The sequence below is a fragment of the Mytilus edulis genome, chromosome 2, assembly GCF_963676685.1.
Source record: "Mytilus edulis chromosome 2, xbMytEdul2.2, whole genome shotgun sequence".
Classification (NCBI taxonomy): domain Eukaryota; kingdom Metazoa; phylum Mollusca; class Bivalvia; order Mytilida; family Mytilidae; genus Mytilus; species Mytilus edulis.
This window is the reverse complement of record NC_092345.1, coordinates 24,759,518-24,831,606: the sequence shown is the minus strand read 5'-3', so window position 1 is coordinate 24,831,606 and position 72,089 is coordinate 24,759,518. Positions and strand designations below refer to the sequence as shown.

The 72,089-nt window shown below is 32.0% G+C and overlaps 1 protein-coding gene and 3 long non-coding RNA genes across 4 annotated transcripts; all 4 read right to left on the bottom strand.

Annotated features, from left to right (window-relative positions):
- Nucleotides 1-19,710: 19,710 nt before the first annotated feature.
- Nucleotides 19,711-24,164, bottom strand: LOC139511801 (uncharacterized). Its single transcript, XM_071298886.1, has 2 exons — nt 23,996-24,164; nt 19,711-21,737 (listed from the first exon to the last, which is right to left on the bottom strand). Exons 1-2 carry the CDS (start codon nt 24,114-24,116, stop codon nt 21,079-21,081), a joined length of 780 nt encoding a protein of 259 aa, XP_071154987.1. The 5' UTR covers nt 24,117-24,164; the 3' UTR covers nt 19,711-21,078.
- A 3,332-nt stretch (nt 24,165-27,496) lies between these two features.
- On the bottom strand, nt 27,497-33,600 carry LOC139511800 (uncharacterized). The gene is made up of 2 exons (XR_011662095.1): nt 33,447-33,600; nt 27,497-28,566 (listed from the first exon to the last, which is right to left on the bottom strand). It is a non-coding gene; the product is annotated as an uncharacterized lncRNA (long non-coding RNA).
- A 5,133-nt stretch (nt 33,601-38,733) lies between these two features.
- On the bottom strand, nt 38,734-46,299 carry LOC139510525 (uncharacterized). The gene is made up of 2 exons (XR_011661901.1): nt 46,137-46,299; nt 38,734-40,918 (listed from the first exon to the last, which is right to left on the bottom strand). It is a non-coding gene; the product is annotated as an uncharacterized lncRNA (long non-coding RNA).
- A 10,183-nt stretch (nt 46,300-56,482) lies between these two features.
- Nucleotides 56,483-58,902, bottom strand: LOC139511781 (uncharacterized). The gene is made up of 3 exons (XR_011662092.1): nt 58,369-58,902; nt 57,554-57,622; nt 56,483-56,791 (listed from the first exon to the last, which is right to left on the bottom strand). It is a non-coding gene; the product is annotated as an uncharacterized lncRNA (long non-coding RNA).
- Between the last annotated feature and the right edge of the window lie 13,187 nt (nt 58,903-72,089).

Genomic DNA, 72,089 nt, shown 5'->3' with positions numbered 1-72,089 from the left:
GGTTTTAAGCGCTGTTGTCGATGAATACAAAAAACGATAAACAAGGCTATAAGGATAATGTCCGTTCGCTAAATTATTTGAACTTTATGTGTATGTTATACTCATCAATACTGTCGAACTTGAAATGAGGGATACAGTTAAGTCAGCCTCATATCATGACGTACAACTAGAAATTGACATTGAGAGGTCATGTCAAAGTAAATGAATGCCCATCGTTATATTTAATGACCATAATTCAGTGGTTGTCGTTTGTTTATGTGTTACATATTTGTTTTTCGTTCATTTTTTTACATAAATAAGGCCGTTAGTTTTCTCGTTTGAATTGTTTTACATTGTCATATTGGGGCCTTTCATGACTGACTATGCGGTATGGGTTTTGCTCATTGTTGAAGGCCGTACGGTGAACTATAGTTGTTAATGTGTGTGTAATTTGGTCTTTTGTAGATAGTTGTATCATTGGCAATCATACCACATCTTCTTTTTTATATGACTGTTAGTCAGACCTTTCATTTTCAGTGGGCTTTTTGAGATCTTCTAATCACACTAAAGCAGATACTTAATGACTGATTAAAACTATTTTTACCCAGGATGCCCAATTTGAGATAATAACCTGGCTTCAATGTTTGAAAATAAGTAACACACATCACATTAAATGAGGATGACAATCGATTGCAATATAAAAGAAAGGACCTGATATCTTCTCGATAATTTAAACATTTCAAACATGTTCTTAAATCACCTGAGATCATTCGGAAATAAACATGAACAAATAGTTTGTTGTTTGATAATACTTTACAGATAAAAATAATACACCGCCTTTTACTATCTTTTGTCGGTGACGGCTAGCTGGAGATACAAAAATATTTAGCAAACAATCAAAAACACTGAGAAATTTCCTGTTTGAAGGAAAACCCACGTGTTGAACATTGTCCTTATCTTTGTTTATATCGAAAGTAGATGCCATTGGAAAGTTAATAATAATAAGTGCTTAACACTTTTCTAGAGTAGAAAGGAAATATCGCCGATAGCGCGGAAACTTAACACCCGAACTTTCGATTTCATTGGTATCAAGTTTACTGAGAAAAGATTCTTAATTGATATGAACGGGACACACGTGGTAGTATTCTCGACGAATTTTACAATAGGTTGTAGATTAGGAAACGATTGGGAAGTACTTAAATACACGATCAGATGTAATGTATAAGGAAATGAGATGAATACAATATGTAATCTCTTACAAAATTGTTTTTGGGTTATTTTATTTATGATACCAAATGTCATTGGATTGATTATAAAAAACTAACCAAAGATAAATGACTTAAAAATTAAAACGAAAGACGGGCGTTTGTTTGGTAACATGTTGTAGAGCATTTCGAAAATAAAGGTAGTTGTAGTATACCACTGTTCAAAACACATACATTAATTGATTGAGAAAAAAACAAACCCGAGTTCAAATTAAAATCAACTATAAGTGGAAAACAACGAAACTAGAGAAACACTGAGGAGCAGTAATAAATCAAACGACAATGCAACTTACGTAGATATAATCGAAGTAGTTAAATCTTAATTAAATTTAAAAAATAAATAAACATGTATGATTAATAACATAACCTCAACGTTTTGTAGTCTCACACAAGGGATAGTAGTATATTAGCAAGTGAATGTGTTTCTGATGAACTTATAAAAGGTACCTCTTACCTATTTCTTTTCTGTAATGTTTAACATAACCTGTATTAACGACAACATTAGAAATACGATTCCGTATGCCCTCTGAATGTTTATAAATGAACTCGCACATTATCTCATTGATATCAAATGTACCCTCGACGAGTTAAATCTTCTCTTCAAAAATATCAACGTCAGAATGATGATTTTACCAGAAATAGTGTTAGAAAATTGTTTCATTGAGACTTTCAATGAATTAAGACGTGTAACATTGTGTAAAGGTAACAGGTTTCTTAAAACATATGTTTTTTTTTATTTGCATGGCTCTATGAACTTTAACTATAACCACACACTCTAAATCTTACTATATCTCCTATATCTGTTACCTGTGTCGCTATATTTTTCAGTGTGAATGTTTGTCCAATAATTTTTTACTGTTGTGTTATCTGTTGCTGTATAGGTATTTCACTCTTTTTTCATTTAATTATCTTAAAGTCAAAACATTTCCTATTGTTTGCGTGTCGATGGCGTATACAACCATTTGGCAGTTGGATTTTTGCATACGATGAAGTTATATTTGGTGATATTTCTCGTGGGGAAATGTTCCCATTCTACCATTTCCTTATGGTTATTATTTTTGTGGTGATAATTTCATACTAAAAACTAAGATATGTATCTTAATTTTGTCCAAATTACTACATCTATTTTGATTAGATATCCATTCAACATAACGGATTCTTCTGAAACATACATGTAATGTAATTATGAGAAATATATTGCTTATTTCGGAACATTACTAGACTTATATGTTCAATTGGCCGGGTGTATCAATATTTATCACATATCATATGTTTATAATCTGTACACAATTTACACATGTCACTATAATGAATAATTTACCTACTTACTCACTAGACCATCTGAATAATCTGCCATGCAAACATTATTGTAAATTGTAATTTATAGAGGGAAATAACAGTACCCTTTTCACAAGACGAGGATTTTGACATCATTATAAGATTATCAATCTCTTTCGTACAAATTCCACCGCATATAAATGCAGTATAGAGTAAAATCACAGAAAGACGGAACTCTGAGGAAAATTCAAAACGGAAAGTCGATAATCAAATGGTAAAATCAAAAGCTCAAACACATCAAACGAATTGATCACACCTGTCATATTCCTGACTTGGTACAGGCATTTTTTAAAGTAAAAAAAGTAGTGGATTTAACCTGGTTTTATAGCTAGGTGAACATTTCACTTGTATGACACTCGCATACCATTTCATTATATTGACAACGATATGTGAACAAAACAACAAACCTAATATGTAAAAGTGTCAAAATAGGGTTACATCACTATGAAGACAAACAAATATGTAACGAAGAAGCACAAAACGGCATACAGAAAAAGCACATTAGAAAAAATGAAAGACATGATTACAAGAACTTTACCATAACCCAATGACACAATGACATGATGCATGAGCACAGAGTCACGTCATGTAACAAAGAAACACAAAAGGCATATACTGTTGAAGTACTTTAATTTGTGGGTATCAATTTTCGTGGTTTGAGCAATATTTACATGTTCGTGGGTTTTTAAATTGGTGGATTTTAGTTTTCTAAAAAAATGAAAAGTTAAAGCCTTTAGAAACGAAGGTTTCAAATAGCCTTAATTGAGGTCTGGAGCTGGCATGTCAGTTAACTGCTAGTAGTCTGTTGTTATTTATGTATTATTGTAATTTTATTTATTTTCTTTTGTTACATCTTTTGACATCGGACTCGGACTTCTCTTGAACTGAATTTTAATGTGGGCATTGTTATTCTTTTACTTTTCTACATTGGCTAGAGGTATAGGGGGAGGGTTGAGATCTCATAAACATGTTTAACCCTGCCGCAATTTTGCGCCAGTCCCAAGTCAGGAGCCTCTGGCCTTTGTTATTCTTGTATGATTTTAAATTTTAGTTTCTTGTGTATAATTCGGAGTTTAGTATGACGTCCATTATCACTTTACTATTATGCATATTTTTAGGGGCCAGCTGAAGGACACCTACGGGTGCGGGAATTCTCGCTACATTGAAGACCCATTGGTTGCCTTCGGCTGTTGTCTGCTCTATGGTCGGGTGGTTGTCGCTTTGACATATTCACCATTTCCTTTCTCAATTTTTTTTTTACAGAGTTTGTCTTTAGTGCCGTGTGGAGACAGTAGAGTGCATCCCCGTGCTTAAGGTTTATGCTCTTATATTATACTAGATTATGGAGTGTGTGTCCGAGCGAGAACTTCTCTATGTTCATTACTTTAGGAATATCTATCAAAAAGTAGGATTTTAATATTCAGCCCCATTCATCTCTTTAGTCAGACGTCATTCGCTACCTTGATATACCCTATATTTTGTTAAATTTGTCGGGTAACTTATGACAATAAGCATTTGACGTCTTGAGCCGAACAGTTTTATCATTTTTGCGCCTGTCCCAAGTCAGGAGCCTCTGGCTTTTGTTAGTCTTGTATGATTTTAAATTTTAGTTTCTTGTGTATAATTTGGAGTTGAGTATGACGTCCATTAACACTGTACTATTATGCATATTTTTAGGGGCCAGCTGAAGGACACCTACGGGTGCGGGAATTTCGCTACAATGAAGACCCATTGGTTGCTTTCGGCTGTTTTCTGCTCTATGGTCGGGTGGTTGTCGCTTTGACATAATCACCATTTCCTTTCTCAATTTTATTGATTGAAGGAAATTGCAAAGTAAACATTGACCCTCGTAGTGTTAATCGTAGTGACAACACTAATTAATCCAATATAAAGTGATCAACAGATTAAAGACCAGCAGAGGTGTTAATTAGGCCATAAACATGTCACATAAAGAAATCAGTATCATAAACGTATCTTAAATTGTCAAATAATTGTCTTATTAAAATAATGCCCAGCATGAAATTATTATTTCCCATATGTACGAGAACTATGAGGATATAAAATTAACACTTTATCATACTAGCATATCAATACCGAAAATCTGATTTTCATCGAAAAAACATATTTTTATGAGAATTAAAAGATCAAAAGTTGTACAGTTTAGGTTATTAAAGATTAAATGGGTATACTCCTGCATGCAGTTGTAGTGCTATGGCAGCAATTAAAGAATTCCCAGATTCGAGGTTATTTAATATATTCTCTAGATCACATCAGTAGTCAAACCTTCATCGGGGATCTTAAATGTCTTGATTTGGACAATGTTTTTTTTTTATTTCGTTGGACACTTAAATTGGTGGATAAAGTCATCCACGAAAACCATGAAAATTAGTACCTCACGAATAAATGTACTTTCACAGTAGACAAAGCCCATTAGTAAAAAATAACTCTACAGAATTTATTTGTTTTATCACAGTTTTGATTTTGGAGAAGACAAAAAACAAACTATATGCACATGATTTATTTATTTTCACATAGTTTTGATTATAAACATGATAGATACAAATAATTACACCATTACTAACACAATTCTGTATTAATATTCTTTTGCTGGTTATAAGACAATAACAAACCGAAACCAAGCATTAAGCAAAGACTCATAAAACCAAAAAGACATTTACATCAATAGTTACAAACAATAGATAAGAAACAACACGAACTCCATTAAAATCCGGAAGTGAAATCAGGTGCTCCGGAAGGGTAAACATTTCAAGCACGGTATTGTATTATATATAAAATAACACCATTAAAAACGTAATCCCAACAATTTTTCATTTTTTAAAGTCCTTAGAAACCTCAAATCAAAAAAAAATAATGCATATGTTTTTTATAACTCAATGGATAGTTTTCATTTTAAACTTATGTACATATACTTTTTTCTGAAGATTTTTTTTTAATTTATTCATATTTAGAAGAAGTTTACTTTATTTAAATTGCTTCGTTCCAGCAAGCTATTCCCCCGATATATTTTCCGTATGCAAGGTGACCTCAGTGTGACCCATCTCGTAACAATCCGGTGACCACAATACGCATGGATGTCCTTAAAATAAACTATTGTCTGAATTTACATGTTAAACACGTGCTCAACTTCCATGCTTTTTTTATTATTTTTCGTCAATTGTTGACAAACAGGTGACAATCGTTAAACTTCGGCTTCAAAACACGAACTTTAATTACCTGCCATATTTTCACAACAACACTGACCGATTGAAAAAAAAATTGACTATTATACGAAATTTACACGAAAAAAATGATAAATTCGAGCACAGAAGACTAAGTTTATGATGTTTGTATGCATTGGTTTAAGAATTGGAAGAACATTATTTTTCACCGGTCACTCGTTTCTTATGACTTTAAATCTTTTTTTTTTTTTTTTTTTTTTTTTTAAGGTTTATATATTTAATTGAAATCTTTACATTTGTTAGTTTAAAACATCGATTACCGGTACCTTATCCCGGCCTCGTTAACATTAGTAATGATATTTATATATACAGGAGTTAGTGGTTGTTAGTAATATTCACCAAATATAATATATATATAATATACCGGTATAAATACATGTAAGTTAAATGCTAACAAATATAAAGATGTTTCGACATAAATGTCTAATATAACAAACAAAAAATAAACACTTCTTCATAAATGACATATTATTTAGTTTTTGATTTTAAGGAATCAAACAAAGATTATAAATCAAGAGTAGTTTCATTTCTTTTTTCTCTTTCTCCTCTCTTCCCTCCCTTTTTGAAAGCAATAAATGTTTAAAGGATTTTACTAAATTTTAACTCCTCCCTCACAAGAAAAAAATATAAATAAATAAAATAAAAATAAATAACTAAGATAAGCTTTAAAACACGCTTAAATTAATTAAGAAATAAGAAAGCAAAAAAACCCCAAAAAACAAAAAGGAAAGGGTAAAAATTTCTGAATATATTTGTAAATATCAGGAAATACCAATGTAAAGAGGTAAATAGAAAAAAGAAATGAGAACCACTTGCATTCACTTTCACTTTCTCTCAGTCTCTCATAAACACTCCAATTCTTACTTACATACACACATACATTACTTAATAATAAATAATTATTGTTTACAATTATATTCATCAAAGAATAAACAAAATATAATCAAATAATTTGCTCACAGATTAATATCATACTCTATGGTGGAAATATATATTGTAATGGGGTCCAAAATTTTTCATATACATCAACATTATTATTTTTCTTTGCAATATAATATTCATATGACTGACATTGTTTTATTCTATTTTTAAAACCAAAAATATTAGGAGTAAGGTCCTTAAACTTACATTTATATATATATTTTTTTGCTACTATAAATAAAAGATTTATGAATAAGCTTTCTGAATAGAAACCAAGGAATATCTGCTTTTTACTGATGGCAAAATCCCTGCTATACAATCTTATTTGCTGTAATAATGATGACCAAAATTGATATGTTATTGGACAATCATAGAAAAAATGTACAATAGTCATCAAGTTTACAAAAAGTACATGAACTTGAATCTTTCTTCTTTATCTTGTACAAAAAAGAGTTTGTAGGAATTATTTGGTGCAGTATTTTGTATTGAAAGCTTTTTAAGTAGGTATCTTTGCAAGACTTCCTTAGAAGCATAAAATATTTTTGCCAATTTTCAATTTCTGAGTCTATCAACTGCTCCCATTTCTGAAATTTTTCAAGGGTATGTTGAATTATATGATCAATAAGACTCTTATACAAAAATTATGGTTTCTTATTATTAATAATCTGAGTACAAAAAGCATCAGAGATGTTGACATTTTCAATCTGTTGAGAATCACAATATTCTTTTATGTGATCTTTAATAAATTTTGGAATAATGGAAATTAGACTGTAATATTTCAGAAAATTATTTGTAAGAATCTTATGTCTTATCTTTTCAAATGTAAAGAAGTCTTTGTTTTGACCATTTACTAGGTCTTTTAAATACTGTACACCAAAGTCCTTCCATTTCATATAAATAGTGTAATCTGTAAGTGGCACAAAATTTAAAATATCTAGCGATAATATATCATTTGTATAAGCCTTAGTATAAGGCTTTGCAGTATGTAGGCAAAATAAAACATCTTTCCAAAAAGGATTCTTAACATAGCCATGAATTCCTAGCAGTTTTTCTTTTTGTAAAGAAAAGACTCTGTCACCACCAAATTTGGTTAATTCAGACAGTAATAATGTCTGCCATGATCCCTCTAAATTCAAAAGAAGTCTTCTAACCCAGCTTATTTTTAGATATGTACTAAAAGATGACAAATGCACCATGTTCAAACCTCCCTGCATAAAATCCCCAATTAGTGTATTGGGTTTAATACGTTCTAATTTCCCATTCCAAATAAAGTTATAAAAGAGAGTATTTAACTCTTTAATTTTAATCTGGGATAGATTTGGTAAAGCTGTGAGCAAATGAATTATCTTTGGTAATGCCAGTCTTTACAACAGTAATTTTACCAAACAATGTAAGTTTTCTGTGTTCCCAAGCCTTAAGTATTGATGACATTTCCTTGATTTTCTTTGTGAAATTTATATCTAACATAGCTTGTTAATCTAATGAAAAATCTATTCCTAAAAGTTTGAAATTTGATTTTGTCCATTAAAGATTATTATTAGGACAAAGGATATGGTCTGAATATTTTTTGGTTCCAATCCAAACAGCTTTGGTCTTGGATGCATTCATTTTTAGCCCAGAGACCCTGTGAAAAGAATCAAAACATTTTAAAGTCTCCTCTAAAGATTTTTCCTTTCCATAACAAACAAGAAAAGTGTCATCAGCATACTGGCTCAACAATAATTCTTTGTTGTGAATAGGAATACCATGGATGTCAGATGTAGATTTTAGTTTTAGAGCTAATAATTCAACACCTACAATAAATAAATATGGGGATAGGGGGTCACCTTGTCTACAGCCTCGCTCAAGATTGAAGAAACTTGACAAATTACCATTATTTATTACACAGCTTTTAGCTTCTGAATAGAGAGTCTCAAACCATTTGCATATAGATGGTCCGAAATTAAAGCTTTTTAGCGCTTTTACTAGAAAATCCCACTCAACAGAATCAAATGCTTTCTCAAAATCAACAAGTAACAGTAAACCAGTCATATTATGCTCTTCCAGATAGTGCATAAGATAATATAATAAGCGAATGTTTTCCCCAATGAACCTATCTTTAATAAACCCATTCTGAGTGTCACTTATAATGAATGGCAATACTGGTTTGAGTCTGTTAGCTATAGCTGCTGAAGCTATTTTAATGTCAGTATTCAGTAAACTGATCGGTCGCCAATTACTCATATATCTCCTATCTTTTCCATCTTTTGGAAGGCAAGTAATGACACTCTGATATTGAAAACTAGAAAAATGTCTATGCTCATACCCAAAATATAAAGATCGATATACAAATGGACCGAGATCTCTCCAATTTTTTTTATAAAAATCAACTGTAAATCCATCGGAACCAGGACTCTTACCATTTGTCATATGTTTCAGTGCCAAAGCACATTCATCAAATGTCAAGTTACCCTCACACAGATCACTTTGTTCCCGTGTGAGTTTAACATTATGGTGATAAAAAGAGTTGTCTTCCCTGTCAGATCTTCTGCTTGAATACAGAGTTTTATAAAATTTCTGTTGTTCAAAAAGAATGCTTGACTGTTCAGAAATATGTTTACTTTGGTCATCAATCAATTCAGCCATTGTCTTTTAATGAAATTACTCTTCTCTAATTTGCAAAAGTATTCGGAGCATTTTTCTCCATTTTCATGCCAGTTTGCTCTTGATCTGAGGAGTAAACCTTCAATCTGTTGTTCCCTTTTATTTTCTAGTTCTAGTTTCTTCCCATATAAAGTAGCTTGAGCATTAACATTTGGTGACATATTCATAATATTTTCTAATTGTTCAACCTCTTTTTCAAGCTCAGATGTATGTTCTCTATCCTCTCTATTTTTTTCAATACTATAAGAATTCAGGATTTCAAAAAATAATTGATCATTACATGTAAGTTTAACATCGAGACAATTTTGAATGTCACTTGAAAAATAATACTCAGAAATAGTGTCTTTTATACATGTCTTAATTTTTTCAACATACTCAACATCTCTTACAAGTTGTGAATTAAATTTCCAATACCCCTTTCCCCGCTTATCAAGACTAGCAGAAAAAGTAAAGACAATGGCAGAATGATCTGTCTTATAACCGGGTATAATCTTCGTGTTCTTCATAAGAGAATATATGTCCTCAGTGACTAAGAAATAGTCTAGTCGACTTTGTTTAATAGGAGACGGTTGACGCCAAGTAAATTTTCTGTCAGTAGGGTGACATGTTCGCCAAGGATCTAATAATTCTAATTTTTCAAAAAATTCTTCAATCTTTTCACGAGATTTGGGATTTCTTTTATGTAAAATGTTATATGTATCTAGATTGCAGTCCTGGACAACATTCCAATCACCACATAATAAAATACTAGTATTAGCATACAATGCTATTTTATATAATATATCATCAAACAATAACGGTTCATCTGTATTATATCCATATAGACATACTAAAGTCAATCTCTGTTCAAATAAAGTGATATCAATTACAATATAACGACCATTCTGGTCAAATTTAGTTTCAAGAATAGTAAAATCTAAACCCTTTTTAAACATGATACTAACTCCAGCGCTTCTATTGTTATGATGACAAAAAATGCAAGTATTGCCCCATTCTTCTTCCCATAATTTTTGCCAAATCAAAGACATCCAATCTTTTATTTTTATTAGAAAATAAACCCCTTACATTCATAGATAGTATAGTAATATTATTATCTATTCCCATAGGTTACATGTATGTATATAACAGATAGAACATAAACCAGAGAGCAAATAAGTTAATTGTAAAACAGTAATAAAGTACATATTATAATCACATACACACAACACACATACAATAAAATGACAGTGGCGATAATGTACAAAACACATCAGATTGGTTTCACAGTATTGGCGTAAATTATGAACGGTATTCAAAAATTAATAAAAAAGAAACACAACACAAAAATGTATCAACATAGACTTTAAGATTATCTTACTCAAAGTTAAAAAAAAATAAAAGAAATTGTAGTCTAAATTACAGAAACAGATGAGACCAACATTTTTACAATTAAAAAAAAAGAGTTAGAGTTATCTCCCTTCTTAAGATCAGTACAATGTATTTCAAAACAACTCATGAAGCTGTTTTCTTTCTAATTTTCTCTTCTATATTGTCAAACAAGTCAAACTTTATTCTCAGGTTACCACTTTTACTGTTCTGGTGCTTCCCATAAACACTACAGTTATAAAACCAAACATTCTCTAGTTTCCCAGTTAGGTTTAGTCTTGACATCAGTCCTAAGTTCTTCTGGGTGATATCATCATGGAATTTTATATCTTTTTTTAATCCTTTTTTGCTCCTCATGATCTTAATTTTCGTATCTGTGTTTCTTACTTTGGCATTACTAATTGGTCTTATTGCCCCTTCTTTTCCAGGAATGCGATGTATGGCAATTAAATCAGTAGGCTCCAAATTAATCTTCAAGTCTTTTTTGACGAGGTTGATAAATTCAGCATGTAGATGTTCATTGTTTTTTTCTGGATAGTTCACAATGCGAATGTTGTGCTTCCTTGAATATTGCTCATTGTAATTTGCAGATTTCAAAGCATCCACACTTCTTAAATTACAATCCTCCACTTTTTCATCCAACTCCTTTATCTTAATTTCTTTCTCCCTTAGTTTCTCCTTCAGAAGGTGATTTTCCAGGTTTAGAGAATCAACATTGTCTTGCAACTGTCCTGTTTTTTCTCTTAACTTAATATTGAATTCTGCAGTGATGGAATCTTTTAGTGTATTCAATAATTGACTAACAATACTTGTAACAAGTTCTTTTAAATAGCTTTGTTTGACTAACGACTCTAAATCAGAGTTGATCACTGTGTCCTGAAGGGATTTTTTTATATCTTTTAGGTCTGAGTAAATGCTCATAATGTCAATATTGTCAATACTTTCCTCAGACACATCTGAATGGGTTCGTTTGTCTCGCTTTGGTGGTTTTTCTTGTTGATCTTTGTTGCCTCCAGGTTTTTTGGCAGCTAACAATGATTGTACATTTTTTAAATCTTTACCTCTGACGTCAATTTGGTGGTGTTGTTCCATTCGTGTGACGCACGGTTTATTTTCTATTTTGGTGTATTAGTGTACTGTCGTTAATAAATTGCAGTTTTCATGGTTATTCTGTGGATTTATATGTTGTAATGTACTCTAGGTTGATAACTCTGCGGGTGAACTATCAGCCCTTATGAGTATCATCAGCACAGTAATCAGCACCTCGGTACTGACATCATTCAAACCTTTCTAAATTTGTACGTTTGAAAATTTTAAAGAAACTAACGTTTCACTCCCTCAGGCAAAGTTGACCTCAGATGTATTTGGCTTTTTTAAGGTATTTTTGTCATAAGCTCTTCAACTATTTTGGTACTTATACATCCTCGGCTTTCAAATATGTGGCTTTGAGCGTTCCTGATGAAGGTAAATCCAGAAAAAGTGCTTTGTACGCATAAAACAAATAAATTATTTAACTATTTCATTTTCATTAATCAAGTTAATGATTGAACAAAAAAACAAAATTCCATTTTTTTGTTAGAGCCCCTTTAATATTAACAGATATTTGTTTAAAAGAAATTCCATGACAAATAAATCTCAAAGTATTTATGAATCATAAATGCTCTGTAATTTAACTTCTACCCACCCTGTTAAATGTAATGAAACGTTGGCATAAAACCATGTCTTTATGAATCATGAATAAATGTTGTTGATTGAATATGTTCAATGTATTTTTGTTTTGTATCACCTAATCCAATTTTATTCTTTCAATTTGTGACATATATTAACTTCATTCTTTTCTAGGTAAAATTGATAATAAAACAGAAACTTTTCACATTATGGTGTAGCACCACTAATTAAGGCCCGACCAGAAAGCACAGAAAGTAGTACATATTTAACACAAAATAGTTCCTACGCATGAGTGTAACTTCCAAAATATGTAGAATATTTAGGTATTTTTGGTATGAAATGAAAGCTGAAGGACTGGTGATAATTGTATAACACTTTTGGACCTTTAATTATAAATATTAAAAAAACTGCACCAAATTTTAAAAAGAGGGTTCATTTTGTCTGTTTGTCAGATTTGAAGTACCTGTTCTGGTACATCCGAAGTTCCCGGAACCAGTTCTTTCTTATATGCAATGTAAGGTATGTTGATTTTTTCAGTAGAAGACACCATAAAGTGTTGCTTTGAAATGCAATGATTGTAACTTTTTATCTTGTTTAATATCAACACAGAAAAAGTATGTTACTTTTCATACTGGAAGTGTTCTCTGTTATAATTTTAACAAAAAAATACTATTTCACCAGGCCAGTAAAATTTAATTAAACAAATGTCATTGCACATAAGATAATAACCACCACTAGAAGTTCGCCAATCAAATATTCACCTCTTTTTTTTACCTGCGTACAAGCGTTAGTAACCAATTAACCTGATGTTTATAAAATATTCTACATCAATCCCAATTTTAACAAAAAGGTTCTTTGAAACACCCAAGGTATATGTTGATGACCCAGACATATTTTACTGCAATGAAATACAGGCTTTTGTTTCCTAGCACTGTAAATTCAAGGGAGTATTTTTTCGGCCTTTGTTGTGTGCATCCGAATGCGACGTACTATATATATGATTCGGTTGTATTACACCAGCATTATTTCAACAATAATTTTCCTTTATTAGAAAAAAAACATGCTAGTCTTGTCGAATGACTTTTTTCTCACTAATATTGCTATACGTGATGTTTAGCCATATATTTATCATAAATCAAATTGAATATCAAGTCGGAATATATATCGTATTTAAGGTAGAACGATGCACAGATTTTGTCACTCCCAATCAGATAACTTTAAAATGATGTAATTCATTTCATCCTTCTTTAAATGTTATAAATAAGGTACCAAAAGAAAGAAGAAAGATCCATGTTTCAAATAGTGATAATTTCATTATGAAATAATTATTTCATAATTAATTCGTATGTAATTAGTTGCCATACTGTGATGTGCTCACTAGAATGAATTTAGCTTCTTTGGTATTTATAACATCCCAAAATATTTTATAAATTCTTGTACAACACAGCTTGGCCTCCAAAATCGTGTCTCAGATTTCCAAAAAACACCAATAGAACAAATGTTATACCCCATTAAATTTAGTGATCTCTTATGAATTGATGTTACAAACTTCATTGAAGATTTATAAGAGAATGAAATACAATAGGAAAAAATACATGGTTTTGGAGGTCAAACGCTATTGAACAAGAATCTATAAAATAGAGCTATTTGTCAAAAATACCTAAAAAAATTGCAAATTCATCTAAAGCCAACTTTGCCTAAGGGAGATGTCACCTTAGTTTTATAATTATTTCAAAATTTATAAACGAACAATTCTAGTAACGTTTGTTAGTCAGTACCGAATCACTTACTACTAAACTGATGATACCATCGGGGACTGATAGTCCACCATCAGAGGTATCGACCCAGTCATGTAAAAAATGGAAAACAACACGTTTCATAACTCATTGCGTCCGACGCGCTTTTCTGGTTTTACCTTCATCAGGAACGTTTAAAGTCAAACATTTGTAATCCGAAGATGGATAAGTACCGAAAATCTTTCAAGGTCTATACAGTTTTCATTATTTTCAAATTACTATTTTTTTCAAATACCTTTACGATATCGTAACCTTTTAACCATGTGAAGCAATAAAAATGCTGGTTTTCCAGACCTTTTCCTTATAAAATGGTTGATATGTTATCAGAAAATGAACCTACTCTTTTTAGATATTTTAATCAGTGGAATAATTAGTTTTTGAGGTGCATCTTAATAAATACAACATGGGAATCAATAGCCGTTATCCCATGAGAAATTATTAACGAAAAACAAAAATAGGAAATGTTTCCGTTTTCAAATTTCGATTTCTCACATAAAATATAAATAAATAACAATATCTTCAAACAAAATCGAAAACGGAAGTGTTTTTGCCTTTGTTTTCTATTTGGAGGTTATCATAAAACAAATATTACGAAAACGGAATTTAGATTCAATATGTATTAAATGTTCTGAGCTTATGTTTGAGAAGATTGACACTGTTTTTATTATATTTTATAGTCATCGAAATCGATAATATGTCAACGTCGTTTTATTTCCTTTTATCAATGTTCACGCCCAATGTGAAATAAGAGGGACGAAAGATACCAGAGATACAGTCAAACTCATAAATCAAAAATAAACTGACAACGCCATGGCTAAAAATAAAAAGAAACAAACAGACAAACAATAGTACACATGACACAACATAGAAAACTAACGAATAAACTAAACGAACCCTACCAAACACTAGGGAAGATCTCAGGTGCTCCATAAGGGTAAGCAGATACTGCTGCACATGCTGTTGTTGCTTATGAGATCACAAATCCGGTAAGTCACATTTATGAAAGGGAAGGGGATTGTAGTTACGACGTAAGGAACATATCCGATATCATTTGTGAGACGGTTATTCCATAATGGTCAACCAACTCATGACGGCGTCCGTAAAATTTACGAAGAGATGATTTCAACTTCACCATTTGGTGCTCTTGATTTAACAGCTTCCTTGTGAGCAACAACCCTCTATCAAGAAAATCATAATAGGAAATGCAAGCACGGGAATATCGTATCAATTGGGAGATATATACCCCGTATGCAGGTGCTGCTGTAATGTTTAATCCACCATTTTCTACATAAGAAAATGCCTGTACCAAATCAGGAATATGTCAGTTGTTATCAATGCGTTTTATGTGTTTTAACTTTCGATTTTGCCTTTTGATTTGGGACATTCCTTTTTGAATTGTCCTCGGAGTTCAGTGTTTTTGTGTTTTTTACTGTTTGCTACTTAGAAATGAAAAGTTCACAATTGGAAAGCTGAAATTATCTCTTTGGTCGTAAAGTTTTGTTTTCAATCGACCCTTATTGTCAATTTGTTTATGTAAGTCAAGATATGATTCAGATTTAACTGTATATGTTGTATCCTTTATATCTAGTTCAATTGGATAGATGCGTTCGACATAGTCACCAAATTTTGAATTATTAAGTGAAAGAACATCTTCTGTATAGCGAAATTATAGTTAAAGGATATCGTTAACTTCTTATCTTTCTTCCTAAGTTCTTGTATGAAGTCATTTTCATAATAATAAAGAAACAAGTCGACAAGAAGAGGAGCACAATTCGTTCCAATTGGAATGCCTATAGTCTGTTGAAAAATACGTCTTCCGAACGTAACAAATATATTGTCAATCAGGAAATCAAGCATCTTGATAATGTTAGTTTCAGAGAATTTTTTGATTGGATCAGAGTGATCCTGTTTTTTTATCGTGAAACAGTTCTGCAAGTTCCCAGATTCAAGATTTTATGAAGTCAAGCAACTTTAATTAAACATTCTAATAAATACATAAAACATAGTATACAGTAAGTTGTAAAGTCAAACATTATTAGTTATGATAAAAAAAAACATATAAAGAGACATAGAAAACAAGCATTTTTCTCTGAAATATGTTTACCAATATACATTATATCAAACTATAATGGTGAATTTATGTTTCAGAGACAAGTACATGAGACACAATAAGGTGTTGACGTTGACCAGGTAACAATAGTAAGTGAGTACTTTGTTTAGTTTCGACTGATACTCTTCGGTCTTTAAATCTCAAGGTAAGATTAATTTACCATGTATCTTTTCATTAGCAGTCACATTTTGAAAAATGTCCAAAGTTTGCTAAGTAAATTTAATAGTATCATAGTTCAATGCGTTAACCATAATATTCCGAAAAATATAACTGATATTTCTTATTTCCGATCACCTACACAGTGTTTGGATTGCAGGGTTTAACCTTAACGGCTGTCAGATTGACCATAATGAAGAACACAAAGTAATTAAATAATAGTAATTTGATTGACAATGTTTTCTTGGGGTAGAAATCTGCTCTATTCCCCTCTCAGCTATGAGTTATTTAGATAATGTGATATATTTTTATAATACAATACGAAATATTTCATGTAGATTACTTATATTTCTACTGATCATTCGTCATGCGAATTTAAACATCCCGCACAGCAAAACTGAAAACTTACTGGGATGAACGGATGACATTTCTATACTCCAAACAACCCTTGGGGTTGCGATTATACGGTACCTGTTCAATAGAGACTCAATTATTTCCCCGTTAGTTAAATGCACTTTATCACAATTGAAGGATAGATTTTGTATTACTAATGTTTTGACTGCAAAATTTAATTTCTTTTTCCAGAATAGGACCATTAACCAATAAAATCATCCATAGATTACCTTTGAGAATCACACAAAATTTGATAGAAGTTAAAAGTGTGACTCTCATGCAGCCTTTCAAACTACACAAACTTTTTTATTTCGGTAAAAATGTAAATTTAAACAACGGTTAAATTATAAAGACTCCACATTTATTGGTACTGGACTGGTATCCTTACTGTCAACTGGGAAGCAATTCTATTTGCACCAAATCAAACAAAATATACACAGGAAAGCCAAAAGTAATATTTCGTTCTAGCTTGGTACATCACAGCTTATTAAATTGGACAAAGAGTAATCTAATGCAGAAATATTTACATCTCTTTTACGACGGGAATACTAAATTATTAAAAAGGAATATTGTCCCTCACACTATGTTATATTACACTTTCGAGTGAGTGTATTAAGATACTAGTGAATTGCTTGTTCCTTTTTAAGTAACCCTATTTTCTAAGCCACAACATTGATAATTGGAAGATTTGTGAAATCGTAAGAATACATTATTTCTAGTTTTGCTTGAAGACGATGGGGATTATAAACACCAAACGCTAGACAAAGCTGATCAGCGGAAACTACTTTTCTTAGCGTGTACAATATTTTCGAACTGTCCTTGTCAATAACGGAGAATTCATTGCGGTCCATGTTAACAAAGAATCCCAGTCTTCCTGTGGTCACTGTACCGGCTGTATTACTGCTGCTTATTATCTTAATTTCTTCGAGTGTGTTCGTTTCAACATGCTGGGCATTAAGGCATATGCTAGTTTCGCAATTATTAATATGAAACGACCACCCGTGGAGTCCTACATAATAATCACTGTCTATTTTTTCACGACTAGCCACTCCTACTTCAAGTACTAATTTTCTTGAATCCAGTTCAACTAATACTTCGTACGAGAACTTAATCTCAAAGTATATTTTACTTGCAGAAGTTAAGCATTTATCTCCTATTGTTCCTTGGTAAGTGTTACTGTATTATCATCAGACAGGAACAGTAATGGATTAGTCCACTTTCTGTCAAAGGAGTAGGTCCGGTTAGAGCCCTTTTTGGCCCCAAAATATAGAAGTTTTACAAAATTGTTAAAATGTAAACTTTAAGTTATTTATTGGATAGTAGAATGGTTCTGCTACTTAAATATTGGCTGTTTTTGGCAATACAATGCACATATATTGAGTACTAGCACCATTAAGTCATGCTAAATTACTGAAATCATCAAAATTCAAGCATTTTAGTTAAATTTCAGACGGTTTCCGTGTAAAACAAAAGTGGCCGCATTCGTGTTCATCCAAAATATTAAAATGTAAGTTGTATTTGATGATAATACATAACTTATCTAAAGATTGAGGATGAACACGGATGCGGCCACTTTCATTTTTGACAAAAACCCTCTGAAAAGTGACAATTTTCGCATATTTGGTAGATTTTTCATATTTTAGCTTGAATCGGATCGTTTTTTATGACTAAATGAGTTAAAATCTTTCACAAAAAAATAATTGAATCAAATGAAATAGACACTTAAGTGTTTAAAAAGTGGTAAAAATCTTTCGTCAGATGAAACTGAAATTTGAGGCCAAAATCGGTCCTTACAGGACCTACTCCTTTCAAGGAAAATAAATATCCAGCCTTGTCATCTGAAAAAAGATCCATAATAATGTGTTATTTTACCAGTTCTTTTTCAAGAGTGAATTTTGATATTTACTTTTGAAAAATACTACGAAAATATGTAATAATAAATAATAAAAATAACTACTCCTATATTTACAGTGTCAAGTTGAAATATGATTCTAAAAACATAAATATTTGGTATTTATTTAAATATTTTGAATAATGCAATAAATCACCACATTTTATTTCTAGAAATAAACAGTCTAACCTATCAATTGCCAATCTGCCTTTTAATTTGCAGATTAGGTCAAAGACATAGACCTATTGTATACTGCGATTGTACAATCAAAGATGGCGATATTCGGAGAATCTACATAAAGGGCAAATGCACAAATAAACCTTAGCTATTTATAATGGTAGAAGTAACGAACTTGACAATGGGTTCCTCAACAGGGGGCAAAGCAAACAACTAAAAAAGTAAAACCTTTACGCGAAAAAAAAGACAAGTCTAATTGCTTATATTTTCGTTAACAGTTTCTTATTGTCTTCTTTTTTCAACGTCGGATATTTATAGTATAACTAATCGCCGCATTTGAATATCAAATAATATGTCTGAAAATGAGATAGACGAAGCCGTGTATATTGGTTCTTTTATATATAATTCTAGAGATATATTTATGGATCCAAGTTTGAATTGGTCTTGAGAGAACATCATTACTATATCTGAATGTGAAATTAAATGATCGGGCTTTTTCTTTCTTGTAAGTGACAAGTTTTTTTTAAGGAACTGCGACTCATATGTGAACAAGACGAGGTTTGCAACAATAGGCGCATATGATTTCCATAGGATTGCCGAAAACTTGCCGACAAATTTACTTCCCAATTCAACAATTGTGTTTCCAACACCAGCGTACTGATCACTTGATTATTAAATAGTTAAGGCCAATTCACCATGCAACGATGTCCAAAACATGTTTTATTGCTTCTTATATATACATGTATTGCTATACGTACATACACTTTAACTTGCAACAATAACATATTTTGTTACCATACGTATTTTTTTAAACGTGAAAAGATATTTGTAAAAAAGAATAAGCCTCTAAAATAATTACATTAATAACAATAATTATTATCCCACATGTTCTAACTCATGCAACTGTTATACATAAGGACCTACATGTGATAGCTTTTTATCATTAGACTCTAAACAACTTATACACTATCACATTATACATTCAACGATGATCTTTATTTGTGTGTCCATGAGAAGATGTGGTATGAATGCCAAAAAGACAACTATCCATTCAAGTCAAAAATTTAATGTGTGAAAAGTAAACAATTATTGGTCAAAGTACCGCCTTCAACTCAGAGATTTGAATCAAAGTTGCTGTATTTGAACATGTACAATATTACTTATATAATCAAAATAATTATGACAAGCTCTCTGCTATAGGTTTCGTTTTTTTTTTTAAATGAAAGACTTTATATTTATGAACATGTTAAAAATGATTACACATAGTTAACTATCGGAATAAGATAAAAACAAATAACCCTTCTTACGTTAGATTTAACATAGAGTATGACATGAACTATCTTCTTAAGGATGATGTATAATATTTACCTAGAAAAATATATTTCATGTATATTCTAGTATTGAACAAAATTGCAACTTATTGAAAAGGGATGTTCTGTAAAATGGGTCGACGATAACGATTGGAGTGAAATTAAGACTGCCGCTAATGATAAAGGGTATGTTCTTTAGACACAGAAATAACCTCATATATTTTTCTAGATCTGTTTAATTTTATATTATCGATTAAAAATATATGTTAATCTTTGTTATACCTGTATAAGAATGTTTTTGTAGATCGAATCAAACAATCAAATGATTTAAATTTCTTTCGCTTTCAATATTGACATTATTTTCCTTCAAATAACCGAACACTCACAATGTATGCGTTATCCATCTCTACTTCAATTATAAGGGGTCAAATTGTAGTTCACATGAATACGAATTCAATATGGTCGAATTACATACTTGGAAGTGAGTAATTCATCATAAATGTTTCTTTTTGAAAAAAATGAATCATACTGGCTGCTTAAAGCAAATTATTATTTCAATATTTCACTTTCATAAATTATTGAACAAATCAAAAATCATTCTATAGATTTTTAAATATCTAGTAGCTAGTGCTTCTTTAATTTTTTTCATATTTAAATAAAGCCCAGTTGAATTTTCTACGAAAAAAGTTGGAAAATGGAGCCAAATATTCTGTCTGTATAATACAAACACTTTAAGATGACCATTATAAAATTATTTGAAATATACACATGTATTTTGCTACTTTGTCAAATTCAAAACTGATTAAACTTTAGTTCCATACAATTTGCTATGCAACAACATTAATGATTGGAAGATTGGTGAAATCGTACGAATTCATTATTTTCAGTTTTGTTTCCATCATGTTAGGATTATAAACACCGAACGCTAGACAAAGCTGATCAGCCGATACTACTTTTGTAAACGTGTACAATATTTTCAAACTGTCCTTGTCAATAACGGAAAATTCATTGCGGTTCATGTTAACAAAGAATCCCAGTTTTCCTGTGGCAACTGTACCGACTGAATTACTGCTGCTTATTATCTTAACTTCTTCGTATTTGTTCATAATATCGTGCTGGGCTCTAAGGCATATGCTAGTATTGCAATTATGAATGAAAAACGACCATCCGTGGAGTCCTACATAATAATCACTGTCTATTTTTTCACGACTAGCCACTCCTACTTCAAGTACTAATCTTTTTGAATGCAGTTCAACTAATACTTCGTACGAGAACTTAATCTCAAAGTATATTTTACTTGCAGAAGTTAAGCATCTATCTCCTATTGTTCCTTTGTAAGTGTTAAACTGTTCAGGATGATTCACGGGAATCGGTGTTTCCTTAGTGAAAGCATTACCAAGCACTGTATTATCATCAGACAGGAACAGTGACGAATAAGTCGACTCTCTATCAAATTTCAAATCAAATAAATACCCAGCCTTGTCATCTGAAATAAATCAATACAAATTTCTGATACCTTTACAAATAAAGAAAATTTAAAGAGAATTTAAACCAACATGCTATATTTACTGCCTTGAGTCTTTTAAACAAAGTCAGTTTAAATAATACCATGACTTTTTGATTAGTTTATGTTTTTGTCAATTCTATTTTGTTAATAGAGTTCAAATTTAAAAAAAAAATGAAAATGTAATTGCAGTCAAAAAAAGGAGACTGGGTATAATATTGTATTAATTTACGTTTTATGATTGAGTAAAGCCTGCCAATTTATATTTTATCGTGTGTTGTTCTATGTTGTGATTCTATGCTATTGTTTCAGAAAAAGGGAGAAGAGTTTGGTACCAGTAAAACGTTAAATCCCGCTGTTTGCACCTGTTCCAAGTCAGGAATCTGATGTACAGTAGTTGTCGTTTTTTAATTTAATTATACGAATTTCTCTGTTCTTATTTTTATAATATATTAGACCGTTTGTTTTCCTGTTTAAATTGTGTTACACTAGTATTTTTTGGCCTTTATAGCTTGTTGTTTGATGTTATCTAAGGCTCCGTGTTGCAGGCCGTACATTGACCTTTAATGGTTTACTTTTTTAAATTGTTATTTGGATGGAGAGCTGTCTCATTGGCACTCACACCACATATTCCTATATCTATAATAACCAATAATGCGACTATCAACCAGACAATATATCTTAATTTAACCATACGGGTTTCATTTAGAAGCAACATTGATATCGTATATACGCTATATATCTATATGTGTGTGTGTATCTATTTAGATATTGATAAGTTGAACATTTATACTTTGCAATATCTTCCATTGTTCACTTTTACCAATGTCTGAACATGTGCAGTTTCTAAAAAAAAACCAGATTTGTTGTTTTTCAGGATAGTTCGACCAATAACAGGAAAAGGTAAAAACACAAAAATACTGAACACCGAAAAAAATTCAAAAAGGAAAATCCAAAATCAAAAGGCAAAATCAAAAGTCCAAACACATCAAACGAATGGATTACAACTGTCATATTCCTGACATGGAACAGACATTTTCTAATGTAGAAAATGGTGGGTTGAACCTGGTTTTATAGCTAGCTAAACCTCTCACTTGTAGGACAAACATATCAAATTCCATTACATTGTCAACGATGCATGAACAAAACAAACATACTCAAAGAGTTAAAATGTCAAAAATAGCGGTACAGCAGTCAATATTGTGTTGTCATCTTAATATCACTATGAAAACAACAAATTTAACGAAGAAGCAAAAAAACGCATACATCAAATTTAACATACTCATTTTGCTTTTCTTATACGAATTTATCTATATCAAGTCTACCCGTAAAGGATAGGTTCACTTACGACACAAAATGATATGAAAAATCAACTTTATCAATAAACACCAGAAGGTCAAAATTCGGTTCGTGAATATGTATTTCAAAAGTCAAAATGCCTAATACATCCATTCCTTGCATTGGAGTATATAATATTTTCCAAAGTAAGCCCATTTTCGACATATTGTCAAAATATGATGATTTTGTGTAATTTTTACACCTAAAACCTTTAGAAACACCTTTGCCGCCACCTACGATCCAAAATGTGTTGTTAATTAAAGTTTTAAGGGTCCTCATTATTTGTTTCACTCACAAAGTCAAACTCCTAAATTGTTAAAACCTTTTGGCTATAGGAATATATTGAATAGTCATATGTTAACAAGACATGTCTCATTTCACTTTTATGAAATATTTCGTTCTGTCATTCTTTTGTGTTTTCTTCTAGCCGCCCCAAAGCATTTATGTTCTATTTCTTTTATCTTGAAGCATATTTGCAGTTAGTTTTGCAAGTAAAATCTTCACCAAGTACAAACCAATTTCTATACCACGTACTTCACTTGGAAAGGAATATAGGACAAGTTTTATGTACACTCAAATACTTTTGTAATATGCGCGTATCCCAAAGAGTATATATTGTGCATGATAATACACATTTTAAAACTACTGAATTCGAAACAGCAAAATATGCATTTAAATACTTGCATCAAACACAAACAACAACGTTATGTGTATTTTCTTGAATATAATATAAGGTCAAATTTAACATCATGTAAAGATGTTTTATGTCTATCTGATATTCTTCTATTCCTATTTTGCATTTTAAAGTGCTTCTTGTGCGTGTAATGTACATTTCTCAATGAACAGGGAAGTTTAAAGAAGAAGTTTAATTTTGAATTTTAAATTGTTGTACTTCCCCATACCTGTTTGCTCATGTCTAGCTGCTATTCTCTCCAATTTCCTTTCATTCTGGTATATGTACAAAGCCATCAGTACTATAATAATAGCATTGATGAATATAAATACATTGTTCATTTCATTCATTCCACAATACCTTGCTAGTTATGTTGATATAAATACAGCAGTCAGTACAACAAAGTCCAAAGGGAGATAAATTCTAATGTACCACTGTTCATTCAGATAAGTCGGTCAATATTGATTATACAATTAAACCTAGCGTGTATTAATGAATTATAAAAATATATTTAAAATTGTACAACGTTAGTTATGTCAATTGGAATTTATCGATCTATATAAAATTTAAATGGCTACGTTGTGGTATTTGTATGCTTACGTGTGGCAACAAACATATGAGGTATCGAAAGCTTTGTTGATTTTGTGTGGATTCTGAAAGACGGTAATTTACGCGCTCGGTTTACGCGACTTAAATGTTTTTTTCCCCAAAATGACAATTATATTTTTTTGTTTTGTTCGCGGTTGCTTCCTTTCACATGTCGTGTGAAAACAAAATAATTCGGAGGCTAAATCCTAACAATAAATGTTTGATTTGTTTTTAAGATTTATTTCATTTATTACGACCGGTTAGTTATGTTCTTCAAACCATAGAGTTGGCGTGACCACCAGCTTACAAAAATATTCGGCTGAAAACGATACAAAGCCGTCTTAAACTTTAATTGAGTTTAGATTATTTGTTTAATGTTGAAGGCTTGACTTGCAATTTGTGAGGACTATAAGCAATAAAAGAGCTTTTTCTTTGCTTTTATTTTATTTCATGTACTTGTACAGATTTGTGTCATAGATGGATACCCCATATTCTATATTTTCTGTTTGATAGAAAATCAAACTAGCACCAGTATATTTTGAATGATTTCCTCCGAGACAACTCTTTTCGTTTCAAATTGAAAATGAATTTTAGTTTTCCAGTAAGATGCGATATCGTTGTATTAATTACTAATCATATGATAAGTTTATCAACGTTCTGACTAAAATTCTATGGTGAGAGGGAAATAAACCCTAAGCAGGTATAAATATTGCATTACCATGCGTCGCTGCACTAAATTACAAAGTGCCCACTTTGATTCGAATGATCAAACTGTTCAGTATCTATTGTTGCCCAGTCATTATTCTGCATGCAGAAAAGAATGGCTATCGGTAAATTAACTTCACATTATATTATGTCTGTTGATTTGCAACTGAACTGTAATGTTATGGATTGTGTCATGCATCCAGTGTCTGTCGGGTATCTGTCTTGTTATTGTATTGTCTTTCAACAGAAATACATAAAGGAGTTGATTTTCTATCGATATTTGAGTGTGGATTATAGGGCATCTTATTCTACAGGGCATGAACAGATGGTCATATTACTACGTTAACCCTGTCATTCTTACACATATTTCAATCTGCTTCGTATTGATTTGAAATACAGCATGAAACATGTTTAGCTGATTTCAAAATCTTAAGAGTTGGGTTTCAGTTGCAAATCCAGCTTACAGGCAATACACCAACCTAAATCTCTTTTAATGAAAAAAGACACAGGACACGACCAGATATAAGCAGAAATTCATCAACATTTTATTAATAAAAAGCTGTGATTTAGATAATTGTCTATTGCTTACAAAAGCATTTGCCAACAGTATGTTAGAACACTTAAATTAAAAACGTTTCCCATCTCTTTAAGATGATTATATTGTCAGCCTTACTAAATACAGGCAACAGTAGTATACCGCTGTTCAAAACTCATAAAAATAGGGAAGGGTTTTTGATTGATTAGTGTTTAACGTTACTTTCAATACTATTGGGATATTCCATGGTGTCAATTCAAAATGAGTGTCGGTTGCTAACAAAATTTTACGACAATACAAATAACTTAAGCTAATCAATTGTAATTTTTACAATTTATGCTCAAAAGGACTCTCCAAATCAAAAGTTCCATGGGGTTGAAATAATCTCTTCGTAAGTTCTACGAACGCCATTTTAAGTTGGTTGACTGTTACGGAATATTCGCCTCACAGATTAAACTATGAAAATGACATATTGGACATAAAGCATGATTTTTTGTCAATGCATCAGAATTCAATTACTGTGAGTGTCAAGTTGATTGGACGTCAACTTCATCAAAACTACCTCGACCAAAAACTTTAACCTGAAGCAGGACAGACAGACGAATGGACGGACGATCGAACAAACATTTAAATATTTGTATCTGTGGAACAAATAATTGTTGAGGTGCAACTTAATTATTACAACATGACTTGTTTGTGTTTTCTGTATTATATTTCATAAAACAAATGTTAAAATGAACTCAATTTTGATTCAAGGTTCTGAGTTTTTAATATTGAAGATCGGAAACTGTGTTTTATTTCTTTAAAATTGAGAATGGAAATGGGGAATGTGTCAAAGAGACAACAACCTGATCAAATAAAAAAACACAATAGCAGAAGGTCACCAACAAGTCTTCAATGTAGCAAGGAATTCCCGCACACGGAGGCGTCTTTCAGCTGGCCCCATAACAAATATATACTAGTTCAGTGATAATGAACGCCATACTAATTTCCAAATTGTACACAAGAAACTAAAATTAAAATAATACAAGACTAACAAAGGCCAGATGCTCCTTACTTTGGACAGGCGCAAAAATGCGGCGGGGTTAAACATGTTTGTGAAATCTCAACCCTCCCCCTATACCTCTAACCAATGTAGGAAAGTAAACGCATAACAATACGCAAATTAAAATTCAGTTCAAGAGAAGTTCGAGTCCGATGTCAGAAGATGTAACCAAAGAAAATAAACAAAATGACAATAATACATAGATAGCAACATAATACTTGCAATTAACTGACATGCCAGCTCCAGACCTCAATTAAACTGACTGAAAGATTATGATTTCATCATATGAACATCAGGCACAATCCTTCCCGTTAGGGGTTTAATATCCTACAATAATAACATATATGAGAAGTCCATAACCCGTGTAATGCCAACAACTGCTTTTATAATAAATGTGTTTAGTTCCGATGCAAAGACCTTATCAGTGACTCAATATTAACGCCAAAATATGCAATCTTTAATGACTTGACAACAGTATTGTGATTATATCCCTTCTGAATAAGTCTATTCGAAGGTTTTGTTAGTATCTGAGGTGAATATTTTTTGTATGTTTCATTATCATCGAAATGTGAATATGTCAAAGTAGTTCGAAGTGTCAATTCCTCACACATTTGCAAATTTGGTGAAGACCTTATAGATCGATTTACTTTTTGCAATAACGTAAACATGCAGCTAAAATGATATGACAACCCACTACGATGAACGGGACCTAATTATTTCTCCATTAGTTGAATAAAGTTCCATCAAACTTGTAGGACATATTTTAAATTCATCATATGTTGACTGCAAAATTCAATTTCTTACTCAGACTTGGACCGTTTACTCATTCAGCATATACATCATAGAATCAGCCTGAATTTGATAGAACCAAAAAGTTTTATTCACATGCACCCTTGAAATTACACTTACTTAAGCACATTTTTCATTTTTGTAACATCCATTTACACGAGGGTAAAATTATAAAGACTCCACATTTATTGGTTCTAGACTGGTATCTGTGCTGTCAACTGGGATTCTATTAAATTCACACTCATTCAAACAAAATATACACAAGATTACGAAAAATAATATAGCGTCTTGACTGCGTCCATCAGAGCCGAATGAATTTGACTAAGGTGGATCGAATACTAAAATATTTAGTTTTGTTTTATGACTGGAATACTGCACTATTAAAAAGGAATATTGTCCCTCACAATATGTGATATTAGACTTATGATTAAGTGTATTTAGATCATACTAGATTGGTGCAGTATTCCCACTATAAGTGTTCCTGTTATCTACGCCACAACATTGATAATTGGAAGATTTGTGAAATCGTAAGAATACATAATTTCCAGTTTTGCTTGAAGATGAGAACGATTATAGACACCAAACGCTAGACAAAGCTGATCAGCGGAAACTACTGTTGTAAACGTGAACAATATTTTGGAACTGTCCTTGTCAATAACGGAGAATTCATTGCGGTCCATGTTAATGAAGAATCCAAGTCTTCCAGTGGCCACTGTACCAGCTGTATTACTGCTGCTTGTTATCTTTACTATGGTCATAGTACCACGTTGGGCTGTAAGGCATATGCTAGTTTCGCATGTACTAATGTAAAACGACCACCCGTGGGGTCCTACATAATGATTAATATCTATTTTTTCACGACTAGCAACTCCTACTTCAAGTACTAAATCTTTTGAATCCAGTTCAACTAATACTTCGTACGAGAACTTAATATCAAAGTATATTTTACTTGCAGAAGTTAAGCATTTATCTCCTATTGTTCCGTCGTAATTGGTAAACTGTTCCGGGTGATTCACGGGATTTGATGTCTCCTTATTGAAATAATTACCCAGTATTGTATTATCATCAGACAGGAACAGTGATGAATTAGTCCACTTTCTGTCAAATTTCAAAGAAAATAAATACCCAGCCTTGTCATCTAAAAAAATACATATAATTAAAAACTCACTGTTAACAATTTGACGTGCTATTATAATCCTGTCATCTCGTAACTTTTTTTCAAGTTTTAAAAAGTTGACGATTGGAATCCTAATTCTACGCGATATGCATGTTTCATTACCAAATTGTGTGTTTCAAGATGTATATGTTTATTACAACTGATACATGTAATGTGTGAACTTCGACTGTGGTTCCTGTTCAAAACCTGGTCCATTAATTAAAAAATACGTTTTGAGACCGGTTTTATTGTATTATTTAAACCGGTGAAATTTGTATCATTTAGACGGACAGAAACTTTCTATTTACAGCTTGGAATTTTCTTATCCTGGTAAGTTCAACTAATACTTAGATGTTGAAAATATTATTGGTTTGTTTGTCCATTTCATTTGGTTAATAGAGCTCAATTATGATTATTAAAAAAATTTAATATGCAATAGTTGAGGAAATAAAGAAACTTTGCATGATTGCTAATACGTTAACTATGATATCATGATTATCATTCAGACCTTATGGTTTTGATGAAAACAATATATTTCATTGTACAGTCTACAACAAAAAGTGAGAACGATTTAGTATATAAAATTATGAATATTTGATTTCCTCAATAGGTTTCAAAAATAAACTATAAGCCACACATATTACTTTATGCCACACGATTACCATTAATATCAAATACGAAATAACTGTATCCAGAATATGAATTTGTAATAGAATTAAATTCCCTCTCTCTCTATATATATATATTCATATATTTATAACAAACAGAAAAAAATTGAATAACATGTTGTTGTTTTTTTAGCGAAGCGTCGTTAAATGTCGACCTGGCGAGGTTTTTCAATACTGGTAGATCCTTCAATCAACTGTTTTATAGAAAAAAAAAGACAAATTGATGGACCTAAAAAAATTGTGAATTTGACAATTATTTCATATGTCTTTTCAACGTTTTTTTTTTTAATAATTAGACCAGTCTGTTCGTAGTCGAAATAATTATGACATTTTGAAAGCTTCAGGCTATATATTTGTTTGTTTTGACCCTTATTGCGACGTCATAACGCTTAAGCCATTTTATTGTGGTTTGATTTTGAAAGGGAATTTTGATCTCAACTTTGAGACCAAATTTAGCCAAAATAGCTAACAAAGGTATCAGGATTATAATCTAATATGCCAGATGCGCGTTTTATTTACATAAGACTCATCAGTGACGGTCAGATCAAAAATATTATACAAACAAGACAGTAAGAAGTTGCAGAGTATTGAAGGCACAAAATTCCCAAAAATTGTGCCAAATGCGAGTTAGGTAATTTATGCCTGTGATAGGAAAATCCTTAATATTTTGAAAAGTTCATAACTTAGTAAGCAGGAAATTTGTAAATGACCATATAATTGATATTCATGTCAAGACCGAAGTGCTGACTACTGGGCTGGTTATACCCTCAGGGACCAAACATCCATTATCAGTGGCATTGACCCAGTGATATAAATCATGAGTTGGATACACATAGAAATACATCTAACAAAAACAAAGAGTGGACGTGGCCGAGTACTTGTACGTCTCAACGAAAGAAGTACAGATCTGAGAATACTCCGAACTATTTTCAGCCGTCAGTTCAAATTGCCATTGTTTCTCACGACTGCAACTTCGAACTAGAAATATAACGGGAGTCAGGATGATTTGTTATTACCCTCCCACTTGGCAATTCTAGCGAGACACATGAACCAGTTTAATGCTACCAATGCAATGACGCCTGCAATTTTTATCTTAGATTTTATTGTCGTTCATTTCCAAAACAGTCGTGTATATTATTCTGAATAACCTTCCTAAGACTTAATATTTGCTCCGTCTCTGACAAGGCGTGTTGAGACGGATAGGTGTCCTGACTATATATTTTGTGGGGGAAGGGGGTGGTTGTGATCAGGTGGTTCTTATCTGAAACTTTGTAAAATACAAACAGGAATTAGGTACGAAAAGCTACCCGCTTCTTTTCCCTTTCATTATTTGCAAAACATGTTCGTTTCAATTGTGCATGATCTAATGAATAGACAGTTTCATTCGTGGCTAAGGTTTCAATTGATTCCTTTTTTCACCAAAAGACTACGTAATTTTACTTAAAAAGTTAGTGATTCCTGTCTTTCGCATTACCGTACATGTAGCTGGGCTGGTTACAATTCATATATCCAGTTACCAAATGTATTCATTGAATGATTCTAAAATGGTTTACATATTTGCAGATCTTAAAGTATAACTTGGATTGTCATTACAGATTTCTTGGTTGCCTATTTTTTTTGACAATAAACACATATTATATATACAGCTCAATCGCTGAAAAAAATATTCAACAATGTATACAAATAACAATATGTTGAATGTGTTATTTTTTTCCCGATTCTTTTTCAAGAGTGAAGTCGACGTTTGATATTTACTTTTGAAAAATACAACGAAAATGTGCATTGTCATGATAAACAATAGAAATAACTACTCCTATATTTAAAGTGTGTGAAAATAGTCGATTTCACTTATCTCCCCTCAAAATTTCCAAGTTGAAATATGATTCTAAAAATACAAATAATCGGTATTTATTCAAACATTTTCAATAATGCAATAAATCACAAAAGATGTAGGTCCGGTAAGGACGGATTTTGGCCTCAAATTTCAGTTCCATCTGACGAAAGATTTTGAACACTTTGTTAACACTTAAGTGTCTATTTCATATGATTCAATTAATTTATGTAATTTTGTTTAACTTATTTAGTCATTAAAAACGATCCGATTTAAGCTCAAATATGAAAAATCTACAAACTATGCGAAACAAATGTCACTTTACAGATGTTTTTTTGTCAAAAACGAAAGTGGCCGCATCCGTGTTCATCCTCAATCTTTATATATGTTATGTAATATCATCAAATACAACTTCCATTTCAATATTTTGGATGAACACGAATGCGGCCACTTTCGTTTTACACGGAAACCGTCTAAAATTTAACTAAAATACTGGAATTGTGAAGATTTCAGTAACTAAGCATGACTTAATGGTGCTAGCACCCAATATATGTGCATTGTATTGTCAAAAACAGCCCATATTTATGTAGCAGAAACATTTTTCTGCCCAATAAATAACTAAAAGTTTACATTTGAACAATTTTGTAATACTGCTATATTCAGGGGCCAAAAGAGGGTCTTACTGGACCTACTCCTGTTATTTCTTTAAAAAGACAGTCTAACATATAAATTGCTTATCTGTTTTTTAATTTGCAGATTAGGTCAAAGACCTATCCCTATTGTTTACTGCGATTGTACAATCAAAGATGGCGGTATTCCATGAATTTACATAAAGGGCAAATGCACAAATAAACCTATGTAGCTATTTATAATGGTAGAAATAACGAACTTGACAATAGGTACCTCAAAAGAGGGCAATGCAAACAACTAAAAAGTAAAACTTTTCAGCTAAAAATATAGAATAATTGCTTATATTTTCTGTAATATTTTCTTATTTTCTTCTTTTCTCAACATTGGATATATCATTATTATAGTTTGGAAGTCCCCTTTATACAAAGTTAGATTGACCATCATCTCCTAGCTTTTACATATTTAATATGAATACACATAATATAATGAACGAGATAAACACCATACCAATGATAATTGGTAACCAAATGCATACTGTTTTTTCTTCTTTAAAATGAAGTGCAAATATGCTGTAAAAAGAAAATGGCGGAAGACGTTTTGAATAAATGTATTCAAAAAGTTGACGTCGCCAAATAAATCACTTTGAAGTACTTAAAAAAGTGGTCAGAATGAATTGACAGGAATTTTCTTTCAATTTAGTACTACATACATATGCCAGAAAACAAATTTTAGCCTAAGTTCCGAAATAATCTTGAAAATCTCTTGCTAGTCTTATCAAAGTGTAGACCTTTAAGCCATCAATCGATTGTCCCTGGCATTCGACAATTTCCTCCGTAAAGAATTTTACTAGCTATAGATGTGAAGAATACGTCCATGAGAGTGCAACAAGATGACATAACAATCAACATATTTGTTATAGAGTTGAATTTAACAATACTCTGGCAAAAGGGGAACAGCAAAGTTCCCTTTTATGTGTTTCCCTCACAAAGTTATACTACAACGGCTATTGGAATATATCTACGAGTCATATGTTAAACAAATTTTAGAAAACATTGCTCTGTGTTTTCTTTCTTTCCCTTCTGCAGAGAATTTACCTTCTTATTCTTTTAATATCGTAGCATATTTGCAGTATAATTTTTCAATCAAAATCTATACAAGTAACCAAAATCATATTTCTAACAAAAGCTATTTGAAATGAAATATAGGACAACTAAGCCGTATTTGATGAGTCGTGTGTAGACGAAACGCGCGTCTGACGTACTAATAAAATCAACGATACCAATTTTGTTGCACCAGATGCGCATTTCTACAAAACATGTCTCTTCAGTGATGCTCGTGGCCAAAATATTGGCGTACTAAATTATAATTCTGGTACCTTCGACAACTATTTTGTACATTGTACTTTAAAATTCTTTTGTAATTTACGCGTAAAAAACAAAGAGTATCTTATCATGTATGATAATACACATTTTAAAACTACTGAATTCGAAACAGCAAAATATATATCTAAATACTCGCATCAAACACAAAAAGCAATGTTCTGCGTTATTTCAAGAATAAATAAGTTAAGATTAATAAACATGTTTAGATGGTTTTTTTTATGGATATTTAATTTTCTACTGTTATTCTGCATTTTTAAAGTGCTTCCTGCGCGTTAAATGTATATTTCTTGATAAACAAGGAAGTTTAAATAAAGTTCAAGATTGTCCTCAATTTTTTGTACATCTCCATACTTGTTGGCTTATGCCTGGGTGAAATTCGCTCCATTTTTCTTTCATTCTGGTATATGTACATAGCCATCAGTACTATAACAATAGCATTAATGAATATAAACACGTTGTTCAATGTAACCATTCTTCAATATCTTGCTAGTTATGTTGATATAGATAAAACAGTCACTACAACAAAGTACAAAGAGAGATAAATCCTGATGCACCAATGATCATTCAGGCAAGACGGTCAATAATGGTTATACAATTAAACCTAGCGTGTATTAATGAATTATGAAAATATATTTAAAATTGTACAACGTAAGTTATGTCATTTGGAATTATCGATCCATATAAAATTAAAATTAAATGGCTATGTTGTGATATTTGCATGCTTACGTGTGTCAACAAACAGATGAGGTATCGAAAGCTTTGTTGATTTTGTGATGATTCTGAAAGACGGTCATTTACGCGCTCGGTTTACGCGACCAATATGACAATTATATTATTTTTGTTTGTTCGCGGTTTCTTCCGTTCGCATGTCGTGTGAAAACAAAATAATACGGAGGCTAAATCCTGACAATAAATGTTTGATTTGTTTTTAAGATTTATTTCGTTTTAATATTACGACCGGTTAGCTATGTTCTTCAAACCATAGAGTTGGCGTGACCACCAGCTTACAAAATATTCTGCTGAAAACGATACAAGATCATACAAAGCCGTCTTAAACTTGAATTGAGTTAAGATTATTTGTTTAATGTTGAAGGCTTGACTTGCAATTTGTGAGGACTATAAGCAATAAAAGAGCTTTTTCTTTGCTTTTATTTTATTTCATGTACTTGTACAGATTTGTGTCATAGATGGATACCCCATATTCTATATTTTCTGTTTGATAGAAAATCAAACTAGCACCAGTATATTTTGAATGATTTCCTCCGAGACAACTCTTTTCGTTTCAAATTGAAAATGAATTTTAGTTTTCCAGTAAAATGCGATATCGTTGTATTAATTACTAATCATATGATAAGTTTATCAACGTTCTGACTCAGTGTATGTAAAGTGCGGATCCTAAAATATCATTTTTACTGTATATGCCATAAATGTCTAATGTAGAATGATAAATAAACAGACGAACTTTTTTTTATTTTTGAAGAAAATGAAGAAAATTAGTTAAAATGTGTATGTTCAGAAATACATAATACTAATAAAACAAAGTAAGAGATGCGAGCGGGGTTTTATCGCGCCTAAAGCCATCCAGCTGTGAAATATATACTAAAATAGGTGAATATAATTTAGGACATTTCACGAACAGATCGTGCAGGTGCTTTATAAATATATTTATTAAAGTTATGTACACCGGTATGTACATGTAAACATTACCACGTGTATTTGTTTATAAAATTACACGTGTTTGAAAGTATATAATAGGTTAAATGTTTTTCATTGGTCGAGTTAGAACTGACCATAATATTTGAATAAGGTTTCAAATATTTCGTGCTATACTTTTGGCGGTTTTGTATATTAAAGATATTGTCATTCGAGGTTCGCTTTTGGTGCAGTAAAGTTTCCCATCCTCCCACCCGACTTGATGTATTTTATTTGTGTTATTTTTTATTAATAATGATGTGTGTAAGAACAGAATCTTTATTTGATTCATAAAATGTATTTTCGTACATAATGAAAATTGTTTTTATTTTTGTAGATTGGTTTTTGTGTTTGTGTTTGTTACCTGCAGCGGCCTAGGCAGACAGTAACACTGATGAACATATTTTACGCTGCATTTGTCTTTAATAAAATTGAAGCTTTGCTGCACACTGTCAGGCGAGCTGATCCCATACAAAGGTGTTGAGTTTATTTTGTAAATAATTTATGTTCGCTTGAAGTTATGAATTAGAACATAACTAACATGTAAGATGTTGTTGCAGTAAAAAATATTCATTTTAATACAATTATTAATGTTGTGTAACGTAGAATACGTTTGGTCATTCAGTTTCTTCATATTTAACTAAATTCCACTATGATGATTTCGTAATGCTAGTCATGTTTACTGTCGAGTAATGATACTATTCTTTCATTTTCACTGTGGAACGAATCATTAGTATTGTATATGCGGTGCATTTTCACTGTATATATATTTATTTTGTTATCTATTACAGCTCATTTCTTTAAGCATGTAGAGCAAGACTTTAGTTGATTTGCTTGCTTTTTTTTTATTGAATAATCATTATGATAGCACCCAATTTAATTCAAATATTAAAAATACATATTAAACTATGCCTATTCATATTGTTAAAAAATGTCAATCTTATTTACAAAGTTTGTATAAACAATTTTACAAACAAAGCAAGCAAGCCAACCAAAGTTTTGCTTGACATGCATTAGGAAACTAGCTGTAAAGCCTTAATTTAGCCGACTTGCTCAAATAATAGATAAAGTAAGAGAAAGATTTGATAAAATTTAACTTACGGAGGAAAGTTTGGTTTTAAACACTCTAATAAATTCTATAGAAATAACATTTATTTCAAATGTATTCCATTTAGTTTCTTATAAAGCGTATAGGGATCTTTATCCTTATTCTTTTTATCCATTTCACCACTAATTACGTACATCTTGATATATATTGCACCTTTGTTTTCCCGTTTAAAAGGTTTTACACTGGAGCCCTTTATAACTTGATGTTCGGTGTGAGCCAAGACTCCATGTTGAAGACCGTGTTTTGACGTATATAATGGTCTACTTTTATAAATTGTGACTCGGATGGAGTGTTGTCTTATTGTCACATACGACATCTATATATGGCTCAAAGACGAAACGAGACGGGATAAAAAGGGATAAAAAAATGCACGCTACTTTTTTAAAATATTTATAATGGGCTTAATATGAGTCAAAATAGAGTAAAATAGTGGGTCGCATTTGGGTATAAGCGTCACGCCGGATTGCCGATTTTTTGCAAGCGTGACGGGTGAAAGTCAAATGATTGTGTAGTGAAAAACGGGAAATGAAGTCTAGCGGGACACGGATAATTACAAAAAAATAGAACTGCATAGTATAAGCGGGATACGGGAATCTGACAAAACAATAAGCGGAATACGGGAATCTGCCAAAACAGTAAGCGGGATCCGGGATCAGAACCGCCAAATGAGACTCCAGAATAAGATATTTTTGTATATTCATCCTATTGTTACAGTCATGCCTTCAATAACAAATGTATCCGATGCATGCATATTTTTTTTTTATATATTTGGTCCCTTTTTCAATTTTGTGGGGTCCAAATTTATAGACAAAAGTCCTTTAATATAGATAATTGGAATTCGTTACCTGCTGAATCTAACCTTGTATCTAGTTTCGGGATTTTTTGCCTAGTTGCTAAAATAGCACACATAGAGTTCCAAAGGGTTTAAAATCAACAAAAATAAATTGTAGCATGCATTTTGTGTACAATAACCTAGATGTGCATGGTTTTACCTCTGCAGTAGTATCCATTCGCGGATCTAGAATTTTTCATAAGTAGGGGCCCATTGACTGCCTAAGAGGGCTCGCTGCTGTCACGTTCCAGTGATTCCCTATATAAGTTAAAATCAAGGAGAAACGTAATCTGAAGAATCCAATATGACATTTTGAGAATCGCTTTTGTTACAAGTTTGAAAAGCTATATATTTGATGAAGAATGAATGAGAAGTTTGTATTTCAATTTGAAAATACATGTATCATAAATCCTAAAGTTAACAACTAAGTTTTTTTCATTTGTTGCAAGTGCATTTATCACATAATTCTACAATAAAAATTCCTCGCATCTTTGAAAATTCTACATTAATAATGACTGCACTAACAGTGATAATTCATCGCATCTATAGTTAAAATGGATCGCTTTCAATAATCGATATGCTATATTATGATCCTTTATAACACTTATTTGAACTTTAATGCTATGTTTGTATATTATAAAGACATATCACAATGAAAATATGTTAAAACTTAACTTAAAATCCTTTAACTTGATATTTTCAAAACGTAAACAAATACAGTTTTCCCATGATCCTTTATTCTACAATAGACATACCCGCGTATAACAGTAAAAATGAACTAGCTGGATTCGCATTTTATATACACTGTGACTATAATGCTAAGGTGAGAGGGAAATAAACCCTAAGCAGGTATAAATATTGCATTACCATGCGTCGCTGCACCAAATTACAAAGTGCCCACCTTGATTCGAATGATCAAACTGTTCAGTATCTATTGTTGCCCAGACATTATTCTGCATGCAGAAAAGAATGTCAATCGTTAAATTAACTTCACATTATATTCTGTCTGTTGATATGCAACTCAATTGTAATGTTATGGATTGTGTAATTCATCCAGTGTCTCTCGGGTACTTGTTATTATATTGTCTTTCAACCGAAATACAAAAAGGGGTTGATTTTCTATCGATATTTGAGTGTGGATTATAGGGCATCTTATTCAACAGGGCATGAACAGATTGTCATATTTCTACTTCAACCCTGTAAACTTTATGACAAAAGAGATGATTTCAGCTTTCCATTTGTGAACTTTCCATTTCTAAGTAGCAACAGCAGCACGTGCATACGGGGTATATATCTCCCAATTGATACGATATTCCCGTGCTTGCATTTCCTATCATGATTTTCTTGATAGAGGGTTACTGCTTACAAGAAAGCTATTAAACCAAGAGTTCCAAATGGTGAAGTTGAAATCATCCCTTCGTAAATTTTACGGACGCCATCACAAGTTGGTTGACCGTTATGGAATAACCGTTTCACAAATGATATCGGATATGTTCCTTACGTCGTAAATACAACCCCCTTCCCTTTCATGAATGTGACCTACCGAATTAGACTATTTACCGGATTTTTAATCACATAAGCAACACGACGGGTGTCACATGTGGAGCAGGATCTGCTTACCCTTTCCGGAGCACCTGAAATCACCCCTAGTTTTTGGTGGGGTTCGTGTTGTTTATTCTTTTGTTTTCTATGTTGTGTCATGTGTACTATTGATTTTCTGTTTGTCTTTTTCATTTTAAGCCATGGCGTTGTCAGTTTGATTTAGATTTATGAGTTTTACTGTCACTTTGGTATCTTTTGTCCCTCTTCTTTTACACATATTTCAATCTGCTTCGTATTGGAAGAATATATTCCATTACGATTTGAAATACAGCATGAAACATGTTTAGCCGATTTCAAAATCTTAAGAGTTGGTTTTCAGTTGCAAATCCAGCTTACAGACAATACACCAACCTAAAACTCTTTTAATGAAAAAAACACAGGACACGACCAGATATAAGCAGAAATTCATCAAAATTTTATTTATAAAAAGCTGTGATTTAGAGACTTGTCTATTGCTTACAAAAGTATTTGCCAACAGTATGTTAGAACACTTAAATTAAAAACGTTTCCTATCTCTTTAAGATGATTATATTGTCAACTTTATACTAATTCAGTGATAAGAACGCCATACTAATTTCTAAATTGTACACAAGAAACTAAAATCAAAATGATACAAGACTAACAAAGGCCAGATGCTCCTGACTTGGGACAGGCGCAAAAATGCGGCGGGGTTAAACATGTTTGTGATATCTCAACCGTCCCCTATACCTCTAACCAATGAAGAAAAGTAAACGCATAACAATACACACATCAAAATTCAGTTCAAGAGAAGTCCGAGTCTGATGTCAGAAGATGTAACCAAAGAAAATAAACAAAATGACAATAATACATAAATAACAACAGACTACTAGCAGTTAACTGACATGCCAGCTGCAGATTTCAATTTTACTGACTGAAAGATTATGATTTCATCATATGAACATCAGGCACAATCCTTCCCGTTAGGGGTTTAGTATCCTACCATCATAACATATATTAGAAGGACATAACCCGTGTCATGCCAACAACTGGTTTTAGAAAAAATGTGGTTAGTTCCGATGCAAAGACCTTATCAGAGACTCAATATTAACGCCAAAATATGCAATCGTTAATGACTTGACAACAGTATTGTAATTATATCCCTTCTAAATAAGTCTATTCAAAGGTTTTGTTATTTTCTGAGTTGAATATATTTTGTATGTTTCATTATCATCGAAATTGTAAATATGTCAAAGTAGTTCGATGTGTCAATTCCTCACACATTTGCAAATTTGGTGAAGACCTTATAGATCGATTTATTTTTGCAATAACGTAAACATGCAGCTAAAATGATATGACAACCCACTACGATGAACGGGACCTAATTATTTCTCCATTAGTTGAAAAAAGTTCCATCAAACTTGTAGGACAGATTTTAAATTCATTATATTTTGACTGCAACATTCAATTTCTTACTCAGACTTGGACCGTTTACCAAGAAAATCATTCAGCATATACATCATAGAATCAGCCCGAATTTGATAGAACCACAAAGTTTTATTCACATGCACCCTTTGAAATTACACTAACTTAAGCACCTCTGCATATTTTTCATTTTTGTAACATCCATTTACACGAGGGTAAAAGACTCCACATTTATTGGTTCTAGACTGGTATCTGTGCTGTCAACTGGGATTATATTAAATTCACACTCATTCAAACAAAATATACACAAGAGGGCGAAAAAAAATATAGCGTCTTGACTGCGTCCATCAGAGCTGAATGAATTTGACTAAGGTGGATCGAATACTAAAATATTTAGTTTTGTTCTATGACTGGAATACTGCACTATTAAAAAGGAATATTTTTCCTCACAATATGTGATATTAGACTTATGATTAAGTGTATTTAGATCATATTAGTAAACAGCTTGGTGCAGTATTCCCACTATAAGTTTTCCTGTTATCTACGCCACAACATTGATAATTGGAAGATTTGTGAAATCGTAAGAATACATAATTTCCAGTTTTGCTTCAAGAAGATGTGGATTATAAACACCAAACGCCAGACAAAGCTGATCAGCGAAAACTACTTTTGTAAACGTGAACAATATTTTCAAACTGTCCTTGTCAATAACAGAGAACTCATTTCGGTTCATGTTAATGAAGAATCCAAGTCTTCCTGTTGCAACGGTACCGGCTGTATTACTGCTGCTGATTATTTTAACTTCTTCGAATGTGTACGTTTGATCATGCTGGGCTATAAGGCATATGATTGTTTCGCAATTTCTAATGTGGAACGACCATCCGTGGCGTACTACATAACGGTGACTATCTATTTTTTTACGACTGGCTACTCCTACTTCGAGAACTAATGAAGATGAGTCATTATCAAAAGACTTAAGCATTTTGTACGAGAACTTCATCTCAAAGTAAATTTTACTGTTAGAGGTTAAACATTTATCTCCTATTGTTCCTCTGTAAGTGTTAAACTGTTCCGGATGATTCACGGGGATCGGTGTCTCTTTAGTGAAATCATTACCCAGTACTGTATTATCATCAGATAGGAACAGTAATGAATGTGTTGACTTTCTTTCAAATCTCAGAGAAAATAAATATTTAGCCTGGTCATCTGAAATAAACCAATATAAATAAATAACAACATGTAAAATTCAACGAATAATTATTATACTGTCATCTGTTTATATCTTTTAGTTTAAGAAACATGGCGATTACGCTAACTCAATACTAAAAAAAAATGACCATAACAATAACATTTGATTATTCAATGTAAAGCGTCCCAAAAACTGATTTAAAAAAAACAAACGCATGTCTGAGATAGTTCAGTTCATTTTGCGTATATGACCTTATCTTCGATTTTGATTTCTTTCGGAGACCAGGTCCATACTAATCATAAAAAACTTAAAGATATTATAGAAAAGATAAGTAAAAAGTTTTAATTGGTATCAAGTGTCTCTTTTGTTATTATTATAATAGAAAAATATACAGGCGCTCCTTTAACATTGACAAACAATTCAATGCATTGCTTGATGTATGCAGAACACACATCCTACTCTCAAACTCTTCAAAAAAGGACTTTAACAGAAAGTTGCTTTATGTAATCAAATTTGTAATACCTATGAAAACCAAGAAGACACAAGTTTTGATTTCCAACCATTTATGGAAGATGACTTATGTTAAAGTCATAAGAAACCTCAAATAAAAAAAAAAATGTATATGTTTTTTTTTTATAACTAGATATATACTTTTCATTATACAACTTATGTACATATACTTTTTTCTGAGGAAAATTCTTTAATTTGTCCACATTTAGAAGACGTTTTCTTTTTTTAATTGCTTCCTTCCTGGAAGCAATTCGCTGAAATGATTTCTGTATGCATAGTGACCTGATCGTAACCCTCCTTGTAAAATCTAGTAATCGGAATACGCATAGATCTGTCATCAAAATACACATTTTATCTAATTGCACATGCTAAACACGTGCTCAATACCCATGCTTTTTGTTATTTGTTTACTTTAAAGTGACAATCGGTAAACTTCGGCTTCAAACCACGGCATTTAATGAGCAACCATACGTGTTAAATCATAACACACAGAGAGAAAAAAAATGACGATTAAACGATACATTTGAATAAAAAATGATAAATTCGTGCACAGAGGACTAAGTTTAAGATATATACATGCATTGGTTCACGAACTAGATAAACATTATTTTTCACCACTCACTCGTTTCATATGACATTAAGTTTGAAGGAATAAACAATTACAGATATCTTGGTTTCATTCTGTGGATTAAGATCAGAAACATTTTGTAAGTATATTCTTTGTGTCCACTCCCAAGCAACTAATATAGCTGTCTCATCTGAATAAGGCAAAAACTTCCATCATAGTATATTATTGTGATAGCTATGCTTTAACATTAATATAATTTACTGAATAATCTATAAAAAATAGAAACACAAAAATACTGAACTCCGAGGAAAGTTCAAAAAGGAAAATCCAAAATCAAGAGGCAAAATCAAAAGTCCAAACACATCAAACGAATGGATAACAACTGTCATATGCCTGACTTGGTACAGGCATTTTCTAATGTAGGAAATGGTGGATTGAACCTGGTTTTATAGCTAGCTAAACTCTCACTTGTATGACAGTCGCATCAAATTCCATTATTTTGTCAACGATGCATGAACAAAACAAACATACTCAAAGAGTTAAATTGTCAAAATAGGGGTACAGCAGTCAATAAATTGTGTATCATCTTAATATCACTATAAAAACAACAAATGTAGCGAAGAAGCACAAAATGACATACATCAAACTACAGTATTTCCACTGCTAGTGCATTTCACAAACAAAAGTTACTAACTGATGCCAGAAAACTACATTGTCAGGTGTTGCCAATGTTATATTAACATCAATAAGGCTGAAAACAATCGGAACGAACAACTGTTACATGTTAATAGTACGTTCAAGATGAACTTATTTTGCATGAATGCGAACAGACATTACAATTGCAAGTTTTTTTGTATAACATGCTCTTACTATAAAAATGACTGTCCTCGCAAATATTTATTGTAACTGATGAGTCTTATGTAAACGGAACGTGCGTATGACGAATCTAAAATACTAAAATAACGAGGTTCAATTTGTCAGTCGTCATGGGGTAAAAACGACAAATAAAAAAAATCAATTTAGTATATAGCCAATATAGGACAACGGTGATGATTAAAAATTACACCACTCCAGACCCTTTTTTTCCACACAATTAATACTGACAATAATTAACAAGTTCTGGTTCTAATCCGATACCGATACAGATAGTATATTCTATAAACCATAACACACCGGTTAACTATAACCTTATCTGTACGTTTTGCATCGGACAGGCGCACTACTAAACAGTGTATTTCGGATTTTTCTATAAACACGGCTCAATATATCAGGATTGACAGTACTAAATTCAATCATTGTCAAATTGTTCCCTATTGTAGTATTTTAATCAGTAAGACTTTCTAAAATGACAATACGAATACTAAACATCTGGACTTAAAATAAGGCGTATAGGCAGAGTTTTCGATTTGTTAGCGGGCATGACGTAAAACAGCGAATTAAAGAATTCAACTTTATTTATAACTAATAAAGAACGATGCTGTTGATTAAAAAATACTCTATTCAAGGACCTTTTCTTGTCCAAATAATTCTAATTATCTTATTAGAAAAGTAAATGTGCTAGATTACTTACTGGGGGATTGAAGAGATTATTGAAGCTGTTTATTTTCACCTTGATAATGATTCTTGTACCTACGTTTCGGCAACAAAGTTTATCGACAGGTTGTAGGTATTCATATGGGCACTATTGTACTGTTATGAATCACAGTTTATGTTTAAACTCGACAAAGACCCGTCGAAATTGCATTTAATTGATAAATCTAACAACACTTACCGTTATCTTGATGATATATTTCGTTAAATAATCAAGGATTTTCTCAATATAAATTTTACTTACTTTAAATAAATTTGACAAAAACTACCTGCAAAGTGACATATTTTTGCATATTTGATAGATTTTTAATTTTTAAGCTTGAATCGGAGAGATTTAATGACTTAATCAGTTCAAATCTTTCACATAAACTGATTGAATCAATTAAATAGACACTTAAAAAGTAAAAACACAAAAATACTGAACTCCCAGGAAAATTCGAAAGGGAAATTCCAAAATCAAAAGGCAAAATCAAAAGTCCAAACACATTAAACGGATGGATAACAACTGTCATATTCCTGACTTGGTACAGGCATTTTCTAATGTAAGTGTTTAAAAAGTGTCCAAAATATTTCGTTAGATGAACCTGAAATTTGAGACAAGAATTGGTCCTTACCGGACTTACCCCTTTAAACGGTAATAACTTAAGATATTTCGCTTTTAAACGGGAAACTCCACACTAAGATTTTACGAAAAAAAGAGACGAGTTTTTGTTCTCTATGGTTAATTTCCCATTTCCAGATGTTGATATTTCTCTTTGGCACCATCATACGGTGTTTTTTATTTCACAGCTCGTTTACTATGCCCGTGTCTGTTGTGACGTTACTGATTTCAACGAACGTAATCCTTGAATAACTGGTGAATTATGAAACCAGGGATTTCTTTACCGTAAGTTACTTTAATCCTTTACTAAATGTTTCCATAGAAATGCTCATTTTTATGAAAATGTTGTTAACCGTATCCCCAAAATTTAGAAATGATCTTGGTAAACTTATCAGTCCTTTAAATAATCTTATTCTAAAAGGTTACCAATTCAACACTGTAACAAGATCATTGGATATTGTTTTATTGGTATATATAATGATTCTGTTATTAGTAAATTAAAAGCAAACTAAACATCACTAGTAAGTTATATACGTATTCACATTCATGGATCTACAATCTGCCAATACTTGTATCATGTCAGTGCACAATGTCATGTTTTTCTCTAACTGGTAACGACATCTTTAAACTAAATCTATTGAACGGTGGATGTGTACAGATTCATAATTTAGCCTTAGCAGCATGATTTTTTTATTAGTAGTTAGTGGCTTTGAACTAGCTGTCAGTTATTAAACTGTGAGTACTCTTAGATCTGTACATATTGTCTTTCTGTTGTTGGGCTGTACCAGGCTATATATAGCTACGCCCATTGGTATTTTTGTCCCTATGTAACAGTATGTATGTAAGTGCATGTCACAATTCAGGAGGCTGTAATTCGGTGGTTGTCTAGTGTTTATGTGTTCCATATTTGTTTTTCGTTAATTTGTTGTACAAAAATAAGAATGTTAGTTAGTTTTTCGTTTGAATTGTGTTACAATGTCATTTTGGTGCATTTTATAGCTGACTATTCGGTATGGGCTTTGCTCATTGCTATAGGCCGTACAATTACCTATAGTTGTTAATGTCTGTGTCATTTTGGTTTTTTGTGGAGAATTCTATCATTGGCAATCATATCACATCTTCTTATTTTATTATATGGATTCAAAAAGCTTAATAAATGCCTTTCGAAATATAAAATTCACGATGCTAATTTACAACTTTTACGAGCTCTGCACTTTATTGGATACAGGCAACTGTGTGTCTTTTTGTAGGCAAAGGTCCCCGAAATAGTTCCATCGCACGATAACCAGTAGCGATGAGCTGATCCCGAACAGTTCTCGTTTAAAGGCTCCTGTTTGGTCATCACTTTCTTTTTAGGAATTTATTGTTTGCAATGGGTTTTCTTCTGACCAACCTTCATTATTTTTGATTTTCTCTAGCAGATGTTGTAGGTGGTCTTCTTGATCTCGGAAAGTTTTTAACATCGTTTGTTGCCTGATTTTTATTCTCAAAACAATTTATAGTGGAACGGTGATGACCAACAATCAGTGCAATTATCACAAGACAGCGACATACTTGCTTCTCTCAAGCTAATTATCAGCCATCTTGCTGCAGTTATGAGTTGTGGATTACCAATTACAAGGTGTCAATTTCATACCTTTATAAATTTGGTTGTTTGAAGTGTTGAAAACAATGAGGATAAAAACATCTCTTTTACTGTTTACGAGTATTGTTGACGAGCACAGAAATTACATATGCAGATAAGAACTTATCAAGTCGATAGTTATTGATTAACATCAGGTGATATTTAAATAATGTTGAACTAGTTCTATTTTAACAAATTATATCACAAACAAATAAAGAGTGCATTTTTTTTAATTTGAATTTCAATTTGGTGTTGCAGTACTTTTTCATGTGTATATAAGAAACAAGGAAGTTAAAAGAAGAAGTTAAATTTTGAATTTTAAACTGTTGTACTTTCCCATACCTATTTGCTCATGTCTACCTGATATTTTCTCCAATTTCCTTTCATTCTGGTATATGTATAAAGCCATCAGTGCTATAATAATAGCATTGATGAATATGAATACATTGTTCATTTCATTCATTCCTCAATACCTTGCTAGTTGTGTTGATATAAATACAGCAGTGAGTACAACAAAGTACAAAGGGAGATAAATCCTGATGTACCACTGTTCATTCAGATAAGTCGGTCAATATTGATTATACAATTAAACATAGCGTGTATTAATGAATTATAAAAATATATTTAAAATTGTACAACGTTAGTAATGTCAATTGGAATTTATCGATCTATATAAAATTTAAATGGCTACGTTGTGGTATTTGTATGCTTACGTGTGGCAACAAACATATGAGGTATCGAAAGCTTTGTTGATTTTGTGTGGATTCTGAAAGACGGTAATTTACGCGCTCGGTTTACGCGACTTAAATGTTTTTTTCCCTAAAATGACAATTATATTTTTTTTTTTTTTTTTGCGGTTGCTTCCTTTCACATGTCGTGTGAAAACAAAATAATTCGGAGGCTAAATCCTAACAATAAATGTTTGATTTGTTTTTAAGATTTATTTCATTTATTACGACCGGTTAGTTATGTTCTTCAAACCATAGAGTTGGCGTGACCACCAGCTTACAAAATATTCGGCTGAAAACGATACAAAGCCGTCTTAAACTTTAATTGAGTTTAGATTATTTGTTTAATGTTGAAGGCTTGACTTGCAATTTGTGAGGACTATAAGCAATAAAAGAGCTTTTTCTTTGCTTTTATTTTATTTCATGTACTTGTACAGATTTGTGTCATAGATGGATATCCCATATTCTATATTTTCTGTTTGATAGAAAATCAAACTAGCACCAGTATATTTTGAATGATTTCCTCCGAGACAACTCTTTTCGTTTCAAATTGAAAATGAATTTTAGTTTTCCAGTAAGATGCGATATCGCTGTATTAATTACTAATCATTTGATAAGTTTATCAACGTTCTGACTATAATGGTCAGGTGAGAGGAAAATAAACCCAAATCAGGTATAAATATTGCATTACCATGCGTCGCTGCACCAAATATAAAAGTAAGTGTCCACCTTGATTCGAATATTAAACCGTTCAGTATCTATTGTTGCCCTGTCATTATTCTGCATGCAGAAAAGAATGGCAATCGGTAAATTAATTTCACATTATATTCTGTCTGTTGATTTGCAACTCAATTGTAATGTTCCGGATTGTGTAATACATCCAGTGTCTCTCGGGTATCGTACTTGTTATTTTATTGTCTTTCGACAGAAATACAAAAAGGGGTTGATTTTCTATCGATAGTTGAGTGTGGACTATAGGGCATCTTATTCAACAAGGCCATGAACAGATTGTCATATTTCTACTTCAACACTGAAAACTTTATGACAAAAGAGATGATTTCAGCTTTCCAATTGTGAACTTTCCATTTCTAAGTAGCAACAGCAGCACGTGCATACGGGGTATATATCTCCCAATTGATACGATATTCTAGTGCTTGCATTTCCTATCATGATTTTCTTGATAGAGGGTTACTGCTATCAAGAAAGCTTTTAAATCATGAGTTCCAAATGGTGAAGTTGAAATCATCCCTTCGTAAATTTTATGGAGGCCATCACGAGTTGGTTGACCGTTATGAGTTTGACTGTCACTTTGGTATCTTTTGTCCCTCTTCTTTTACACATATTTCAATCTGCTTCGTATTGGAAGAATATATTCCATTACGATTTGAAATACAGCATGAAACATGTTTAGCTGATTTCAAAATCTTAAGAGTTGGTTTGCAGTTGCAAATCCAGCTTACAGACAATACACCAACCTAAAACTCTTTTAAGGAAAAAACACAGGACACGACCAAATATAAGCAGAAATTCATCAAAATTTTATTTATAAAAAGCTGTGATTTAGATACTTGTCTATTGCTTACAAAAGTATTTGCCAACAGTATGTTAGAACACTTAAATTAAAAACGTTTCCCATCTCTTTAAGATGATTATATTGTCAGCCTTACTAAATAAAGGCAACAGTAATATACCGCTGTTCAAAACTCATAAAAATATGGAAGGGTTTTTGATTGATTAGTGTTTAACGTTACTTTCAATACTATTGGGATATTCCGTGGTGTCAATTAAAAATGAGTGTCGGTTGCAAACAAAATTTTACGACAATAGAAATAACTTAAGCTAATAAATTGTAATTTGTAAAGTTTATGCTCTAAAGGACGCTCCAAACCAAAAGTTCCATGGGGTTGAAATCATCTCTTCGTAAGTTCTACGGACGCCATTTTAAGTTGGTTGGCTTTTACGGAATTTTCGCCTCACAGATTAAACTATGAAAATGACATATTGAACATAAAGCATGATTTTTTGTCAATGCATCAGAATTCAATTACTGTAAGTGTCAAGTTGATTGGACGTCAACTTCATCAAAAACTACCTCGACCACAAACTTTAACCTGAAGCAGAACAGACAGACGAACGGACGGACGATCGAACAAACGTTTAAATATTTGAATCTGTGGAATAAATAATTGTTGAGGTGCAACTTAATTATTACAACATGACTTGTTTGTGTTTTCTGTATTATATTTCATAAAACAAATGTTAAAATGAACTCAATTTTGATTCAAGGTTCTGAGTTTTTATTATTGAAGATCGGAAACTGTATTTTATTTCTTTAAAATTGAGAATGGAAATGGGGAATGTGTCAAAGAGACAACAACCCAACCAAATAAAAAAACACAACAGCAGAAGGTCACCAACAAGTCTTCAATGTAGCGAGAAATTCCCGCACCCGGAGGCGTCCTTCAGCTGGCCCCTAAACAACTATATACTAGTTCAGTGATGAGAACGCCATACTAATTTCCAAATTGTACACAAGAAACTAAAATCAAAATGATACAAGACTAACAAAGGCCAGATGCTCCTGACTTGGGACAGGCGCAAAAATGCGGCGGGGTTAAACATGTTTGTGATATCTCAACCGTCCCCTATACCTCTAACCAATGAAGAAAAGTAAACGCATAACAATACGCACATCAAAATTCAGTTTAACAGAAGTCCGAGTCTGATGTCAGAAGATGTAGCCAAAGAAAATAAACAAAATGACAATAATACATAAATAACAACAGACTACTAGCAGTTAACTGACATGCCAGCTCCAGACTTCAATTTAACTGACTGAAAGATTATGATTTCATCATATGAACATCAGGCACAATCCTTCCCGTTAGGGGTTTAGTATCCTACCATCATAACATAACATAACCCGTGTCATGCCAACAACTGTTTTTAGAATAAATGTGTTTAGTTCCGATGCAAAGACCTTATCAGTGACTCAATATTAACGCCAAAATATGCAATATTTAATGACTTGATAGCAGTATTGTAATTATATCCCGTCTGAATAAGTCTATTCAAAGGTTTTGTTAGTTTCTGAGTTGAATATTTTTTGTATGTTTCATTATCATCGAAATTGTAAATATGTCAAAGTAGTTCGATGTGTCAATTCCTCACACATTTGCAAATTTGGTGAAGACCTTATAGATCGATTTATTTTTGAAATAACGTAAATATGCAGCTAAAATGATATGACAACCCACTACGATAAACGGGACCTAATTATTTCTCCATTAGTTGAAAAAAGTTCTATCAAACTTGTAGGACAGATTTTAAATTCATTATATTTTGACTGCAACATTCAATTTCTTACTCAGACTTGGACCGTTTACCAAGAAAATCATTCAGCATATACATCATAGAATCAGCCCGAATTTGATAGAACCAAAAATTTTATTCACATCTGCATATTTTTCATTTTTGTAACATCCATTTACACGAGGGGTAAAATTATAAAGACTCCACATTTATTGGTTCTTGACTGGTATATGTGCTGTCAACTGGGATTCTATTAAATTCACACTCATTCAAACAAAATATACACAAGATTACGAAAAATAATATAGCGTCTTGACTGCATCCATCAGAGCCGAATGAATTTGACAAAGGTGGATCGAATACTAAAATATTTAGTTTTGTTCTATGACTGGAATACTGCACTATTAAAAAGGAATATTGTCTCTCACAATATGTGATATTACTCTTTCGATTAAGTGTATTTAGATCATATTAGTAAACAGCTTGGTGCAGTATTCCCACTATAAGTATACTTGTTATCTAAGCCACAACATTGATAATTGGAAGATTTTTGAAATCGTAAGAATACATTATTTCTAGTTTTGTTTCAAGATAACGGGGGTTATAAACACCAAACGCGAGACAAAGCTGATCAGCGGACACTACTTTTGTAAACGTGAACAATATTTTCGAACTGTCCTTATCAATAACGGAGAACTCGTTACGGTTCATGTTAACAAAGAATCCAAGTTTTCCTGTGGCAACTGTCCCAGCTGTATTACTGCTGCTGATTATTTTAACTTCTTCGAATGTGTTCGTTTGTTTATGCCGGGCTATAAGGCATATGCTTGTTTCGCAATTTCTAATGTTAAACGACCACCCGTGGCGTCCTACATAATGACGACTATCTATTTTTGCACGACTAGCCACTCCTACTTCAAGTACTAATTCTGCTGAATCCAGTTCAACTAATACTTCGTACGAGAACTTAATCTCAAAGTATATTTTACTTGCAGAAGTTAAGCATTTATCTCCTATTGTTCCGTCGTAATTGGTAAACTGTTCCGGATGATTCACGGGATTTGATGTCTCTTTATTGAAAGAATTACCCAGTATTGTATTATCATCAGACAGGAACAGTGATGAATAAGTCCACTTTCTGTCAAATTTCAAAGAAAATAAATACCCAGCCTTGTCATCTAAAAAAAATACATATAATTAAAAACTCACTGTTAACAATTTGACGTGCTATTATAATCCTGTCATCTCGTAACTTTTTTTCAAGTTTTACAAAATTGACGATTGGAATCCTAATTCTACGCGATATGCATGTTTCATTACCAAATTGTGTGTTTATTACAACTGATACATGTAATGTGTGAACTTCGACTGTGGTTCCTGTTCAAAACCTGGTCCATTAATTAAAAGATACGTTTTGAGACCGGTTTTATTGTATTATTTAAACCGGTGAAATTTGTATCATTTAGACGGACGGAAACTTTCTATTTACAACTTGGAATATTCTTATCCTGGTAAGTTCAACTAATACTTAGATGTTGAAAGTATTATTGGTTTGTTTGTCCATTTCATTTGGTTAATAGAGCTCAATTATGATTATTAAACAAATTTAATATGCAATAGTTGAAGAAATAAAGAAACTTTGCATGATTGTCAATACGATAACTATCATGACTATCATTCAGACCTTATGGTTTTGATGAACAAAATATATTTCATTGTACAGTCTACAACAAAAAGTGAAACCAATTTATTTTATAAAATTATGAATATTTGATTTCCTCGATAGGTTTTCAAAGATAAACTATTTGCCACACATGTTGCTTTATGCCACACGATTAACATTAATATTAAATACGAAAAAACTGTATCCAGAACATGTATTTGTAATAGAATTAAATTCTCTCTCTCTCTCTATATATATATATATATTCTTAATGTTTATAACAAATACAAAAAAAATAAAAAAAAAATTGAATAACATGTCTTTTTTTTTAGCGAAGCTTCGTTAAATGTCGACCAGGCGAGGTTTTTCAACACGGGTAGATCCGTCCCATAAACTGTTTTATAAAAAAAAAAACAAGACAAATTGATGGACATTAAAAATTGTGAATTTGCCAATTATTTTAAATTTCTTTTCAACGTTTTTTTGTAATAATTAGACCAGTCTGTTCGTGGTCGAAATTATTATAACATTTTGAAAGCTTAAGGCTATAGAATTTTTTCTTTGACACCTTACTGCGACGTCATAACGCTGAAGCCATTTTATTGTGGTTGGATTTTGAAAGGGAATTTTGATCTCAACTTTGAGACAAAATTTAGCCATAATAGCTAACAAAGGTACCAGGATTATAATTTAATATGCCAGATGCGCGTTTTGTCTACATAATAAAATTAACGGTACCAATTTTCTTGTACCAGATGCGCATTTCGACAATACATGTCTCTTCAGTGATGCTCGTGGCCAAAATATTTGCAATCCAAAGCTTATATAAAAGATGAAGAGCTATAATCCAAAAGGTCCAAAAAGTATAGCCAAATCTGTGAACGGAATCAGAGCTTTGCATGAGGGAGATACATTCCTTAATTTATAATAATTTCTAATATTTTGTAACAGCAAATTTTAATAACACAATAAATCCGTATTTTCATGTCGGTACCGAAGTACTGGCTACTGGGCTGGTGATACCCTCGGGGACTAATAGTCCACCAGCAGAGGCATCGACCCAGTGGTAGTAATAATATCTCTTCATAAGACTCATCAGTGACGCTCAGATCAAAAATACTATAAAAACAAGACAGTAAAAAGTTGAAGAGTATTGAAGACACAAAATTCCCAAAAGTTGTGCTAAATACGAGTTAGGTAATGTATGCCTGGGATAGGAAAATCCTTAGTATTTTGAAAAATTCATAATTCAGTAAACAGGAAATTTTTAAATGACCATATAATTGATATTCATGTCAAAACAGAAGTGCTGACTACTGGGCTGGTGATACCCTCGGGAACCAAACATCCACTATCAGTGGCATTGACCTAGTGATATAAATCATGAGTTGGATACACATGGAAATACATCTAACAAAAACAAAGAGTTGACGTGGCCGAGTACTTGTACGTCTCAACAAAAAAAGTACAGACCTGAAAATAATCCGAGTTATTAACAGCCGTCAGTTCATATTGCCATGATTGTTTCTCCCGACTGCAACTTCGAACTAGAAATATAATAGGAGTCAGTATAATTCGTTATTACCTTCCCATTAGGCAATTCCAGCGAGAAACGTGTACCAGTTTAATGCTACCAATGCATTGACGCCTGCAATTTTTATCTTAGATTTTATTGTCGTTCATTTCCCAAAACAGTCGTGTATATTATTCTGAATAACATTCCTAAGACTTAATATTTGCTCCGTCTCTGACAAGGCGTGTTGAGACGGATATGTGTCCTGATTATTTTTCTTGTGGGGGAGGGGGTGGGGGGAGGGTTGATCAGGTGGCTCTTATCTGAAACTTTGTAAAATACTAACAGGAATTAGGAACGATAAGCCTCCAGCTTCTTTTCTCTCTTTATTTGCAAAACATGTTCGTTTGATTTCAATTGTGCATGATCCTGATGAAAAGACAGTTTCATTCGTGGCTAAGGTTTCAATTGATTCCTTTTTTCACCAAAAGACTACTTTACCTTACAAAGTCAGTGATTCCTGTCTTTCCCATATATGTACATGTAGCTGGTTACAAATCATATATGCAGTTACAAAATGTATTCATTAAATAATACAAAAATGGTTTACATATCTGCAAATGCTAAAAGTGTAACTTAGATTGTCATTACAGAGATTTTGGTTGCCTGATTATTTTCCGACAATGAACATATATTGTATATATAGCTCAATCGCTGAAAAAAATATTCAACAATGTATAAAAATAACAATATGTTGAATGTGTTATTTTTCAGATTCTTTTTCAAGAGTGAAATTTGATATTTACTTTCGAAAAATACTACGAAAATGTGCATTGTTATAATAAATAATAAAAATAACTACTCCTATATATAAAGTGAGTGAACATAGTCGATTTCACTTATCTCCCCTCAAAATTGCCAAGTTGAAATTTGTTTCTAAAAACACAAATATTTGGTATTTATTTAAACATTTTGAATAATGCAATAAATCACAAAATTTTATTTCTTTAAACATGTTAAATAAACAGTCTAACCTATAAATTGCCAATCTGTCTTTTAATTTGCAGATTAGGTCAAAGACCTAGACCTTTTATATACTGCGATTGTACAATCAAAGATTGCGGTATTCCACGAATTTACATAAAGGGCAAATGCACAAATAAACCTTAGTAGCTATTTATAATGGTAGAAATAACGAACTTGACAATAGGTACCTCAAAAGAGGGCAACAAAATTAAAAGTAAAACTTTAAGCTACAATAAAGAAAAGTATAATTGCTTATATTTTTTTTTAATATTTTCTTATTTTCTTCTTTTCTCAACGTCGGATATATCATATTTACAGTCTTAAAGTCCCCTTTATTCTAAGTTAGATTTACCATCTTCTCCAAGCTTTTACACATTAAATATGAATACAAATAATACGATGCACGAGGTAAACACTATACTTATAATGATTGGTAACCAAATTCATACTGTATTTTTTTTTTAGAATGAAGTGCAAATATGCTGTAAAAAGTTGATAAAAAAATGGCGGAAGACGTTTTGAATAAATGTATTTAAAAAGTTGACGTCACCAAATAAATCACTTTGAAATACTAAACAAACCGTAAGTCCTTTATCTTAAAAAAAGTTGTCAAAATGAATTGACAGGAATTTTCTTTCAATTTAGTACTACATACATATGCAAGAAAACAATTTTAGCCTAAGTTCCAAAATGATCTTGAAAATCTCTTTGCTAGTTCAATAAAAGTGTAGACATTTAAGCCACCAATCGATTGTCCGTGGCAGTCATCATTCCTCCGCAAATAATTTAACTATCTATAGATGTGAGGAATACATCGATGAGAGTGTAACCAGATGACATAACAATCAACATATTTATTATAGAGTTGAATTAAACAATATTTAAAAAAGGGGAAGAGCAAAGTTCCCTTTTATGTGTTTCCCTCACAAAGTCATGCTCCGACGGATATTGGAATATATATATGAGTCATATGTAAAAAAAAACCAAGACATGTCCCTTTTCAATTTTAGAAAACATTGCTCTGTGTTTTCTTTCTTTTCCTTCTGCAGAGAATTTACCTTCTATTTCTTTTAATATCGTAGCATATTTGCAGTATAATTTTCAATCAAAATCTATATAAGTAACAAAATCATATTTCTAACGAAAATCACCCGAAATGAAATAAAGGACAAGTTAGCCGTATTTGGCACAACTTTTCGGAATTTTGGGTACTCAATGCTCTTCAACTTTGTTCTTGTTTGGCTTTATAAATATTTTGATATGAGCGTCACTGATGAGTTGTGTGTAGACGAAACGCGCGTCTGACGTACTAAGGGAGCTACCATTTGATTTTCATCCTGACTTTTTTTTTTTTGCAAGTGTCTCATCCTGCCTTTTGTTTTACCCACAACTTCTGTCCTGCCTATTTTTTCAAATTTCATCCTAGCCCCCCCCCCATAAAAATCAAATGGTAGCTCCCTAAATTATAATCCTGGTTCCTTAGACAACTATTCGGTACACTCAAATTCTTTTGTAATATACGCGTAAAACAAAGAGTATATATCATGTATAATAATACATATTTTAAAACTACTGAATTCAAAACAGAAAAATATACATCTAAATACTTGCATCAAACACAAAAAGCAATGTTCTGCGTATTTTCATGAATAAATAAGTAAAGATTAAAAAACATGTTTAGATGTTTTTTATGGATATTTAATTTTCTACTGTTTTTATTCTGCATTTTGAAAGTGCTCCTTGGGCGTGGAATGTATATTTCTTAATAAACAAGGATGTTTAAAAAAAAGTTCAAAATTGTCCTCAAATTGTTGTAAATCTCCATACCTGTTGGCTCATGCCTGGCTAAAATTCGCTCCATTTTTCTTTCATTCTGGTATATGTACATAGCCATTAGTGCTATAACAATAGCATTAATGAATATGAATACGTTGTTAATTGTAGTCATTCCTCAATACCTTGCTAGTGAAGTTGATATAAATATAAATAAACCAGTCAGTCAATCTACATCTATGGACAACAAGGAACAAAGGGAGATAAATCATGATGCACCAATGAGCATTCAGGTAAGACGGTCAATAATGATTATACATTTAAACCTAGCGTGTATTGATTTATAAAAGATATTTAATATGGTAAAACGTTAATATTACTTCAATTGAAATTTATCGATCCATATACAATTTGAATGTCTATGCGGTGGTATTTGGGGCAATATGCGCAATTGTTTCTCCATAGGCCGTAATGGTAACGTTTTCTTCTGTTGCTCAGCCCATATCGTAAACTTGCGTATGTATGATGGCTTGTTTCGAAGCTGAGACATTTTTACATATGTGGTTAAATTTTCGGGGTACGAAGTGTGATTCATTTTTCCGTAATTTAGCAAACCCCGAGTATCCTTTTGCGATGTGGCTCCTCATGGTAAAAAATCCCATTTATAACACAATAAGTTCTTTGAAATTTTAATACTTTGAACACATTTAATAGCTCCATGGTTTTTACACATTTATTCTGTGTTCCCTTACTTTCTAAATTAACACTAATGGTTCAGCTCAGTCATTTGTTTATCATAGAAATGTGTCAAATATCACTACACAGAGATTTTTGTTTACACGTGACTTTTGTGTTCCTCATTTCAAGGCGCATTAGGGGTATTGTCCCATATTGAAATCCATAGTTCTGATTTTTCCAAATATTTTTAGGTGATCTTCATCGGTATGACATTCTGAATAAATCTGTGTATTTTTGTCCATTTCTGAAAAAAAATAAAGTAGTTTCAGCACTATATGGCAGTGACACTTTTATCGCTATATTCATTTATTTTTAATACAACGTGTATGTATAATTAATTTCTTCCAGTATACCTTTACTAGTCAAAACAAGGACAAAACTTCTGATGATAACCTTAAATTACAATACACAGACCCTATTAAAGCATTCCATAACATTTTCTTGTGTCTTAAAGTGTATTTTGACAGAGAAATTATGCAAAATTGAAGATTTCATAAAAAAAAACCACCAAAATAACTATTCTTACTAGTGGACATCTTGTATATAATACTGTGGAAACCCCTCAAAACTACTGGGAAAGTCATTCTTATCATGTAATTAGAGTGCAATGAAGTGCAAATTTTCAAAACTTGTCCATTTACATAATTCTATTTGAGAAAAAAAGGCTTTTTACATGTATTTCAGTGAAAACCCTTTATCAGTGAGAAATCCACATGAGGTATTAAAGGAAACATTGTGACATCACACGTATTATGGCGTCATTAAATAACGACAGATCAAAATAGTGCTAAATAGAGTTTGCAGTGTTACATGAGAATCAGTTGTCGCAAGATTTAACTCGAAATGTTGAGTCAAAAAGATCAGTAACCAAGCCTTTTCATTTAATATCAAGACCATAGCAACAGTTTTCATATAAGCATATTTCTAACATACCGACTGTAATTTCATTTGCACCAATACCATAAATAAATAATTTAGAGCTTACCTAATGAATCAAAATGCTTACCAGTTATTCAGGACTTTTTAAAACCTTTAGTTTGCCATCGCATGTTTAAAAGTAATGATATGTCTGGAACTGAAATAAGACAAAAAAATTTACTCAGGCTGTGTTATCATTTAATTTAAATACATAAGTATTATTGAGAGAGAAAAATCTAATTCTTGAAAGTTTTATCACAAAGAAAGAAAAATGCTTCTCCCTTGTGGCTTAGCCACCTTCATTTAATCTGTTTATATTAGAAGCAATGAGTAGTAGCTAACTAGCTTAATACATGTAGTTGAATAGCAATATTGTTTTCAAGAAGGTTTGACCCTCCCCCTTTTTCACTGAGAAATGACAATATCTTGTGTTTTGCTCGTGTGCATTAACAATAGTAATTCATGATTTTCTTAATACCTGTACATGGTTTTTTTTCCTGTTTATATGCATATGATAACCACTGACCAGGGTCAAATCATTGGATAAAAGCACATGTGCTAAAGTTCACTTTACTCGTGTGAAGTGTGTTATCTCCCTTGGTTATCAGCTATTCCTGTAGACCAGAGTGATAATTACATAACAAAGACTATATTGTGTCATGTTTACTTACAATTTATTTATATTACATGTAAGTTTTTTCTTGTCTTTTTCAATTGAATAAACAATTCCTTCGGATCTCTCGGGGGTAAACAAAGTTATGATTGTGCCTAAAAAAAGTGTTCAGCCCCGTGCCAGTAATTCATTTTAAAAGCGAAAATTTTATTGAATTTTTGCTGTTCTGTATCAATAATATTTATCTTAAATCATTTATGATAACTAGGTATAAATAAAAAACTACTAACCATCATTTTCACAATTTTCTGTGGTGTACAAGGTGAAATTATCTTCAGATATCTCTGGATCTTTTCTTAGAAGATGGGGCAATATGCGCAATTGTTTCTCCATAGGCCGTAATGGTAACGTTTTCTTCTGTTGCTCAGCCCATATCGTAAACTTGCGTATGTATGATGGCTTGTTTCGAAGCTGAGACATTTTTACATATGTGGTTAAATTTTCGGGGTACGAAGTGTGATTCATTTTTCCGTAATTTAGCAAACCCCGAGTATCCTTTTGCGATGTGGCTCCTCATGGTAAAAAATCCCATTTATAACACAATAAGTTCTTTGAAATTTTAATACTTTGAACACATTTAATAGCTCCATGGTTTTTACACATTTATTCTGTGTTCCCTTACTTTCTAAATTAACACTAATGGTTCAGCTCAGTCATTTGTTTATCATAGAAATGTGTCAAATATCACTACACAGAGATTTTTTGTTTACACGTGACTTTTGTGTTCCTCATTTCAAGGCGCATTAGGGGTATTGTCCCATTTGCATGATAACGTGCGTCAACAAACAGATGAGGTATCGTAGGTTTTGTTGATTTTTTGGGGATTCTCACAGACGGTCATTTACGCGACTTCAATGGTTTTTTTTTCAAAATTACAATTATATTATTTTTTGGTTCGCGGTTTCTTCCGTTCACATGTCGTGTGAAATCAAGATAATACGGAGGCTAAATCATGAAATAAATGTTTGATTTGTTTGCCAGATTTGTTTTATTTATTACGACACGTTAGCTATATAGTCTTCAAATCATAGAGTTGGCGAGACCATCAGCTTAAAAAATATTCTGCTCAAAACTATACAAGGCCGTTTTAAGCTTGAAGTGAGTTAAGATTATTTGTTTCATATTGAAGGCCTAACTTGGAATTTGAAATGACGATAAGCAATAAAAGGGCTATTTCTTTGCTTGTTATATTATTTCATGCATTACTTGTACAGATCTATATTTTCTACTTGATAAGAAATCCAACTAGCACCAGTATATTTTGATTGATTTCTTCAATCCTTTACACCATTTTAGGACCACAGAGGAAATGTGTGCTATACTTTCATAGTTTCCTTGTCAATGAAAGACAATTCTTTTCGTTTCAAATTGAAAATGAATTTTAGTTTTCTAGTAACATGCGATCTCGCTGTATAAATTACTAATCTTTTGATTATCAAGTTGATCAACGTTCTGACTATAATGATCAGGTGAGAGGAAAATAAACCCAATAAGGTAAAAATATTGCATTACCATGCGTCGCTGCACCATATATAAAAGTAAGTGCGCACCTTGATTCGAATGATCAAACCGTTCAGTTCATCTTTTGTTGCCCAGTCATTATTCTGCATGCAGAAAAGAATGTCAATCGTTGAATTAATTTCACTTTATATTCTGTCTGTTGATGTGCAACTGAACTATAATGTTCCGGGTTGTGTAATGCATCCAGTGTATCTCGGGTATCTTATTTGTTATTGTATTGTCTTTCGACAGAAACACAAAAAGGGGTTGATTTTCTATCGATATTTGAGTGTGGATTATAGGGCATCTTATTCTACATAGCAGGAAATGAACAGAGTGTCATATTTCTACTTTAACCCTGTAATTCTTATACATATTTCAATCTGCTTCGTATTGGAAGAATATATTCCATTACGATTTGAAATACAGCATGAAACATGTTTAGTTGATTTCAAAATCTTAAGAGTTGGTTTTCAGTTGTAAATCCAGCTTACAGGCAATTCACCAACCTTAATGTCTTTTAATGAAAAATGACACAGAACACGACCAGATATAAGCAGAAATTCATCAAAATTTTATTTATGAAAAGCTGTGATTTACATAGGTGTCTATTGCTTACAAAACACTTGCCAACAGTATGTTAGAACACTAAAAATAAAAGCGTTTCCGATCTCTTTAAGGTGGTTATATTGTCAGCCTTACTAAAATTGAAAACCTATGTTGTATGATTTCGACGAATATATCTTTTGTTACCATGACAATTGTTTTACGTATCGGTCAGGTGAGTGATTTTATGCACAGTTGTCTGTATGATACTAAACCTCTAACGGGAAGGATTGTGCCTGATGTTCATATGATGAAATCATAATCTTTCAGTCAGTTTAATTGAAGTCTGGAGCTGGCATGTCAGTTAACTGCTAGTAGTCTGTTGTTATTTATGTATTATTGTCATTTTGTTTATTTTCTTTGGTTACATCTTCTGACATCAGACTCGGACTTCTCTTGAACTGAATTTTAATTTGCGTATTGTTATGCGTTTACTTTTCTACATTGGTTAGAGGTATAGGGGGAGGGTTGAGATCTCACAAACATGTTTAACCCCGCCGCATTTTTGCACCTGTCCCAAGTCAGGAGCCTCTGGCCTTTGTTAATCTTGTATTATTTTAATTTTAGTTTCTTGTGTACAATTTGGAAATTAGTATGGCGTTCATTATCACTGGACTAGTATATATTTGTTAAGGGGCCAGCTGAAGGACGCCTCCGGGTGCGAGAATTTCTCGCTACATTGAAGACCTGTTGGTGACCCTCTGCTGCTGTTTTTTATTTGGTCGGGTTGTTGTCTCTTTTACACATTCCCCATTTCCATTCTCAATTTTATTATTTCTGTTTTTGTTTTAATTATGTATTTTCGGTAAAGTCGAGTTCGTTTGATGTTGTTTGTTCTCACATGTGTTTATTGTTTGGTCTTACATGACCTGTCTTATATTTCAGTTGTTTAATTTTTGTTTTCTAAATGTATATTAAAGGTAAGATATCAAATCAACTTATTCATTCATACAATTTTAAGATCAAATTAGTGATGTGAAAAGATTTGAAATGTGGTACTCGAATACTCGACCATGATTCTCGACAGTACTCAAGTAATCAAATGACTCTTAAAAGTCTATCGAAAAGTTTAGATGCTTGGTGGGATGCGGTATTATAGTTATTCCCTAAAAATATGACATCGCTTGAAGGTTAAAAAAAATTAGCAATGGAAAAACGGGAATGTATCACTGTGACAACAACCCGACCGAATGGCAGAAAACAGATGAATGCCATAAATGAATCTTCAACACAGCGAGAAAATTCCGCATCAAGAGACGGGCTTCAGCTGGCTCCTTAACAAAATGTGTACTTTTTCAATGAAATGGACGTTACACTAAACATATGATTGAATCGAAATTAAAAATAATATACAAGACTTACTTGAGATATATTCAAACATGCGTTGGGGATAAACATGTTTTGGGAGACCCTATACCTCTAGCAAATGTAGAGTAACCAAACACATAGCAGTACGCACCGTAATACTCCGTTCTAAAAAAAATCCGATTCCGGTGACCGAAAAGGTTACCAACGATTCTGTTCAAAATGGCAATCTTTACTATTAAATTTGGAAATGATTTTGTGAGCAATTTGTCTTGAATTTATGACAACTAGGCCCAAGGAAAACTCGGTCCATTCAAACAGTCTCAATAATTATTACAACCTGCATCACTTTTCAAACTTGCACAACTCAAAAAAGAAAAAAAAATACAACAAACACGAAGAAATACGTTATATTAATAGCTTGTTTTCTTCTTATCTTAGAAAGTTCGTCCTTTCTCGGAGCACCCGTGTCAGACAGTGACAGGACTCAAACCACAAAACAATATTTTAAAACTTGCAAGACTGAAGAAATGTTTTAAATTATCAGAGACTCGAGCGTTTGGAAAAACAGAGAAATACTACAAACTAGCACCACTGAGAAATGTTTAATTCATCATTGTTCTAGGTTGTCTTATTCTTCTCCTGAGTTATTCCGTCCATTCTAGGATCATATGTGTAACATCAAAACAGCAGCTACTAATGAGACATTTAAACTAATATGAAAGAAGAACTGACAAACTTATCAAAACTATCGACATAAAGCATCAGTGCAAAACAACAGTTTCAGAAACACCATAAACATCTCAAGTGTTTTTCAGGCCGCGCTGGCGTGGGCTTTTCTGTGATACATGAATAAAAAAAGCACTACTAGGGTTTAGTATCAGATCATAATAAAATATATGTGGCGAAGATAACCCATATTGATACCATGCCAGCAGCTGGTTTTGGAGTAAATATGTTTATTTACGATGCAAAGACGCTATGAGTGAATTAATATTAATAACAAAATTAGCAATTTTTCATTACCTGAATAAGTTTGTTTTAACGTTTTGGTTACTTTTTCATAAAAAAATCAATCTGATTCAAGAAAACATTCTCTGTAACTAACATTTTGAAAATACTTTCTTTCTTGATTAGCAACACATTTGTTACGTTTGAAGGATGTTGTTTTGAAAACATAAATCGGCATTCGAATGAGAACTTACCGTTCCCCTTTTCTTTCGGACTAGTTCCGTTTCATATTAGGCTGACTTCATACAGGAAGTGCTTAAAAAGAAAGTAAAGAAATGTCTTGACAAATATCTAGCAATTCAAAATGAGTGTCGGTTGCAAACAAAACTTTACAACAAAAGAAATAATTTTAGCTAATCAATTGTAAATTTTCCAGGTTATGCTTAAAAGGACTCTACAAACCAAAAGTTCCATGGAGTTGAAATCGTCTCTTCGTAAGTTCTACGGACGCCATTTTAAGTAGGTTGACCGTTACGGAATATTCGCTTCACAGATGAAAGCGGATATGATCCAAATGTAGTAGCTACAATCCCGTCCCCTTTTCACAAACGTAACATAATGAATTAAAATTATATCTGAATTTGTACTAACATGAGCAACACGTGAAGCAGATTTAACCTTCCAGATCACTTCAGATTACCCTAGTTAAAGGCGGGGTCGTGTCGCGCAGTCTTTAGTTTTGTATGTTAGGTTTTTGCACTATTGTCTGTTGGTTCTGTTAATTTTTCAGCCATGGCGTTATAGATTTATTTTCGACTCATGAGTTTGAATATCTCTCTGGTATGTTTCGCCTCTTTTAAATTTAGTAAAAAGCAAAATCAATTTTACTAGTAAACTATAAGAATACGTTTTTTTTAATATAAGGAATCAACAAGTTAACAGTTATAACGAGTTATTTGAGAGTTCAAATTAGGATCTTTTATCTAGTTTGAGTTTTTAAGATGTAGCCAGACATCAATACTTAACCAATTGAAAGAAAGCTTCCATTTAGTGTAGGTAAGGTAATAATACTTAATCTGTTGTTATGCCGATGTCTATTCTTATGACTTCTTATGACATAATAACTGCGAGTTTGTTTCTCAAAACGTGTTATGCAGGTGGTTTCAAGAACGTAGGCTCATGAAAAATGTCCAAGCACAATGTGTAACAGAAGCTGCTTTCAGAATAGAAAAGCAACAGGAATTAATCAATCAATCAATATGCAAAATAAATGATCAAAACGATTGGTATATTTTCCAATTAGTCAACACTCCTGTTTTGGCATGCGATTGTTTTGATACTGTTATTTGTTGTACATTTACAGTTAATAAAAATAATCATACAAAACCCTGAGATTTTTTAAAACCGGACAAAAAGCAATTTGGAATAATACATTTTTTATTTTTTATTGATCATCCGAAAGTTCATAATTGATTTGGTTTTTCTTTTTTTCTTTGTTTTGAATGCCTTAGAGAGTCTTATATAGTCCTTACGCGTGATTGGCATACAAAATAATAAGCTTTGTACCTTTGGTATGTTTTTGCAACCACAATAAAAGTAATTGATTAATATGATGGACACTTTTTGCAATTGTGGCTTTTTGCATGAAATCGCAAGCAAGTGATCATAGTAATATCTTACCTTTAAAAAAGATGTTTACGAACAATTGCTTGATAGTTTTTGGTTACATGGTTAGAATCGTTCATATTGCTTTATTCATTCGAATTAAGAAAAAAAAAAAACATTTGGAAAAATTAAACAATAACATTATCGAAAGGACAGTGCTAAAATTCGTGGTAATACGACATTTCTAGTTTTACTTCCACATCACCTGGCTGGTCAACAACAAATATTGGACACATGACCTCAGCTGAGCTCACTCTTTCAAATGTGTGTTTTATTTCCCAACCTTCTTTGTCACTGACTGAAAACTCTTTACACTTCATATTGACAAAGAATACGAATCTTCCAGTAATTTTAATGCTTGATGATTCCAAACTGTGACTATGTACCGGTATTACAGCAATAAACTGATTCTGATGGTGTGCTGATTAGCGTAAAGAATATTATAAAAATGAAAATCAAACGACCATTCGTCAATAAATTCATCATAAATTTTATTGTCCACTATGTCAATGCATGTTTTGACTGATCGAAACTATTTCAGCAACTAGTGTTGTCGAATCGTAAGACATGGTGGAAAGAATGGCAAATGTGAACTCAACCTCGAAATATTTTGTGTCGTATGGTGTAAACCATCTGTTGCATAGTATTCCCAAGCTTTGTATAGATGCCGTTGGTTCAGGACGTTAAGTGTCTTTCGAATAAACATAACTGTATCATTACGACGAATGTGACATACAGTCAAATAGTTCAATCCCTGGATTCGTGGATGAATTATAACCAGGAATCCCGCTAGAATAAATACCCAATACATAGCAATTTTCGCAATGCCGTAGCATTACTCTATTATTATAATATTTATCCCAAACGAAAGGATATAATAAATTTTACTACTTTTTCAATACTTAACACATTGCTTATTTCTAAACATTACTAGACCATCTGAATTATCTGCCATACCAAACACAGCCATACAAGCAGCATGATCAAATAAATACGTTCTGATAGATGTAGTAGTTTTGACAAAATCTAAATTGTTAGTTTGATAAGACTTATTGTGAAATGCAATTTTTAGAGGGAAATAACTATACCATTTTGACAAAACGAGCAATTTGACACCATTATCAGAATATCAATATCTACTGTAAATATTACACCGCACATAAATGCAGTATGGAGTAAAATCACCAAAAGGTTGAACTCTGAGGAAAAATCATAACGGAATGTTGATAATCAAATTAAAAGCTCAAACACATTAAACAAATAGATAACACCTGTCATATACCTGACCTTGAATAGACATTTTTTTAAAGTAGAAAATAGTGAATTAAACCTGGGTTTATAACTAGCTAGACCTCGCACAGTTAAAAATTCCTTTGTGGTGTACTAGTGCTCTGTCGTAAAATAATGGAAGGTGTCCGTAGTTAGTCTGTGGTTTACATGTTTTATGCACTATAATATTATCTATCATGTATTTCTTTGTCCTGAGTGATTTTTGTTTATTTGTACAGTATTTTTGTCACATATGTTGTCAAGAAAAGGCAGACTGGGGAAACATCCCACAAATATGATAACAAAAAACTAATGAAAAGACTGGGAAATTATCTCCACAAAAACTATAACCATAAGGAAATAGTAGACTGGGAACATTTCCCCATGAGAAAAAACACCAAATAAAACTTGATCGTCTGCAAAAATCCAACTGCATAATGGTTGCATATGCCATCGACACGCAAACAATAGGAACTGTGTTGTCAGATAATCAAAAGAGATAATAGTGGAATACCTATCCAGCAACAGATAACACAACAGAAAAAATTGACTGGAAAAACATTCAAACTGAAAAATATATCGACACAACTTACAGATGTAGGAGATATAGAAAGAGTTAGAGTATACGTTTATGGTTAACATTCATAAAAGCCATGCAAATAAACAAAAATGAGACGTCTGAAGTGATTTGACATTCTTGCGCAGAGTGGTTTTTACATTCCAATTTTTCAACATTTACAGCAAATAAAACAGTCTTGAATAGAAAATAATCTCTTTCAGTTCTTTGATAACCACATACAACAGCACAAAAATGTGTGCCTTGAGTTGGAGTATTCTTTTCATTTCCTGTTCTGTAAATATATAGATACAAATGTAGGTGATAAAACCATTACCAAACATGTATTGTGAATTAACGTTATCATAACATTTCTAAATAACACTGCTACCGTTACACATCGTTACACGTATGTATTCATTGAAAGTCTCAATGAAATGGTTTTCTGATACTTTTCTGGTAAAATCATCATTCTGACGTTGATATTTTTGAAGAGAAGATTTAACTCATGATCACCGAGGGTAAATTTGATTTCAATGAGATAAGGTACGAGTTCATTCATAGAAATTCAGAGGACATACGGAATCGTACTTCTATTTTTTTTGGTAATACAGGTTCTGTTAAACATAAGAAAAGGTATAGGTAGGAGGCACCTTTAATTAATCCATTAGAAAACACTTTTACTTGTTAACATACTACCATCACTAGTGTGAGACTACGTAATGTTGAGGTTATGTTATTAATCATACATGTTTATTTATTTTTAAATTTTATTAAGATTTTACTACTTCGATTATATCTGTGAGTGTTGCATTGTCGTTTGGTTTATTGTTGCTCTTCAGCGTTTCTGTTGTTTCGTTGTTTTTCTCTCATAGTTGATGTGTTTCCCTCGATTTTATATTCAAACCAGGATTTTTTTTCTCTCTATCAATTTATGGTTTTTGAACAGCGGTATACATGTACTACTGTTGCCTTTATTTTCGAAATGCTCTACCACATGTTACCAAATAAACGCCCGTCTTCGGTTACAATTTATAAGCCATTTAGCTTTGGTCAGTTATTTTTCATAATCAATCCAATGAAATTCAGTATCATAAATAAAATAAACAAAAAAAAAACATTTTGGAAGAAATTACATATCATATTCATCTCATTTCCTTATGCATTACATCTGACTTTGTATTTCAGTTCTACCCACTCGCTTTCTAGTATACAAGTGTGTTACGTCCTAATTAATTAAGAATCACTCCTTATTTTCCCAGTAAACTTGATAACTATGAAAACGAAAGTTCGGGTGTGAAGTTTCCGCTCTACTCTAGAAAAGTGTTTTGCACTTGTTATTATTAACTTTCCATCTACTTTCGATATAAACAAAGAGAAGGACAATTTTTAACAAGTGTGTTTTCCTTCAAACAGGAAGTTTCTCAGGGTTTGGTATTTTTGCTAAATTTTCTGGTATCTCCAGCTAGCCATCACGACAAAAGATAGTTAAGGCGATGATTATTTTTTATGAGTAAAAAAAAACAACGAACTATCTGTTCATGTTTATTTCCGAATGATCTCAGGTGATTAAAGAACAAGTTTGAAATCATTTAATTATCATAAAGTTACCAAGTCCTTCGTTTTGTATTGCAATCGATTGTCATCTCTATATAGTGTAAATTGTGTTACTTATTTTCAAAGATTTAAGTCAAGTTACTATCTAAAGTTGGGTAAAAGTAATTTTTATCAGTCACTTGATATCTGCTTTAGTGTGATTAGAAGGTCTCAAAACGTCTTAAAATGAAAGGTCTGACTAACAATCATAGTAATTAATTACATCGATGGACATTCATTCACCTTGACATGACTGTTTTGCTTACCACATTTACATTTACAAAAGAAATACAGTATTGACATTTTTATTTTTATTTACATTGTAGATAATATTGTGAATCCATTTAGTACTGCCAAAAAAAAAAAAACAAGCTATAGACTTTAGATATCTATGGTGTTACAAAAATCCAGATAAGTCAGGGTATACTTTGATTTCTATCCAGTTTAGGTTAATAAAAATGCTTCTATGCTAGATTATCAAAATCAAAACATTGAAGTGGGATTCTTTTCCTCTATAAACACAGGCTTAAAAAGTACAATCCTTGTATTTCTAATGAGTTGGTTTTACCCTATAATATTTCTTACTCCCTGTACAAAAAGAGGTTGATTGGTTAGTGGTGAATGTCACTTTCAACATTATTGAGCTATTTTGTGGCGGTCAGTATGAATTGGTGTAATACCTTACTACGATAAGAACTAAAACCGTTGAATAGGGGATAGTTTTGTCCTTATTCTCAGTCATATTATGTCTCCCACCACTCTTATCATTTCTCTCACTAGAATATCCTGCTATGAAAAAAAAAATGAAGAGTGATTTAAATCATTTTAATGTACCAATATTTAAGAAAGTTACAAACACTGTTGAATTGATGAGATTCCAACCACTTGAAAAACTGAGACAATCTCATAGTAACCAATTTGTAGACTTTCTTTGTTTTTTGAAAATAAATTAGAAATTAATAAAAGGATTACAAAATTGCCTATTTCTATAATAAGAAACGAACTTTTGGTATCAAAAAGAGGTTTGTTTTCGGAGACACTAATGTATGATGTCATACACAGGTTCTTACGAATGAAGTTATAAATGCTTCTACATTCAGGGCCGTAGGCTGCACAGAGATTCAAATAATAAACAATCATATTATTACCACAACTTAAAAGTTCAAGCTTCTCTGAACATTTAAAAGTCTATTGCTACCTTAATAACATACACATAGTCAAATCTAGTTTCATTTCGGTCTTTTGGAGTTAAGGTGTAGATAAATTATGTATTTTTAATGGAGCTTTCCATTCTTTTGACAGTTTTGACTAGCATGTAGGACAGAAAGTCACAGGACAAGAAGTCACGGACAAAAAGTCACAGACCAAAAGTCACAGGACAAAAAGTCACAATTCAGTTTTGAGATTATTTTTGTTTGAACAAGAAAACATTTATTTTGAAAATATTTTTTTGTATTTCTCTTGAAGTTTTATGTTTCAAGCAACTTTGTAATAAAAATCTTCTCAATAAATATAAATAACGATCAAGTAATTGTTATGAAAACAAAATGTCAAAGTGACTTAGTACCTAAATGACTTCATTTTGCCAATAAAAATATCCTTTGCATGATTAAAATTTAATACATTTTCATTTATCAAGGTTTATGAGCTATTTCCTTAACTTACAAATGATTATATGTAATAAAAAGAAAATATTTCAAAATATATTTGAACAATTGTCAAAAAAATATTTGTGACTTTTTGTCCTGTGACTTTTTGTCCTATCAAATTTGTGACTTTATGTCCTGTGACTTTTTGTCCTGTGACTTTCTGTCCGTTTACCTTTTTACTACACTTCTTAATTGATCAAACGTTATTTTTCTTAAAAGTTGTAAAGCTTTAAAAAATCGGCATGGCGCCTATGGTACTGACAGTGTATAAGAGTGGTGTAAAGTGAATTCATTTTTCAGTTAAATACAGCAATGACAGTCATTAAAAAGTTTTTCGTTAATGCTATTTCGTAATCTTAGCTTCCTAAAATATTCAACCCTAGATAGATTACAGGGATTGCTGTAAATTGACAATTGCAATAAATCGTTTTTCAATTGAACTCGACATTAGGGATGAAGTTTGATGTACCGGTAACTAGCACCTTGCAGTTATAGTAGCATACTTATGTCTAATTAAAGAATGATGTGTAAATATTTAAATTTCTTTCGAAACCCTAGTTGATTGCAGACACAGGCAGTAACTTTACAAAGGTAGGGATATCTCTTACAAAACAGTCACCAATTCATGAAACACTTTTGGAAAACTCTGGACGATAAGTTGTATACAATCATGACCTTCGTGAGTCCTTCACCTCTTTCGAAATCGCTAAGAAACTGGATTGCAATACGGTGCTCTCAGTGGTTGGGTTCCACGTGGTCCCATACACATCAGGTGCTTTAATTTTCAATATAAATCGTTCGATGTATCAAATAGTTGAGCCGTTACATAAAAATTAAACAAAGGGAATTTCAGAGGAGACAAAATATTTTCTTCTCGATATATTTAGCAACGAAGGAAACAGTGCTGTAAGGAAGAGGCTCAACGAACAGTGCAGTGTAAACATAACATAAACTGATGACTCACTAACCTAATAAAATTGAGAATGGAAATGGGGAATGTGTCATAGAGACAACAACCCAGCCAAAGAAAAGACAAAGCAGAAGGACACCAACAGGTCTTCAATACAGACAGAAATTCCAGCACCCGGAGGTGTCCTTCAGCTGGCACCTAAACAAATACATTCAGTGATAATGAACGCCATACTAAACTCAACAGTATACACAAGAAACTAAAATTAAAATAATACAAAACTAACAAAGGCCAGAGGCTCCTGACTTTGGACAGGCGCAAAAATGCGGCGGATTTAAACATGTTTATGAGATCTCAACCCTACCCTATACCTCTATCCAATGTAGAAAAGTAAACGCATAACAATACGCACATTACAATTCAGTTCAAGAGTCCGAGTCTGGTGTCAGAAGATTTAATCTGCTGCTATTTTAAATTACTTAATGTTTGCATTTTTAAAGCATTTTCAAGCGATATTGTGTTTTATGCATTTGTTCAGTATGTTAAGTTTTATTTACAATTCGAATTCACTAATTGATATTGGTAGCTTAACATGTATATATGAAGGTTGTACAGTGCCTAGTCAACACTTCTGTGTTGACTTGAGTTACAATTGATATGTTCATAATTATAAATTAACTGTTACAAAACTTTGAATTTTTAAATAGTAAGGCATTTTTACCGTAGGAATAGATTACTTTAACTGTATTTGGCACAACCTTTAGAAATATTTGGTCCTCAATGCTTTGCAACTTCGTACTCTATAGGCCTTTTTGTCATTTTTTGATTCGAGCGTCACTGATGAGTCTTTTGTAGACGAAACACGCGCTTGGTGTACATAAAAAAATCAAACATATTTTGATATCTATGATGAGTTTATTTACATCCCCTGGGTCGATGCCACTGCTGATGGAGTTTTAATTCCCCGAGGGTTTCACCAGCCCAGTAATCAGCACTTTTGTGTTGACTTGAGTTATCATTGATATGTTCATAATTATAAATTAACTGTTACAAAACTTTGATTTTATGAAATACTAAGGATTTTCTACGTCAGAAATATATTACCTTAGCTGTTTGTGGCATAACGTTTAGGAATATTTGGTCCTCAATGCTCTTCAACTTCGTTCTATTTTGGCCTTTTCATCATTTTTTGATTGGAGCGTCACTGATGTGTCTTTTGTAGACGAAACGAGCGTCTGGCGTAAATATAGAATTTTAATTCTGGTATCTTTTGAAGAGTACGAAGACTAGGGTACATGTATTTTATTGTGACGTGTTATAGACATGTAAGATATTTTTGATGTATGTTTTAAATTGGTATTAATAAAGCATACTGTTTAATATTCTGTATTTTTTATGAAAGTTATTATGTAGGAAACAGTATCTGTGTGAAATAACTTGTATTATACTACTTGTAATGCCTGAAGTCTTGAACATATGATAATTGAAGCAAATAAGTTTAATTTAACATTTAATAAAGTTAAGTTAGAACAATCACAATATTATGATTTTTCTAGAAACATTGAATAACTGTCATTTGTATATTTGATAAACCAGTTGAAGTTCATGTAATAATTTACCAGTTCATAGTAATAATCCACTGAATAATCCAACTGTATGTCTTGTATTTTGGAGATGATCCAATTGTAGCAACTGTAGTAGATCGTAGTAAATCGTAGTAAATTCCACACACCTTGCTTGAATTTATGAATGAAATGTATTGACATGCGCAGTAGAACCCATAAGTCACTTGGTACAATTCTCCAATAAAAACACTATTTTTACGTGTTGGCAACTGTTTTCACATACTCCTTGTAATTCCTTTTAGTATTTGTAGTCAACGTCTTCAATGTTTTGCAGATGTTAATGCTAACTTTCCTTGATATTTAACATTTTGATCCACAT

Coding starts and splice junctions, on each gene's coding strand:
- LOC139511801 (XM_071298886.1), bottom strand. CDS start 24,116: ATGAATGAAATGAACAATGTATTTATATTCATCAATGCTATTATTATA. Junction 21,738..23,995: donor AGCTAGACATGAGCAAACAG/GTATGGGGAAGT, acceptor GATTTATTTCAG/ATGACAAGGCTGGGTATTTA.